At 33.6% G+C, this 72089-nt stretch overlaps 5 protein-coding genes across 8 annotated transcripts; 1 reads left to right on the forward strand and 4 right to left on the reverse strand.

The window, feature by feature from the left end:
- Window positions 1–14354: 14354 nt before the first annotated feature.
- Window positions 14355–16774, reverse strand: LOC118071059 (RNA polymerase II subunit 5-mediating protein homolog). 2 transcript variants are annotated; one of them, XM_035090017.1, is made up of 5 exons: window positions 16278–16774; window positions 15960–16138; window positions 15376–15870; window positions 15085–15303; window positions 14355–14990 (listed from the first exon to the last, which is right to left on the reverse strand). In XM_035090017.1, exons 1-5 carry the CDS (start codon window positions 16429–16431, stop codon window positions 14787–14789), a joined length of 1251 nt encoding a protein of 416 aa, XP_034945908.1. In that variant the 5' UTR covers window positions 16432–16774; the 3' UTR covers window positions 14355–14786. The 2 variants fall into 2 exon arrangements, with proteins under 2 accessions (XP_034945908.1, XP_034945909.1); XM_035090018.1 differs by having other exon boundaries at window positions 15075–15303; window positions 16278–16773.
- On the forward strand, window positions 16496–20476 carry LOC118071058 (uncharacterized). Of its 3 annotated transcripts, XM_035090015.1 has the most exons (4): window positions 16496–16682; window positions 16790–16977; window positions 17056–17183; window positions 17380–20476. In XM_035090015.1, exons 2-4 carry the CDS (start codon window positions 16971–16973, stop codon window positions 19975–19977), a joined length of 2733 nt encoding a protein of 910 aa, XP_034945906.1. In that variant the 5' UTR covers window positions 16496–16682; window positions 16790–16970; the 3' UTR covers window positions 19978–20476. The 3 variants fall into 3 exon arrangements, with proteins under 3 accessions (XP_034945906.1, XP_034945905.1, XP_034945907.1); XM_035090014.1 differs by having other exon boundaries at window positions 16496–16977; XM_035090016.1 differs by having other exon boundaries at window positions 16496–16977; window positions 17072–17183.
- Window positions 20477–31043: 10567 nt separating this feature from the next.
- On the reverse strand, window positions 31044–32206 carry LOC118071080 (uncharacterized). The gene is made up of 2 exons (XM_035090036.1): window positions 31110–32206; window positions 31044–31060 (listed from the first exon to the last, which is right to left on the reverse strand). Exons 1-2 carry the CDS (start codon window positions 32062–32064, stop codon window positions 31044–31046), a joined length of 972 nt encoding a protein of 323 aa, XP_034945927.1. The 5' UTR covers window positions 32065–32206.
- Window positions 32207–35768: 3562 nt separating this feature from the next.
- On the reverse strand, window positions 35769–37500 carry LOC118071081 (uncharacterized). The gene is made up of 4 exons (XM_035090037.1): window positions 37464–37500; window positions 37101–37118; window positions 36187–37029; window positions 35769–35773 (listed from the first exon to the last, which is right to left on the reverse strand). The coding sequence occupies exons 1-4, from the start codon at window positions 37498–37500 to the stop codon at window positions 35769–35771; spliced, it is 903 nt and encodes a 300-aa protein (XP_034945928.1).
- Window positions 37501–64500: 27000 nt separating this feature from the next.
- Window positions 64501–69035, reverse strand: LOC118071082 (uncharacterized). The gene is made up of 4 exons (XM_035090038.1): window positions 68960–69035; window positions 68575–68771; window positions 65965–68490; window positions 64501–65823 (listed from the first exon to the last, which is right to left on the reverse strand). Exons 1-4 carry the CDS (start codon window positions 69033–69035, stop codon window positions 64501–64503), a joined length of 4122 nt encoding a protein of 1373 aa, XP_034945929.1.
- Between the last annotated feature and the right edge of the window lie 3054 nt (window positions 69036–72089).

The following is a 72089-nucleotide window of genomic DNA, read 5'->3' on the forward strand; positions in this document are numbered from 1 at the left end:
TCCTTTATGCCAGACTCAGTGCCGACAACGGTTCTTGGATACACTGACTGTACTATGGCGTTTGCCTGAATGCTCTAATATGACTGCTAATTGACTTGATAACAGAACAACGTCACTGGCAAAGCAACTACTTTAGCTGCCTAGTTGTCTGCGGGAAGCCTCTGGGCTTAGTGGCGTCTGTTGAGCTTGCTGTGCTCCTCGTGGGTTCGGTTATCCCCTCTCTTGCGTGCTTTTCTCCCGCTCATTCTGCTCGATGCCGCTTCGCCTGGCGTTGGAGGGCTGAAACTCCAATCAAGGTCTTATAGTTCCCGTTGGTAATGTCACTTGAATAGCTAAGACATATCTGAAGCTGGTGTTTTGCCGTTGGTCGAGCCCAACACTTAACATTGTTAGGTTTAATGGAAATTGACAATTTAGGATCAGCTTTCTTCAAATAATTTTCAATATCTTCAATTTCATAGCTTCCTGTTGGTATTTCGATAATTTTATCTCGTTTATATGTTTTAACGTTATTTTTCTACCCTCCATAAAAGGGTATACTCTATAACGCACCTTCCTTCAGGTGGGAATCCTGAGTAGAACCATCCCTGAGAGACTAATACTACTTTACCTAGGGCGCCAAGTTATTTTTATTTACCAGAACAACTAAACTGGTATAACTTACAACTAATTCAAACTTAAATCTAAACTCAATATCTCAACTTACTAACTAACTCAAAATCTACACAATATCTCCAAGTCTCAATACTTAAAACTAAATCTCAAACTTATATCTAACTTAACTAAGATGGTTCTACAAAAATCAGGATCCTCCTGAACAGGGCCCTCAGTTGTGTAGGTTGTGGAGAGGGGTCGTATCCGGCCAACAAAATAAAATTAAACAACAGAAATAATCAAAATAAGAGACGAAACGAAATAAACTAACTAATGGACTGGGTTGAAGGTCCCCAAACTACCCGAAATAAACTCACAAGTTCAACATATTCTTTTAACTCTCAAATTTATTATAATAATTTTTCTCAATTAGGTTTTCTTACCAATTACTAGAACTCAAAACATCATCACAAATTTCTATATCAAATAATCAGTTACGCTATCACAATCTTCAAAATGAATCAACCAAAACTTTGACTTGTTACAATTCTGGAGCTCAGATAAACCTTACATACTAACTAAAGAATATTTCTTAACAAAATGTTTCTCAATAACTCGTAACTCAAAATTCTAAGCTCACAAACGGAATGTTTTAATTTTCCACAGTAAACAAATCTTTAAATCGAATCAATTAAACTAAATCATATCTTCTTTATCAAAATCTGCAATTAAGCTTAAACTAACGAGTACGAAAGCAAACCAAGCCTCACGGATTTTCTTTAATTTAACAAAATTGATTTTTACTAACTACAAATTTACCTATAAACCCATTACAAATCCCTTCTCAATAACTTACAGTTTCAGCAGAGCTCTAGATGTTAATAGTCTTACTGAACCTGGTCCTAGTTGTTCTGGTCCTCCTTTCACAGGAGCAGTACTTCTCCTATGTTCTAGCTTGCTGACGGAACCTTCACTGGATCTCCATCCAAATTATCAAGGCACATTTCTCATTGGTGGTTATCTTTACGTGACTTCTCCCAGATTTTTATGTGGAGGGGTCACTTAATTCTAAGGTGCACCCAAAACTTAATTAAATTTAAATATTTAATAAAACAATTCTAGAGCTGACAATGGGACGTTATCGAAAAATAACGTCACAATGTATTATACTAAAATTTATTATTTTCATTATCTTTATTTGGGATAGAGTTGAATGTTAATAATTCAACAAGAACCAGTACATAATTTTTTGACTTTGTTTATTTAATAGGTGGAAAATAATATGCCTCTACTACAGAGGACTGTACAGACAGCGTTATTGTGAACGAATCATCCATGACTGAAGTGCTTTTATTCACGTTCACTTTTTATATAGCTTTTGAGATTCAATTCCATACCAAGTCTCCAGATATCTTCAACTTTTTCTTTGAGAAATTTTAAACATAAATTTCCACAATTTGTTGTTGAATAATGTTGTTGCTTTGTATGATTTCATAGTATGCTACCAACATCGAGGTATTTTTGAAGTTCAGGTGGAGGTTTTAAATTACCGAAACTATCGAAGTTTATTGCTTTATTGCCTCGTTTTTTCTATGCCACCTAGTTAGTTTCAGGTCCATCTTTATCATCAAGGTTAATAATAGCTGACTCATTTTTCCATGATTTAGATTTCGGTAAATCATTTCTCATAAAAACTCCACAAAAATATGGAATTCTCATAATTTTTGCATACCTTAAAATATCGATATTAATTAATGCTCGATGTGGTTGCTCTATACGTTTTTTCCGCCGGTTTCAAATATAGACCATATCCTCATTATCGATGTTTCAAACGTAGACCGCTACCCAAGGCTATCGCGATTGTTTTTACTGTTTTTTGTGCAGCTATCAATACAGATTTTATTGGATCTGCACCGAAATTCATCATCAATTTTGCAGAATTCACAATTTGCCTCAAGGGTTTTTTCTTTAAACCCTTCCCCAATCTTTTCTTCAAACCCATTACAAATTTTGATTTAACTTTCATGATATTAGTAAGTCTTAATGCAGTAGCTCTTTCACTTAAATTTGCGTCTTCAGCAAAAACTCTTTGCTAAGCTTTGTCAGCAAGTACTCTATCAGCTGCGTTTCTCGCTTCTACGTTTTCCCGATTTTTCGAATACGCAATATCGTGCTCTTTACACGCTGCGTCTAATGGATTTACACCAGCTTCACCGCGTTCTGATCGTTTTTCTAATTTTGTTCCAGGTCCACAATTCTGATATCCAGGAATGTGTAACTCAAGTAGCAATTTATTTATGATAGTATTAACTAAGCCGGTGCCACGTCTGTACTGTGTCATAACCCGAGCCATACTGAAATTATTTCTATAAAAGTCATGCATTTATACTCTAGCTCTTCAGTTGACATCAAGATGAAGTTCGAGCAACAAAGAACTCAATCACCGGTGTCAAATTTCGACAACGTTGTGCCACAAACTATAAAAATTCAACGCCATGGTAATTTATTACCGAGTAGCGTTCGAGGCGTGATATGTGGCCCCTTAAATTGTAATGAAACAAATGCTTTCTTAGCTCTTATTGTACACTCGAATGGATTACGATTTGAAAATATATATTTATATTCCAAATCCATACGTCAACCAAAATACAAATTTTTCGAAAAATTCTTAAACCTGTAGAAGGTATGGGTTATTTTCCTTTTAATAAACATGACAAAGTTGTAAAACCAGAGCAAGCAAAACCTAATTCAATAATGATATTTGATGACGTAGCTTATGAGAAACGAGATAATATGCGTGCTCATTTTTGTATGAGACGACACAGAGATGTTGATCGCTTTTATCTCTGTCAAACTTATGCACGCATTCCCAAACATTTGGTGCGAGATAATACAAATTTTCTTGTATTTTTCCGACAAGATGATATGAATTTAAAGCATATTTATGATGATCATGTAAACACTAATATGTCATTTTCCAATTTTCGAGAACTTTGTTCCAAATGTCGGAATGATAAGTATGGATTCGTTGTTATCGAAAAGATAGGGACATCGATGATGGATTGATTGCTTCATTAATATATAAATTAGACAACAATAGGTGAAAGAAGAGAACATTTATGTCACAATCATCAAAGTGTTAGTATAAAGATAAGAAAAATGCAGAAACGAGCTAAAGTTCTGCATCAAATTGCAAAAGAAAGTGATGCAATACGACGTAAGCATGAAATTATTAAACACGGACGAGAAACAACTTAACAAGCTATGAACGAAATGTTTAAACCCGTCGTAACTCCTCTACAACAATTGGTCGATAAGACACGGATGAAAACAGAGAAATTTGATGTGAAAAAAGAAGAGCTAACCGAAAAAGATCCTACAGAAGGAGTTACCAGCTTTCAAACAACACATAATGATACTGTTGATAATAATGTAAATAATAGTGCAATAACTGATGATGAATCTTTTACAATTGCTCCTCATCAAAGTACACCGATAAAAAAGTTACCTGAAGTATCATACGTGCAAAAATTTGATTCAAAACATCAAGTGAAAGAATTGGATACAAAGTTTAGTGTAAGAAAATTAAAAAATAAACTTATGATTGGTAACTCTGAAGCAAGATTTGATGATAAATTTGTTATTATTGGTAATAAAAAATATGAATATACATATCCAGTGACTTATAAGTTAACTGACTATCAAAACCCCCCAATAGAAGGCGGTTTCTATGAGAATGAATTAACTGGAGTCCGATATCCTGATCTATATTTGGTTGAAAAAGTTCTAAAAAAACGTGGAAATCAAGCATGTGTAAAGTGGTTAGGGTTCAGCAATGAACACAATAGTTGTATAGAAATTTATAATGATTACAAAGAACTTATACTTATAACGAAAAAATATAAATATCAGAAGAAAAAATTATAAAAGAACAATTGAAACCTTAAGCTATTACAATTATGATTTTTAACTTTGACAATTGAGCTATGACAGTTGTAACGTATAACTATGACAATTAAGCAATGCCAATTGTAACTTATATTTATGATATTTGTAACTTGTAATTATTTTAATAAAAAATATAAAATTTACGAATTTGTATTACATTTTTTTTAAGCCCCATGGTGAAGTATCGGTAGTTCCCTCTAATAATTGTCTTTTATTGTCTTGCCAACTCAAAGCTATTTTTGTTTTAGGGACAGTGCATACTCTTTAGATATATAATGAATATTCTTTAGAATTATCAATCGTAATCTTTTTAATTGTTGCTTTTTTCACACCTTTGGCTTTCTTTTTATCTTTTTCATTTTGAACCTTTCCATTTTGAACCTTAAAACTATACATTTTTGCTCTAAGCCCAATAAATTCAGTCATGATTTTTACATTATTTTCATCTTTTATCAAGCCTAAAACTTTCTTATTGACTAAAGGAATGCCATAAACATTATTTTCTGGATAATCAGAAGTGTCATACTTATGAATGTCGCGTTTTATGCAATAATATATGTTTACATCAGTGAAATAATAAATTAAGTTACCTGTGTCTGTATGTAATAATTTAACATCATTTTCAAAAGTTTTCATAATATATTTATAATGGAAATCATAAATAAAAATTTTTGATACATCAAGTATTGCAAACCCTCCATAAATTGGCTTATTCAACAGTATTTCAAGTTGATTCATTTCAATTATGACCATATCATTGTCAAAAATAATACTGCTATAGAAATTAGGTTGCGATATTAGAGTTTGTGCTCCATACTCCCTTCCCACTTTGTAATTAATTTTATATTTTTATAATTACGTACATTTTTTATAATTTTTTCATAAACAGCGTTAATTATGAGTTTAACAAAGTTTCGCTTGAGAAAAGTCAAAAAAACTCAATATAAGCGAAGCCTGGGACGGGCAAAATCAGATCCGCTTCAGACACTGGCGTGTAACCACAGCACAAGTAAGGAGCGCAGGTACCTGGCCAGACATTAATCTTGGTGTTACCAAGCTAATATCCGGCTTTTTTTTTCCATAACTGATTTTTGACTGGCGAGCTAGCGATACCTGTAAAGGTGAAGTGCTGCTCAAATAGTCGTCAGACTGGGTATAAACCTTTCTGGTCTTTTTGTTAGTCCTTGTGTAACAAGGGGAACGTCGATAATTACGGTAGCAGGTCGTTTCTTACAAGGCAGCTCGGCTTGCACCAATTCCTATCTCTTTATCAGAAGAAATAGGACCTTCACTACTCCGAATGTTGTCGAAGTCATTCATTCAAGCCATTCAGTCTTCAGCACGATGGCTTACACTTTGATTTGGGGAGCTGGTCCACGGTGCCTCTTGAATTGTGTGCCCCCGAGGTCTCCATTTGATACTACCCGGACAACGCTCCTATCCGCCACCTAGAGACGCACCCGGTAGGTAATCAACCAATGTTCCACTTACTCATTTATAGAGATCACGGAACCCCGGGAAACTTATAAATTTAATTTTATTAATATTAAAAAAAAAATTAAAATTTGATTTAACAGAAAATCTAATAACTCATAATGTTAATAGAATTAATATAAATGAATTGTTATCTAAAGAATAATAATTAAATAAATTATTTTTAATATTTATAGTTAAAATTATAAAGAATGTAATAATAAAAATTATATTATGTAAATTTTTATTTACACTTTCAATTATATCTAATACAAATGAGAAAATTGTTAATATAAAAATTTTTATCATTTTATTAAATTAATTATATTAATTTTATTATTACCATTTAATCGAATTATATAAACTAAAATAGTTAATCCAAAAATTCTTTCACATACTGAAATAATTCATACATACATTGACATTTATCCATATACATTTTGTACGTTTTGTGAGTTAGCTCTTGTATTGTAAAAATAATTTCAAATCAAATTTGTGCATGGTATAAACCACGACGCTAAAATCTAGACTTCTTACAGGTACGCCTTCTTTGTAGGGTTGGTCATACTTAATCAGGTACGACACCCCTTGATTTTCCTACCTTTTCTTCTCCTGCGTCAGCCCTTTGATGAAATCTTTGGGGTTAGTCCCCAAATTTGACCAATGTATTTTGAGGTATTGCCAAACTCTCACTCGGGTTTGATATTGACTCCGACGGCCATTGTCCCATCTAAAGACACCACGTGGATCCCGGAAATATAAAGGATATCTGTATCCACTCGTACGATACTCCAGCTCCAGTGGTGCAGGTTTATCCCACGTCGAGTTGGGAGGAGTTGCTGATAATGACACAACCTCCATTACGGTGTGCTATTGTATGCTATCGTGCATTAATTATAGAATGATAATAAAAGTTTTTTGGTTACATATTCTTGTAGGGGACAATAAGAAGAGTATTTGTACAAATTTGTATTACTCAGAAACAATAACTCCCATTGTTTGTCGAGTGTCAAAGTTTGGCAAATTGCGTTTTTCCACCTTTCACCGCTTACGTAGCGAGAACGGTAAGAGATATACAAAAAAAGTTAACATCTTTTTCTAGAGGATCAAATTTTCTACAAAAAAAATCCGCGAGAGAACCTGTCTATCGTCGACAGGTAAAAATGTACAGTGCTGCGAAGGCGCGCTGGAAATCAAGCATTTTGGTCACTGCGGCAGAATATGCCGTTGAGAGCCTTTTTAATTAACATTTGGGAAAAAAATATTTCCAGTATCTTAAAAAATCTGGAAAAATTCTGGAATGTTCAGAATCGTTTTGTGAGAATTTTCCAATTGAATTTTCAAAGAAAAATCAATATCCCGTTTGTTTTTATAATATCCGAAGCGTCTGTTTTTTAAAAATTTTTTTCGTGAAATTTGCCCCCTCATATTTTTTTTGTTTATGTGCACATTTTATAGCTAATTTAGAAGCAGATAGGATTTTTTCTGCTCTATGAAATGGTTATTTCAGTTTTCGAAAAAATTTTTTCTTCCAATACTGATAAAAATCTAAATGTTGTTTTTGTGTTCTTTTATCCTCATTTTGGGGTTAAAGTTATTTTTTAATATGGAAAGAATATCAACCAAAGTTCCATATTTTTATGTGAAGTATATGAAATGATTTTTTAAAAATTTTTTTTAGCATTTGTTATAGATAAATTTTACAAACAAATGCGTACTCTTTGATGATTTAAGAATTTTTTAAATTTAATTCGTAGGTTTTTTACAAACAATTATCAACAGAATGTCAGATTTATTAAAAATTCATTTGCAGTCTCTTAATTTTTAATTGTTTATAGAAAAATTCTACGCATTGCAACAGTCATCGCTCATGTGACATCCCGCACTAGAAGGCCCCATCACTTTAAAATTGAAACGTGTAGAATTAAATATTCGAAAAGCTTAAATATACTCTAGATTAAGTAAAAATTATTGAAAAAAGACATACAATGTACCAAATCGGACGAGAAGGTGCGTTAAATTTATTTTTTTATAAGAATATGTAACCAAAAAATTTTTATTATTATTAGCTTACATGCCAGAACAGATACACTGGGTGAAGCATTGGTGAGACTGGTATAGGTAGCGGTGTCATTCGATGTTACAGTTGTTGCAGTAGAGACACTTTTGCCAGATTCTGAAAACAGACTGGGGTTTCCTGGTACTGGAGCAGACTAAGACTCATTGGAAGTCGGATCTTTGAATGGTGGTAACTCAACTTAACGGTGAGCTGGCGAAAGTCAATCTTCCTGCACGGCTTGCACAGTTCCTGAAGTTTTCTTAAATAACTTCCGCTTCGACGGTGGAGGACCACAAGGCTCGAGATATAATAGGTCGAAAGGTGTCTTCTTCGTTGACGGTCTGGTCTTAATTAGCTTCCTTGAGATAGTCTGTCGGTACGGCAAATCGGATAATTCTACTACCTGGATTACATCAGTCTCTACCCTTGGCGATGTAACAACTTGGACTTCAGGTTCTGCTCGATTATGAGCGATCTTTTTCCCCTTTTTGAGAAGTTCTATCGTTGGAGTCGACACTCCTTCATTGGAATTAGTTGGGTTGTGAGTTCCCTGTTTCTCTGCTATCGGCAGATTCACTCTCTCCAATAGTACTGTAGGAGTAGGAATGTAATTAGAAGTTTCATTTGTAGCAAGAGGATAGTCAGGTTCTCTTACGAACAGTTTTAGACGATAGGGTCTTTTTCAAGCACAGTAGGAAACAGAAAAACAGTGGAGTCACAGAAAGGTGATGGAACTTGAGTACGGTGCAGTTAGCAATTGAAACAGAAAAAGCAAAAAAAAACATGCAGGCAGATTCGCAACGCAAAGAAACAAACATAGTTTTCTTTTAAAGAAAGAAAATGTATAAGTTAGAATAACGAATTAGAAATGTGATTCGCATAAAATAATAGATACATAAATTTTCAAACTGCAAGCAATTGCAAGTTGCATTAACAGATATAAATATATAGATCAAGTTTACGTTGGTTGAGCCGTTGCTTCAACGTTTAACGTCTTCGACGTGAACACGCTGGGTTTTACCATCGTCATCAATAACAACTAAATGTTTCGGACTTGAGATCCTTGACACAGTAAACTTTTACCCGAGAATTTCGGTGTTTACTTAGTGGAAATGCCATCAACCACGGATAATAAAGTGTGTTCCCTTTTTGACACACTATCCCCAACCGCTGGTAACCAGTTCCGACGTCTTTCGTCATAGTAATGTTTTTGCTTATAAAAAGCTTGAGCAAGATTCATCCTTACTACCTCGTAGGCCTGTTGAAGAACATTAAGATCTTGAATATGATCTTTCGAAGATGCACTCTTACGACCAATACGAGAACACAGAGAATTAGGTGGAATCGGTTCGCGACCAAAGATCAGATAGGCAGGAGTAAACCCTGTTGACTCATGCAGAGAAGTATTGTAAGCAAACGATAGTTCAGGGAGGACTCTGTCTTAAGACCTTTGCGACCCTGTAATAAATTGTGCAATCATTGTCTTGAAGAGACGATTGGTACGCTCGCCAGGGTTGCACTGAGGTGAGTAAGGCGGAGTCCTCATGTGCTGAATGCCAAAGCCAGTTAACTAGTCAGTGGATTCGCGACTCACAAACTGAGTACCATTATCCGAGATAACAATCCTTGAACTACCAAAATGATCCTCTCTCTAAAGTGATCACAAATAGTCCTTGCAGTATGTTGTCTCAATGGCTGTATTTCAGTCCATTTGGTAAACTTGTCCTGCATAACTAAAGCATACTCGTGCCCCTTAGATGATCGTGTCATGGGTCCGATAATATCCATGGACACAACATCCTATGGGCTTGTTGTAAAAATAGTGCCAATTTTTCCTGGTGTTTGTCTTTGAGATAGCTTGTGTTGCTGACAGTTCGGGCATCTCTTGACATAATTAACAATATCTTGTCTCATCTTGAGCCAGTAATATCTTTGATAGATCAGTGCTAAGGTTTTGTAGCCTCCAAGATGACTAGCAGTTAGAGCGTCATGATTCTCCTGCAGAATCTGAGATCTTGACTCCTCAGGTACAACTATTTTCTAGTCGTTGTCATTTAAACCTGGGCCCATGCTTAACTTCACATGTTTAAACGAATGCCCATTCTTACTGCAGTAATCAGGAAACTTATTATCGTGAGTAAACATTATCTGATTCCATCCATCCCTTTCTGTAATTCTGTTCAGCATTGTTTAACGTGCGACTTGCGAACGCTACAACATATTCACCATCATCATAGTTGTGTGTTAGAGCCACGCCTAGACCATACTTACTGGCATCAGTTTGGAGGATAATTCTTCTATTATAATTTGGTGAACCAAGAACAGGATCTGTTTGTAAGGCTTCCTTGAGTTTCTTGAACGATTCATCATGATCGGTTGTCCATTCTTAGCGAGAGGTCTTTTTCAGTAACCTAGTCAACGGAGCAGTAAGATTTGCACAGTTTAAAATGAAACGTCGGTACCAGGAGATCACACCGATGAATCGTCTCAACTGTTTTATGTTCGACGGAGTCGGAATTTCAGCAATTGCCTTAACTTTTTTAGGATCTGTATGAATACCATTGCCGTCAATTAGGTGTCTAAGATATACCAGCTTCTTTTGAAAAAATTTACTCTTTTCCTTATTAATACGTAGATTCGCATCTTTGATTTTTTTAAAGACTTCTTTCAAGGTATTAACGTGGTCTTCCAGAGTTTTATTAATCACAATGATATCGTGGGAATAAACGACGACGTTAGGTTCAAGTTCTGGACCTAACACGGTATTAAACGTTTGTTGAAACGTCGCAGGTGCTGCATGTCGTCCTTGCTTTGGTCTCCTGGTTCTGTACACCGAGGTCAACAAAAATAATCTAAGTTTGTTTTTACACTGAGCTCTGAAATGACCCCGTTGTCCACATCTAAATCTTTCTTAGGGTTAAAAACCTTTTCTTCCTGAGTCGTGATTTCATTGATCTTCTGCCTTTTCTTTGACGTATTATATACAGTCTCAGGCATAACTGACTGCTGCGCAGATGGTGGTGATTTATATGATTTTTCGGTGAGTACCACCCTTATGTGCTCGTCAGCCCAACGAAGTAGATCTTCTATGGTACGGATATCGGACCATCTAATATAGCGGCTTCGCTTATTTGGCCATATCTCTTAATAAGAGTCTGGATAGCGATGATATAATCTTTGGCCAACTCGTTTGGACCTTGTGTTCTATTCCGTATTTAATTTTCGAGTTGGAACTCTAGATTGACAAGTAGGAAGAACCCCTGCAAAGCTCTAGCAAATTCTGACTCGGTCGTCCAGTTTTTTTATGAGTTTCGGTACCATAAAATTGCTTTGTCTTTCAACAAGATTGGGACACAACTCAGAAGTTGTGCATCATGCATTGCATAAGCCAGTTTCATCTCATTAACTCTTCCTAAAAATGTTGATACGTCCTTTTCTCCACTGAAGGTGATCCCCTACTTTCTAACGAGATCGAGTAAGTAAAGATCAAGACGAGGAGAGCGAGGAACATCCGATTGAACTTGACACCCCGAAAGATCACTCCTTTCAGCGGGAGGATTATAGCTTCCAAGTAGACGTGCATAGCTTGTCCCAGCCATTGCTGTACTCGTCCCATCATTTATTGGACCCCTAGATCTTTGAACCTCTCGTCCCAATGCAGCGCTTGGTCTCGAATCAACCCCTAACGCTCTTTCTTCCTCCACCTCGTTGAATAATGACTCGTCTTCATCACCCGATTCTGGAATGAAAGTATCATCTTCATCTATTGTACCCCCTCCTGCACCGCTAATTGCTGCAGTTTTCTCAGGTATCTCTGCACCAGGATTTTCTCTGTAGAAATTTCTTAAAATTTGACGAAGTGCTTGAAAATCACTTTGTTCATCGAAAGGAATATTAAAACGATTAAGATATTGCACCAGAACGGCACGCCGTGCTCTCCAAATCCAAGTAGTGTGTGACATCTCTATCTATCCCCCTTTCTTAACAACAAAACCGGAAATGCAACAGTTAGTGCGTATACACTTTGTAACTAACCTCAGAATGCACCCAGAGATGTAAGCGTGAAAGGAGAAGAGTTTCACACCCACCAATAGCAAAGAATTTAGCTCAGCCGGCAAACGAGAAAGCGATAGTGCATGTACTATGCACCACCTGAAGAAATATCTTAGAATTTCTTAGTCTTATCACCAATGCACCACCGTTGCACACGAAATCGTTGACCACGAATGTTTCGAATAGTCTTTTTCACCAAGGTGAGTGGGGACAGTGTGTCGTAAAAGATTAATTTTTCGATACAAATATATTTGCATTAGAAAGCAATCTCTTGAAAAGAATTATCTCTAGTTGCTAAGAATGACACAACTTTTGCATTAAACTCAATTACGATAGTGTCCCCCTCGCGAGTGTAACGGTCAGAGATACGTTCCAGAAAGATAAACAAATTCGGTCTCGGGTCTTTCATTACTTTATTTAGTAATAAAAAATTGTAAACAATATTCAGCTTATGATAATCGATCATAATCAGTATCTTCACCAATTCAATCTGAGGGTTCAGTACAATGAGGTCTCCTGTTCGGGTGCCAAAATAAAACGGTTACTTCCTGATTAAATAAAATTTCAAACAGATAAATGAAATCGGTAAAGGGTATGTCAATTAATCTATTAATCATAGTGTTGATTATTGATTGATTTTCCCAGTTTAATTGATTACCTATTCTTATTCAATAATAATAATAATTGATATAGTGAAAGAGCAGACTCAGATGAGGGTGAAGTATTTTTACTGCTTAAGCTCAGCGGTCCAGGATCCGCTCCAGGAAGTGTTATTTCCTCCCACAATGTCGATATACGGAGTTTAGGATAATTAGTGAAGTTGATTACCTTAACTTTATGCCTAATTACCTCAAAATTAACTTGGTGTTAGGATTTTTCCGGTAAAAGAATAATAATGATAATAATACTTCGCGGTATTCCACGATCACAAATATACAGTACACACGACCTATCTCGTGTAATCGCAAACGCTCACACAGACTCTAGTCTGACGACAAACAGGTGAAATGCTCACTTTCTTTGTTGTCCTTTTCAGGGTTCTATGACTTTTTACCCGTGGACGAAATATCCCCGACAAAATATACCTGCCAAAATATCCTGGGACGAAATATATTTGAGACAAAATATCTCAATTGTAAAATACCCTTAGACAAAACATCCTCAGTACAAAATATTTTTAATTGGAATATCGTCTTTTTTGAAGGTGATAGTTTACAATAATTCGAGCTTATTCATACGCTTTTTTTTCTATGATGAACTAACAGTAGAAATTTTTTAAATAAAAAATTATATAATAATCCAGTAAACAAAAAAATCCAAGTAATTACATGATAAATCAATTTATTGAGTCATTATGAAATCGAAAATAAAAAAATGCAATTAAAACAAATAACACAGTATATCATAAAAATAATTAGTATACATTTTACAATACATAAGTCGGGTAACTGAGAGATCAATATTGCTTTTATAATTATTGCTCATTTTTCACTTGGACTAGAATACTATAATACTAAGGTAAGTTTGTCGTAACATGAAAAATGTAATGAACTAAATCTTTTGTTACAAATTGTCATTATATTAAATAGCACATAAAGAGTTATTAATCGTTGGAATTGTTATTAAGTCCCGTTAATTTAAATTATTATTACAAATCCATTATATTTAAGTAGCCAATTTTTTTAAAATTACATTAAATTTTTTCTTATCAACTTTTCATAAACTTAGTATTTAGTAGTCTAACAATTTTTCTAGTCACATGCATAATAATAGTATTGAATACCCGGGAAAAACATTCAGATCTGAAAAGATATGGTCAGACATAATTCACTTATTTTTTTTAGCTCTGATCAGATCTAGCCAGATCTCGATTTTGTCTATATCTGACGAGATTTAATAAGATATGGCCAGATAAGTCCTAATGTTATATTATTCATCCGATCTGTCTATATATAACCACACATAATATTACCTATGCAGATACAAACGCTAGTAGCTATAACCAGATCTTTCTATATATGAACATATTCAATAATATTTGATCTGATTTGACACAATAATACGTGTTTGTATATAAGTCAACATGGAAATACATGGTGAGAAGGAAAAATATAGGGATACATATATATACATATTGAGGTGAAACTCCTTTTATTCACATGAACCATCAATCTTTATTACAACTTTATTGAAGATAAATATATATTTCGATTATAAGGTTATAAATATCCTCTTTTTAAATATCTATGAATACATTAAACTTTGACTATCATTTGTACTATTCTAATAATTATGACGTCTTATTTGACGTATTACAAATTAACAATACTGGAATAATAATGTAACTACACAAATAATCAGTCTATATCCATAGAAGTAGACAAGTTACCAAAATATTTCTAAATTAAATCATGACATAAAAATATCAATGAGCATCGAACTCTAAAAAACTAAACTTTGATAATGAAAATCATTTAAATTATGACTTCTTATTGGACGTATTACAAATTAACAATACCGGAATAATAATGTAACTACACAAATAATCAGTCTATATCCATAGAAGTAGACAAGTTACCAAAATATTTCTAAATTAAATTATGACATAAAAATATCAATGAGCATCGAGCTCTAAAAAACTAAACTTTGATAATGAAAATCATTTAAAGCATGCAAATGAATAAAAAATTGAAATAATTTTTCCAAAATCACGTTTTCTGTGAGTATTAGTTGTTATGGAATGTACTTCTTGCACATTGGTATTCCCTCTTAATCTCTCCCAATCGTTGTGACATTGCTTTTCCGATGTAATTATCACTTTGAACTTCAAGCCCCAGCTCAGTCGCTTTTTCTTTTGAATATTCTGAAAAATAGTCAAAAATATATTATATAATACTGGAAATGTAAGATTATAAGTCATAGAAAATGCAATTGACGTATTCATTACCAATGATAACCTTTTTAGCTGTTCCATCGAGACAATATGTGGTTTGTTGTAAACGTTCTCGGCCTTGTGAGCGAACTGATTGGCCAGTAAAAGTGCACTTGGACAAAGCATGTGGCTTGAATACACCTTCAATCAAGCGTCTTGCAATGTGAGATGCTTTTCGTGACCCTCCTATAGCACTGTCCAGTATTATTTTTCGACAATATATGTTTTCTCGTAATTCAATCATCTGCAAATATTTGTATTTATATTCAAACAATTGTATGATAATTTATTTGTTAATAATAGAAATCCCACATACCTGCTCATTACGATGAACTCTACCGATTAACTGACTACCTGGTACTGAATAATCGATATTGTCATCATCATCTAGCTCTCTTTTTTCTCTATTAATATTGGCATTACGCATAATATTTTCTTGATTTATATGTACCTCTTCTTCCTGGTCGTTATCATTACCATTATTTTGTATAGCATCTTGATTATTTTCCTCAATCACATCTTGATAATTTTCTTGTATACCATCTTCACCATCATCCTGTATACAATACCGCGAATTATCCTGCATGTCATCAAAATGTTGTTCATCTCCAGGTGCTAATTTATTTCGATTTTGCTCCACATTTTTTGCTGTATCAATAGAATAATCATCCCTAGCTTCTCCGATATTTATTTTTGGTACATTTCTTTTCTTCAATTTTGAAATATCTTGTACTTTCGATGTACATGGTTCATTCGGTTCACTACTTTCTGAGGACGAAATGTTTTCTTTTGTTTTTAAAATTTTCTTCTGCTGTAATAAAATCAATCAATTTATATAGTACGAATTAGAAGACATCAATTGTATCATATTCGATTTTTATACAATATTAGATCACTTACTTTTTTCTGAACATCATTTTTTGTTGTTTTTTCTTTTTTTGGGGTTATTCTAGACCATTTTTTTGCTGCTATACGTTTTCGTTTACCTAAAGAACTAGATTTATTCAAATCAATATTTGTTTTCTTCGAAGAGGCTTGTTCTAACTTTTTCTTCTCAGATATCAGAGAATTTCTGTCATCTACAAAAGATGAAAAAATGAATAAAATCGTAAAAATTCTCATGGACATGCAATTTTTACTTTATCTATCGAAATATTAAAAATATTGAATATTACATTATGACTGACAATAAATAATTATCATACGTAATTTAATTACCTGATTTTTTCAATATAATTCCATTATGCACTTTATTTTTAAAAATAAATTGAACTTTGTCACCTTCTTCTAAATAAGCTTCTTCTGTTTTAATAATAGAATTGTCATCACAAATATGATATAAATTTTTCTTATCAAATTGCACAAGATACATTTTGTTCTTTATTTTTTTAAATAATAAACAATGCAATAATATATTATTCTAATAAACTCATAAAAATGCGTCACAAAAATTGCCGGCTTCCGACGAGAGTACGTGATAATCAACAAGTGATATCATGGCCGTTACATAAATGCGGAACAGTAGGAATAGGCGGAATAGTTGAAACGAGTAGAATAACCGGAACAAGCGAAATAAAATGAAATGTAATTTAGAATTCAACACGAGATGAACGATTGAATTATGTAAATTATTAATTAAAATCAATCAATATGAATTTACAGCAGCATTATTATCAATGAATTTCGCATTGAGTTTCCAATTCCATTTTATTTCGTTCCGCTTGTTCCAGTTATTCCACTTGTTTCAACGATTGTGCCTGTTCCGTTTTTGAATGTTCTGCTTTTATGTAACGGCCATGACGCCAAATGTCGATAATCACGTGCTCCTATCGTAAGCCAGTATTATAAAAATATATTACATCTCAACAACACTAATCGTTTAAATAAAAAATATATTATATTCAATATTTCATGATAGGTAAGTAAATTTATCTCAAACTTTTAAATTATTCAAATTTTAACAAATTAATCATCAAATGAATGAATTTATTTTTAGAATTTATTTTTTACAGTCCACAAAGAAATATGTCGTTCGATAAAAGGAATAATCCTGATTTCGATGAATCAACAGAATCTCCAGAAAAGAAAAAATATAAACTTTGGAAAGAAAATTCAAGCATACTGGTAAATAAGTTGACTGTCATTTTTTTTAATTCAATCGTACACTTTATTTCATTTCTCATGACTTACTGTTAGTTCTGAAGTGTCAAAAATATTTAAAAGTATTAAAAAAAATTTTTCGCCTTGCATCAATAATTTTTTCCATTAATATCTATGACTCTCACTATCAAATACATTCACGTCATGTAACTTTTTGTAGGTTCCTTTGAAAACATTACAACGTTGGGCAAAGAAACGAGTAAAGATTAGGAGTAATCATACCGATATTGAGTTTAATATAAATCGACAACATGATGACAAAAGTTTAGATAACAATTATAGTCCCAATGATGAAAACCTTACTTCAAGATTGTCTTCGTCTGATGAATATAAACCTATTTATGAAGAAAACAGAAAAAAAATAAGAGAATTTAGGGGTGTAAAAGATTGTGGAGAGATCATCGATGATAGTAGTGAGAATGATTGTGAAGAGATCATTGAAGATAATGATGAGAATGATTGGGAAGACATCATCGAAGATAATGATGAAAATATTAATACCAATAGCAATGATACTTTTAGTGGCAACAATAGTAATAATCATAATAGACATGATGATAGCAATGTTAATGATAACAATAACATTGCTGATAATCACACAAAAAATAACGATGCTACCAAATTATACTTAAATGCAGAGGTAACAGTGATGGAAAGTGTTCATATAGTTCTAAAGTCATATTTAAATCGAAAATTAACTAAAATTGCTTTACAAGAAAATTTGAATATACTTCAAAAAGTGCTTCCTAAGCCTAACAAAATGCCAAAAACTATATTTACATTATTCGATTATGTTCGTAAAATATCTCCACCTGTTAAAATTATCAAACATTTGTATTGTAAAAAATGTGCGTTTTATACTGAAGAAAATAGTGTTTTGAGAATATGTACGTCATGCAAAAGCACAGAGGGCACATCATATTTTTACGAACTGGATATTATCGACCAGATAAAATTTCTGTTTGAACATAGAAACTTGGCCAGTAAATTGCAAGTTTTACCTCATCATAGTGAATTAATCTCAGATATTACTGATGGTTCCGAATACATCAGAGTTAATTCTAGGAAAGATCGTAACCAATATGATTTGACGTTGATTCTCAATACAGATGGCTTATCTTTAGTGAAAAGTGCTACAACTCACTGTTGGCCTCTTATGTTCACCATAGCGGAATTACCTGAATATCTTAGAGAGTCATTTATAATTATAGTCGGTTTGTGGTATGATACTCAAAGAAAACCATTAATGAATACTTTCTTAAAGCCCGTTTGTGATAAAATTATTAAGAGTTTCGAGAAGGGTATTCAATGGACTGATAAAACAACAAATGAGACCTTTACTTCAATGATTGTAGCACCATTGTTCATAGCTGATGCTCCAGCTCGAGCAGCAATTCAGAATATTTCTTATTTCAATGGAAAATTTGGCTGCAACATTTGCCAAATTAAGACTCAACAATGTAAAGGTCCCAAGGATAAAAAAAAAAGAAGAGTTTTTTTATTTAAAGAGAAAACAAGTTGTTTAAGAACATCTGAACGAATGATTGAGCAAGGTAATAAAGCTTTTACTGAAGGAAAAATACATATTAAGGGTGTAAAAGGATCAACTGTCATTTCTAATTTACCATTTATTGATTTGGGAACCTGTGTGATCCCAGAATTCATGCACTCAGTGCTTTTGGGTGTTGTGAAGCAATTTATTAACATTTGGATAAATAAAACAGGTGATTGGAATATTAAAAAACATCTCGATAATATAGACTCATTTATTTTGAGTATTCATCCACCATACTTCTTCAATAGGATGCCTCGAAAATTGTCAGATTTTAAATGTTTTAAAGCATCGGAATTTTTCAATTGGCTCCTATACTATTCAGCTCCAGCACTTCTTGGTTTCTTACCTAACAAGTATCTACAACATTGGTTTCTTTTAATCGTGTCTATATATAATTTACTTCAGAAACCCATACACATGAATGACTTAAATAGTACTGAGATTCTTTTACGATTATTTGTCAGAGATGTTGGTGAGTTGTATGGTAATCATGAATATTCATATAATCTTCATCAATTAACACACCTTGTATTATGTGTTCGACGTTGGGGACCATTATGGTCATCATCTGCATTTCCGTTTGAAAATTATAATGGAATCATCGCGAAAAGTCTCCACGGTTCGAAACATCTTGGTGAAGAGCTGATGAAAAATTTGAAATTAGCTCAAGGTATACATGCTCTAAAAAATAAAATACATAATGATCTGAACGTATCAGCTGGAAATATACATAAAAAAAACAAGTATAGACTTATGAATAAGATAAAGACATGTAATATTCGAATGAATGATCTTGAGCTACAAATTTTGAATTTAAATCATCTAAATTTAATAAATATAAATATATACTCCCGGATGGAAATTGATAGACACATTTATACAACAGAAATTTACAAACAAATTAAAACAAATAGTTACACAATTAAGTTGAGTACATATGAATACGAAGAAATGTATGGTGTAATTAGATACTTTTTAGAAATTGATAATGAATTGTACTTCATTTTTAAAAAGTTTTCTATTCAACAACACCGGCTATTAATTCATCAAGAATCTATGACAAAATTACATTTCATACTCCCTATTGTAGAGACTGATGATTATAAATTAATAAATGTAAGAAATATTATTAATATAAGTCACATGATCCAAGTGGATAATTTTATTTGTAAATGTCCTCATGTATTGAATAAAGTAACGTAAAAATATATGTATGTAACATGTTTAAAGTGATTAAAGTTCCTGTTTTTCAAATTCGAACACACATCTAAGCAGATCTGGTCAGATGTGGCTAGATCTGACCATATCAGACTGTAGTAAATTTACATGAACCAGGTCTGATTAAAATGAATTTCATGAATAGTAAGATCTGACCAGCTGAAATTATGTCAAATTGATAAAAGTCAGGTCTAAATAAATTTGATAGCATGTTCTATTAGATCTGGTTATATCTTAATAGACATGAAATTGCGGTCAAGACAATGTCGTCAGATCTGGCAGGTTCTGCCCCAATTCGATCAGATCAAATTGCATTGAACCACATAACAAGACCGGGTCTGATAAAATATGATTGTTCCCCATCATGCATAATCATGTCAATACACTTAAAATAACAGATTTGTCAAGATATAAGTAGATCTGATTTGATCAAATTAGATCTAAGCAGATCTGATAGTTTTTCCCGGGTATTGAAATTAATCATATGAATGAATATAGTGTTAATGTTTACATAACTCCCAACGTCTAGTAATAAATTTAAACATATATGATTTTAGATTTAAATGTCAATAATAATGTAATCCATTCAAAATTAACATTATGAAACACCTCATAAATTATCTCATTTATTTTTAACATAATCAAACATTCGGATTTCATGAAATTCACGTTAACATTAACAAAGCTTTAATTGTCGATATTGATTGAAATTATTTTTGCAATATTTTTTAGATATTGAAGTTTATTATCGGGGTCATAATTAAGAACAACTCTCTTTAACCGAGCATTATAATCTTGATAAGCTTTCGTTTGATTTTTCATCTTCAATCCTGACTCAATTTGAGAAATCAAAGTTTCACTTCTTGATTGTTCATCTTTTAATTTGTTAATTAATAATCCCACAGATGCATGACACACACCTACACGACGATTGAACCCATTGTGCCATCCTTCTATATGATTGTTAGATCGTAAACGATTTTCAATCACAGAGCGATAACAGTAGATAAGCAGGGCCGGTTCTGGATCACTCTGCAATACCGGCCAAGTCAAAATAGTGGGTTCTGATCCGCACTAATTACCGACCGCGATAACTTTGACGATAAGTTACCGACCGCAATAAGTTATCGACACTGATAAATTATCGGCAGCGATTTTTTTTTTACCAACCTCGATAAATTATCTTCAATGATAATACCGATTTTTTACCAACCGCGATTAAAATTTCACTATCAGCAAAAATAACTGATTTTTTTTTCAAAGTTTTGTCAATGTATTGATATTCTCTCAAAATTTGCGCTACCAACTATCAGATTTTTTTTTGGAAATAAATGAATGAAAACAGTAATCTTTTTCGTGTACACAATTTATTTATAGCAAAAAAAAATTTGATTAATACATGAATAATATAATCATAATTATATAATATGTATATTTTTTACAATATTTTATGTTAGTTTTCTCATTTGCGCACTTAGAGGTTTATACTCTATTATCCAATCATGTAAGATCAAACAATAGGCTGATGTGTTAGCAGGAAAAGCTTTTGATGATTCAAATTCCAGTCGAACATCAACTGGTCCTGATTTTAAGGATTCATTTTGTTTAGAACAATCAATTACAACGAGTGGTGCTATATCTATAAATTTTTTTTTCGTGAGTAGAGGTTCTGCTTCTTTATCATAATATGATGTTTGGAAATCTCTATACATATCATATAATAAGGCAAATTGATTGTGACTTATGTCAAGATTCATGTTGCCATATGGATAGCATTGTGAATTGAGGAAAAGTTTTACATCCCTTAAATCACAATGATCGAAATGACTTGCATCTTTTGTAGCATCATTTTTGCGTGCAGTTTGAAATCCTAATATAACATAGCGGGGCTTTTCCAATTGAGTTGATGTTTTTACGACCCATACATGTTTGGTTGTGTTCGGCAGCATTGGATATTCATATAATTCCCATGATCTGAAACTCACTGGAATCGGTGGGTCTTTTGCAATGTAACTTAACAATTCTACCTTTTTCATGTCTGCAACAGTGATATAAGGAATGATCCATTCAATTTTTATAAGCGTGATCGTCTCTTCAGGTTCCGCTGTAGCTTGTACAATTGCATTAAGATCGGTATTTGAACGAGTAAGTATTAATTCATGTTTGGCATTGACAATTATGCGATGATAATCTTCAGCAAATCCCAATAGCATATGTAACGGTATCGAAACATCAAAGTATCCATTATCATTAAATAATCTTTCATTATCAGTTACCCAACCTGCATTATCTAAATAATTTTTTTGACCTGGATGAAGAGATAGATATCCCTTCATGAGACTTGTAAGACCAACATTTTTATTTCGATCAATCTCAACACCATTCAATTTATATCGTATTTCTTCAAATAAATAGCATACGGCCATATAAACGAATCTTGATGTTGCTGCTACTGCATTTCCGTTAGATTTTGTAAATTTCCCCATAATATGAAGGGAACTTTTGCTTGGCAACAGACATAAATCTTGATGTTGAACTGAGATATGTATCTCATCATTATTATTATATGTTGTAGATGCATATGATTCATGAGCATGCACCTCAATGTGTGCAATAGACTCATCAAATATGACACCTTTGCTTATTGCTAATTTTTCTTCTTCCATGGTAAAAGACATGCAAGACAACACACTTTCACTTTAATTTTGTTGCACTTTTGCGTATTTTTAGTCCCAGACTTTGTAGGAATAATCGATTTTGATAAGTTAATCGTTTGAATTTTCTTCGATGACTGATGGGATTCAGGCATGATATGTTAGTTTTATAGCTTCCCCCTACTATTGGTTTATAAACAATCCCCATTACGTGACTGATTTCAAATGTAAACGTATTGTTACAGTTTCACCACGTAAATTAACCAATTGACCGTCTTGATCAACAATGCGCAGTTGTAAATTATGTATTGTCTGTACGGTGATTGGAAGATAAATGACGTTTAATGGAACTTCAATGATCTTATATCCTGGTGAAACTGATGGGAAAAATTCGTGAATCGTATGTACCAACTGATTATTCATGTATGCTCCTGTAGTAATATTACATTCAATCCTTAATGCATTAATTTTCAAGATAGATACTGGTAAATCTGATGTGTGAGTCAATTTTGGAAAAATAACTCGTGGACTAAAGCCCAACAAACTACCAATAGAATCATGCGGTTTGAAATTTATTGTTGCATTTTCACTGTAAACTTCACTGTGTAGTTCATTATTATTGGGCTTAATAGAAAATGATAATTGAGTATCAGCTTTCTTCAAATAATTTTCAATGTCTTCAATTTCATAGCTTCCTGTGGGTATTTTAATACTTTTATCTTCACCATTGAGTGTATAATAAAATTTATTATTGCCGTTATCAATATTTGGAATGGAATTGAAGGTTAACAATTCCACAAGTCCTAGGGTATATTTTTTAGATGATGATAATTCAATTGGCGGAAAATAAAACGCTTCTAGAATGGACGTTTGTCCAGACAATGTTAACGTGAGTGAATCATCCATGACTGATGCTTATTGGAAAGTGCATATTACTTTTATACTTTTCTACGTAAAAATTTTAAACACAAGTGTCCGCAATTATCTGTACTGTAATCTTGATGTTTTTCATGATTGTACAGTATTTTATCAACATTAAGATATTTCATAAGCTCATGTGGTGGCTGCAAATTGCCAAAACTGTCATAATATATAACTTTATTACCACGTTTTTTATATGCCACCCAATGAGTTCCAGGTCCAGTTTTATCATCGAGATTAATAATTGCTGATTCATTTTTCCACGGTGAAGATTTTGGAAGATCATTTCGCATAAAAACACCACGAAAAAAGGGTATTTTCATGATTTTTGCATATTTTTGAAGTTCAATATCAGTCAGTGCACGATGGGGAAAATTTAAAAGTTTTTTTTTTTTACCGGTTTCAAATACAATCCTAATCCTCTCTTGTGCGGTTTTAGACGTAGACCTTTACCCAAAGCTATTGCTTCCATTTTCTCGTTATGTCGTTTAGCTTCTTCTAATTGACGTTTGGCGTCTCTAGCATCATTAATTGCTTTCGCAATGCCAGCAGCGCCACCTGCTACAGCACCAACTGCACTTAAACCTGCAAATAGAGGTATAAGAGGTAAAATACCTCCCACTTTTGGCGGCATTGGTATAATACGTGGAACTTTGATTTTTTTCTTTCCACCAGCATCGCGAACAGTCTTTCGTGCAGCAGCTAATGCAGATTTAATAGGATCTGAACTGGAATTTAACATAAGCTTTGCTGAATTAACAACTTTTCGCAAATGTTTAACTCCCTTGTCCTTTTTGTTTTTTTCTTTCAAACCCATTCCCAATTTTGATTTAACTTTCATGACGTTGGAAATTCCTAAAGCAGCAATTCGTTCAGCAATATCTGCGTCTCTCGCAAAAAAACGTTTCATAGATTTTTCAGCAAGTATTCTATCAGCTGCGTTTCTAGCTTCAATGTTATCTCGATTTTGCGAATATGCAATATCGTGTTCTTTACAAGCAGCGTCCAATGGATTGATTCCTGGATCTCCACGTGCTAATCTCTCCTTCAATTTAGTTCCTGGACCACAATAATGATATCCTGGTATATGAAGTTCAAATGGCAATTTGTTTATAAGTGTGTTAACAATACCAGCACCTCGTTTTTTGATACGTCTTTGCACTATCATTGTTCAAGAACGACTAACTCGACACCTATAAAAGATGTAAATTTATAGCTAGAATGTCATTCTACATCAAGATGAAGTTCAATCAACAAGACATTAAGTTGCCTGTAATTAACTTTGACCTATCACGAGACACAAATATCAAACGTCACGGACAACTTTTACCAAATAGTGTCCGTGGTGTTATTTGTGGTCCATCAAATTGTGGAAAGACAAATACTCTTTTAGCACTTATTGTACATCCAAATGGCCTACGATTTGAAAATATTTATTTGTATTCAAAATCATTTAACCAACCTAAATATCAGTTTTTAAAAAAAATAATTGAACCAATTGAAGGTATTAAATTTTATGCTTTTAATGAGCATGAGGAAGTGGTAAAACCGGATGAAGCAAAACCCAACTCAATTATGATTTTCGATGACGTAGCATGCGAAAAACAAGATAATATGCGAACCTATTTTTGTATGGGACGACATAGAGATATTGACTGCTTCTATCTTTGTCAAACTTATGCACGAATTCCTAAACATTTGGTGCGTGACAATACAAACTTTCTTGTACTTTTCAGGCAAGATGACATGAATCTAAAACACATTTACGATGATCATGTAAATACTGACATGACTTATTCTCATTTTCGAGATATATGTTCAATGTGCTGGAATAATGATAAATATGGCTTCTTGGTAATTGATAAAGACAGTGATCTTAATAATGGGCGATATAGAAGAGGATTTGATTGCTTTATAAGTATAAATTCACCGTGAATACATTAAATTGTACATTATGTATGTGATTGTCAAAGTGTCAACATGAAAACTACGAAGCTGCAACAAGAAAAAAAAATATTGCATCAAATAGCAAAAGTTAGTGATGCAATACGCCAAAAGCATAAGTTGATTAAACTTGGAAGAGATATGACTCAACAAACCATGAGTGAAATATTTAAACCTATGGTGACTCCTCTTAAACAATTAGCTGATAAAACACTTATTAAAGAGGAACCTCAAGAAATAAAAATAAAAAAGAAGAACCTAAAGAAGAGCCTAAAGAAGAAGTTAAAAGCAAACAAGAAAGCCTTACACCTGATTATGAAATAACTGATGATGATTCTTATACAACAGCAACAATTACCCATCAAAGTACTCCTATTAAAGACATACCTGTAGTAAGGTATTTGAAGATGTTCGATTCTAAGCTCTTGTCCAAAGAATTAGATACAAAGTATGGCATACGAAAGTTAAAAGGTAATCGACTGATGATGGGTGATTCTGAAGTCAGGTTCGACAATAATTTTATTTATATTGGTGATAGAAAATACAATACTACTTCTGGTCTATTGGAATTATTATTTATGAATTCACCTGATCAATCAAAAATAACAAAAGAAGATGAAAACACTTATGGCAGAATTATCAGTATGACAAACGCCTATCGAAAGCATTATCTTCCTGACAGAAGTATCAGAGTAGATAAGAATTTAAAAAAATTCACCGACATAATCAGTAAATATATACCAAAAAGTGGAGAAAGTTTACCACAATATATGATTAAACATAAACAAAATCATCCTACCGATTATATTTATTGGGATGATCCCAATGAACTTGTAGATCGACTTCGTTTACTTATTGCATCTCAAACTGCTGGAAATTTCAGTCATACTAACGAAATTTTATCAATTTTAGAGGAATTGCGTGAAGCTGAAATCATTTATTAATCTGATGTATTCTACACAGCTACTCATTCTTTGAAGAACTTTTGAAGTGAGAGGTTTAAAAATGAGTGTTGACGTTTTTGGACGACAATTAGCGAAAGATATTGTGAAAAGTGCTGTTCGTGGGCCTCCTGGTGAAGGATTCAAATTAACTGTGGATCAACAGTTTGACATGGATAATAAGAGATTGTGTAATCTCGCTGAACCAGTAGATTTGAATGATGCAACATCATTAGGAGTAATTGAAAAAAAGATTACAATTTTAAAAAAATTTATTGAAATAGAATTACGTCTGTTACGCGAAACTGTAGCAAATTTAAGAAGAATTGTTGAAGAAAATAGAGAAAGAATCAAAATCATTAATGTTCAAGTAGAGCAACATATTGAATCATCACAAGAACATCGTAAACGTCTGAAAGAAGAATTGAATGAAACAATTGAACTGCATGAGTCAGATCGATTACGTTTACTGAAAAAAGCAAATCGTAAACAAGCTGAAAGTATTAAACAATTGGAAGAAAATATTCGGAAATATCTTGATCAGCAGCATCATGAACAAGGAGAAAAAAATAATAACTGAAGAGCTGCATAGACCGGTCAGAAGAAATTATCAACGACGACATGTTGATATACGTGGGCTTGATGAAACTTGGCAAGCTGATCTAGTTGACATGACAGCATATAAATCTTATAATAAAGGTCATCAGTATTTATTGACTATTATTGATATTTTTTCAAAATACGCTTGGGCTGTGCCCACAAAATCTAAAAATGGTAAAGATGTAGCCCATGCAATGAAATCGATTCTATCACAAAAAAGAGTGCCAAAATTTTTGCATGTTGATAGAGGAAAAGAATTTTACAATAAAGAATTTGAAGCACTTATGAAACAATATAATATCAAAATGTATTCCACATTTAGTAATCTTAAGGCATCTATATGTGAACGATTTAATCGCACGTTAAAAAGTCAAATGTGGAAACAATTTACGTTGCGAGGTAATTACCAGTGGATAGACATCTTACCAAAATTGATGACATCATATAACAATAGCAAACATAGAACCATCAAAATAAAACCGATTGATGTTACTTCAGCCAATGAGAAACAATTACGTCATACTATCTACAATAATAAACTTGAAGTTCAACAAAAAATAAAAAAGACTAAATTTAAGGTTGGGGACAAAGTACGCATAAGTAAATATAAGCATGTCTTTGAGAAGGGATACACCCCTAATTGGACAACTGAAATCTTTAATGTAAGTCAAGTATTGAATACTGATCCAGTAACCTACAAGCTTGTCGACTATCAAGATCAACCGATTGAAGGAGGTTTTTATCAAGAAGAATCGACTAAGGTTCAATACCCTGATATTTATTTGGTAGAAAAAGTTCTGAAAAAACGTGGTAATCAAGCTTTTGTCAAGTGGTTAGGATTCGATAAAACACACAATAGCTGGATTAACATAAAAGATTTATAATGTCTTTAGCTGAAGAGCTAGAAACAATGGCTGACAAAATGTATAGTGATGCTCAAAAATTACCACGTTATACAAAAGATAAAGCTGCTAATATTAAATGGATATCTTTAACTCATAAAGAACAACAACGAATTAAAAGAGAAAAAAAAATAATTAAACGTCTTGATAAAATTAATAAACGAATGTTAAAAGAAATTAAAAAAATAAGACCAATAAGAATGAAGATGATTTTGTCATATTATTTGTAGAAGATGAGTTCAATACAAACTAATGTAAATAATTTATAATATTTTTTTTTATTGAATAAATTTTTTTTTTCTTACAAATTATTTTTTTTTTAACATAAACCTCATATTTAAAATAATTTATTTACACTATTTAATATAAATTATAACCCCAAGGAAGTGTATCAGTTGTTTGTGCTAGAAGAACTCTTTTATTGTCTTCCCAACTTAATGCTAATTTTTGTCTACTAATTGTATGTACTTCATGTTTCTTGCTGACTATATGATATTCCGTTTTACATAATTGTTCATGATTAAGTAAGCATTTTTTGTAATCATCAAATGTTATAGATTTTATTGTTGCAATTTTGACACCCTTTGCTTTACTATATTTGTCTTTTTTATTTTGAACTTTAAATGTGTACATTTTTGCTTTTAGACCAATGAATTCCGTCATTATTTCACCTTTATTTTCATCTTTTATAAGGCCTACAATTTTTCTATTAACTAATGGGATATTAAAACGGTTATTTGGTGGATAGTCTGAGGTGTCAAATTTATGTATATTATCTTTGATGCAATCATAAATATCAGCATTGAGAAATTGATAAATTAAACTATCTGTATCTGTGTATAATAATTTTACCTGATTGTCTGTAAATTGTCTTTTAATTAAATTGTAATGGAAGTCATAAATAAACATTTTTGAAAGATCTAAAACTACAAATCCTACGTATATCGGCTTATTGAAATATATATTTTTTCGCTCCATTTCTATTATTACCATGTCATTGTCAAAAATTATACTATTGTGGAATTTTGGAGAGGCAATGAGATTTTTTGCACCATACCGACCTTCCCACTGTGTAACTAACTTTACATCTTTATACTTCCGAACGTTTTCCATTGTTTTTCCGTAAACTGCATTATTCATTAATTTATAGAAATTCTTTTCAAAATCATTTTTAGATTTTTTTCGTAAATCTGTATTCAGATCTACATACTTCTTCATCCATGGTGATTGATTAAATTTAAGGATCCTATGGATTTTGGTTACAATCATTCCTAAATCGAGACATTGTTTTAAATTTCTGTAGTGAATCACATATTCAAGTTTAGGTAATAATGTCGTCATAAGTTTGCTGCTATTGCTGTTTGGAGGTTTACGGTGTTCAGGACACAATGGCAAATCTTTATGATGCTCGTGTAAGATTTTTGGATACTCTAAATCAACCTCGAAAATGTAACCAACTGGAGAATCATTGGAGATATTTTTAATTATTTCACAGATATTAGAAATATTGATGTCATCTTTCACCCATTCAAATGATCCAGTTGGTAGGTACTCACTCATTGCTGCTCCATACAAATTATTTACATCAAAATACATGAGATATGATATATTTTCATTGGGGTTATAATCATTACACATATACGGGTTATTTGCTTTTGCATATCTATTTGAACACTGTGCCACTCCTCCTCTAATACCTTTTTCTATGAAATTAAGCATTTCCACATTGTCCAAGAGTTCGAGTTCAATTTCTGTATATTTCAACATAGCATCAAAAGCTAATCCAGGTGCAGTGTAGTAATGTAACGGATCAAGCTCATAAGTAGAGATACAACTTTGTCTAAAATTTTGAAAAATGTCTGCTAACAGAAGAACGTCTGTTTTTAAATATAAATCTGAATATTCACCGAGGGTGTTTAGTTGAAATTGATCCCAAACGTGGCGTGCATGTTGGTAATCGTCATCGGAAATGGCCGAATCGTTGAGTTTCGAATAGAATTTTGTTTTGTCAGGTAGTTGTCGTTCGTCAAGTTTTTCCCAACTGTCAATACATTCATATGGGAAAACACCTTTACGAGTTACTAACTGAAATTTATCTGGCTCGGGATAGAAACTTTTGGTAATTGATTTTGCGTTATTATCCAAAAATGATGCAAGTTTCTCAATACTATTGCTCATGAATCGGAAAGAATCAATAAATCGTAATTTAACAAATATTTCTTTTTTTCTTTTTTCGTGGGAAATTTTCTGATCAACTGTTTTTGTAAATGCTATGTATTTTTCTTTATTGACAGGTAATAATTCCATATAACCTTTAAATGATGCAGCTAATGATTTAATAAAAAAATGTGAGTCATATCCTGAGAGGTTATGAAAAATGACTGGAATTATGCATGAATTTTGATAATTTAAATTACAATTAACATGAGCAGCGCCTCGATAATTGCCTGTAAAGTGACAGTGATCATGTACTTTCGTTTCATCATGTAAAAATGATTTATTACAAATGTGACAGATTTTTGCATTATGAAAATCGTTTAACTGTTGGGATGTTAATGGTTTCATTGGTACTGCGTTTTCTAGGTAAGTTTTGACAGTTTCAGCTATTTTTTTCAACTCAGTCATGAACCAGTTTATACAATTAACGTCACGTTTAAGATTAAATCGACATTTTGAATTGTCATATGTACAGTGCATATAATAGGCTACACTACATGGAATATGCTTTTGATTACCTTCATTATCAGGTTCAAGAATACTCTCAAGATCGGCATAGATAGCAAATGGCACAGGCTGTTTAAAATGAAAATTTTTAAATTTTATTTTAACACCTTTTTCCGGAAGTGAAATTCGCGTATCATTCATATTGATACAATCTTTTTGATGATTTTTATATGATTTTTCTATCTTAAAGTGATTTAAACATCTATCACATAAGAATAGTTTGTGTGCATTTTTAGAAATTTGATTTCCAACTAATCTTGAAAGATCCTTTATCAGACAAAAATGAAAAACTGGATTAATATTATTATTTTCATCACCTACTTCTACTCTACTTTGTACCATTAACAGGTGAATACATGGCTCATCTACTTTATAATATTTACTTAAATATAACGGAATAATTTCACAATTATTATCTAAACCATACGTACAGTCATCTAAACCATACACATTTATTGGTAAATCGTTGAGTTTTTCAAATTTTGGAACATCATGTAAGGTTGTGGGACAGTTGATACCCTCACATTTTAACACACTTTTGTAATCAGGATATGAACTTGTTCTTGTTGAATTTACAAAAACAGGATAAAGAGCTGCAGTAACAGCCCAAAAGAAACAACATTGATCGTTGTTTTTAATATTTAGTACTGCTTTTTTTTGTTGTATAAATTTTGGTAGAGGTATAAATGTAGATTGTCCAGCTAATAGAGGTTGATAACGATTAATATTGACTTGCAGATATTCAATTTCTACAAGTGACCAACCAGAATCTCGTTCTTGAAAATCCTCGACTTTTGTTAGTAGTTTGTCAACAACATTTTCCAGAAAATGTTTTTTTATGTCTGTTGACGGCAAAATTGCTTCATTTTTAACATTAAAGTACTTAATTTCTACAACTGTTCCATCATTTGTTTGATTACTGAATTTACAAGCAAGGACAAAGTTCACTTTTAAATTTCCCTCACTTGTTACTATATCTGTCAACTTTTCGGTAATCAGCTTTTCAGCGTCCAATAAGAAGTCTCGTAAATTTAGATGTTGCAAGTTAATGACAACACCAGTGCGAATTCGATTTTGGAAAATATTTTCTAAATCTTTCCATCGAATCAATTGTTCTGTTGATTGAAGGCTTCCTCCAACGATTGAATGATTTATAAACTTTTCATGTAATGTTGCGAGTGCTGCAATTATCGATTGAATTCGTTGTTTTTCACCAACCGATAAACCACTCGATTGCAAATGTCTGTTTAATGTAGTCATATTGTCACTACTCATTCGCACCCACTTATCAATGATTTCACTAGATTCATGATTCAAAGATGGTAGAAGAGTATAAGCCTCCTCCATCATTTTAATTAAATCAGAATAATAGTTTAATGCACTCATTTCTTTCGACTATACTAGACAAACTTCAGAATTACAATGATGAAAAAGCGTGTTTGAAAAGATTTATATAGGATTTTGGATGACCTTGTAATGTGGTGCCATAATCCGAAAAAATTTCTTGAAAGTTCGAGAATATCAATTACCAAATTTAACCGTCATTAAATAACGATTTTCTTAAAATGTAGAGAGGGGAAATATTTAAATCAAAAGAACAATAATTTCAAATATTTATTGTATTCATTATTTTTGTAACATGAAAATTTTTTTTTAGATTACATTGATTATCGTAAGATTTACTTTTCATCAATTGTATCCATTATATTTTTTTTGTTTGACATGTAAAATTTTAGATTACATTTCATCATCAACTATGAATTCAAAAGAATTGTTAGCTCCACCATGGTACAACAATGATAATCTGTTGTCAACGGCCAACTCAACCAATTTTTCAAATTCTTTATGATTTTCCAAAATTTTCACCGTTCTTGGAGGTAAAAATATCATGTAGCTATTTTTAACTGTTGCCACAACTTTTGTTCCATACACAGTTTCAAGTTCTTTTAAACCAGTAATTTTATACGTTTTAGACGGTTTTAATGTATCCATCTTTTTGGTTGGTAAGTACGTCTTACACTTGGCAATTTTATTTACTCTTGATAGATCCATTTTTACTGTTTTGAATTATGTAGTAGTAGATCAGTGATTTTAAACATGAGTCGCATGGGTATAAATACAATTCATCCCCTCCAAAACAAAGATTCCAAAATGTTTCAATTTTTGATGCAATCATAAATTAAAACATGCATAAAAAAACGTTTGCATAATGTTTCATCATCATCCCCCGCTGAAAACTTCCAGAACATGTCAAGGCTGTGAATCAGCCCTGAGATCATTTGAATTCTTGCTTGATTTTCCAAGAAAAAATCGAATGCATAATGTTGCATCATCATTCTCGCTGAAAATTTCTAGAATATGTCAAGGCTGTGAATCATCCCTGAGATCATTTAAATTTTTGCTTGATTTTTCAAGAAAAAATCTTGAGGGGTTGGCATGATGTTTCATCATCGTTCTTGCTGAAAATTTCAGACTATCGAAAATTACATATAATGAAAAAAAATATAATTTTATAGACAATCGTTGTAGTGATCAAACAATAAAATTAGATATTATAATTTTAAAGTGGGGATAAACATATAAATAGATGATTTACCAAAAAAACTTTTCAGTTGGGTTTTACATTTTGGCATGTATACAAATTTTTGAGCACATCATGGAAATGATATTGGATGTTCAAGGTTTCAAGCAGCCAAATAATCAGTTTTTAGTGAAAGAATTGGCGACTATTACAATCCAAGATAATAGTGATGGTATGGAAGACATTTCAGTGATAATTTTTAAACCGCCATATCAGTGGGAATATTTACCTGAAAAATATAAATGCATAAATTCGTGGTTGATACGTAATTATCATGGCATTCCATGGAAATCTGGAACAATACCATATGATAAACTTCCATACATTCTTCGTGTACTTGTTAAAGATCGAGACCGTATTTACGTGAAAGGAGATGAAAAGAAAAAATGGTTAGAAAGTTTAATTGACAACTCAAAAGTTGTAATTAATTTGGATGAGCTTGGATGTCCTTCGCTACATGTTCTGGATATGAATCATCTAAGAGATTGTGGGGTGCATAATGGAGAAAATAAAAAATGTGCAGAAAAGAATGTAAAAATTCTAAAAGCATGGTATATGGTGAATTTTCATGAAAAAACCCCATTTGAGAAGTCATTCAAATTGTATTGTTTATTAAAAAATATAACAAAAATGTCAAGTGAAGATATTGCTTGTCTTCCAAAGTATTTTTTCTTGAAGATTGTTCCAGAATACATCGACGATATTTGGGATAAATTACCGGAACATTTACAACTCGATAGAGATATCTTATTGCATCGTAAATGTTACAAACATTACATGTCATTAGATCATACAAGAACATTGAGAATTAATTGTATTGATTGTAAAAAAGAAAAATTCATTCATTCAAATACATAAAATAAAAATGTATAATTTTTATTTCTTAAATAAAAATTCTTTCTCAAGATAAAAATCTTATTATTATTGTTAAAGAAGTCATTTAACGTAAATAATTATAAATCATAGTTCAGAAAATATAAAATGAAAAAGATAATAATTTTTCGTTTCAATAATTTTTTTACATTTAAAATACGTTTAGTTATGATTACTCATACAGTAAATAAAATATTTCAATTGATTATTCATAATATGTATTCTGTCTTACTTCAATAAGTAACAGAGAATGAGAGCATAAACAAAGTGAAAAAGAGATAAGGGTGAGGAAAATATGATGCAGTCGACCGACTGAGTCAAACGTTAACGTTTCTAAATGAAATGAAATAAGTCGATTATTTTTCGACACATGGCCCTTTCAACTCTTGCATGAATCACAGCTTCTTAGCGGAGAATAAAAGTATAGACAAAGTGAGGAAGCGGTGGCGGAGCGAGGAAAAGAAGATAGCAGAGGCATGAGCGACAAAGAAAACGCGTTTAATTAAAATCCCAATCGAAAAAATATGTGTCTAAAATTATTTATCCATAGTAGAGATCGTTTACAAACTATTTTAATAATTAAAAAGAAAAAATGTCATTTATAAATTTTTTTTTAGTGAGAATTTTTTCTTGTTGTCAAATTCTTTTCTTCATCTGTAATTTGATGCTGAGTGATGTGATCAAGGCCTCTCTATATAGATTTAAATCAATATCGTTCAATGATTTTTTCACCATTGGCCTCTTTGAAAAATATAAACATTTAGCCATGGTGTATGATGCATAGGACAAAATATTTAGTTCATTTTCGACAGTCAAACTGATCAAACCATACCAAGTAAGTAGTGACTTTTGCTTCATTCAAGTATAAAAAGTGTGTTTTTTTTTTAATTTTTATGCATTAATATAATTATTTATTGAGTGTAATTGTGAATTTTATAAATTGTTAAATGATAATTTATCAAGTGGGAGAATTTTTCTTTTTTTAAGTTTGAAAACAATCTATCATAATCGTTATTACTTTTTAGAAAAAGATGTGCACTTTTATTTTTCCGGAGGCCTGGTTCGACCTACCGATCACCCTCCTAGAAATTATTATTCTAATGACACTTGAAGATCATTGGGAAGAGACGGGAGGGATAGAAGGCGCTACCCTTACACTTTGTGGCGTAACGGCTACCTGCCTAACGTTCTCCGGTAACGTCATATGGTTCCGGATAGAAGGAGACATCTCCGTCGTGCCACCACCTCTAAGCCAAGAAATCATCACTGTCGAAGACAGTGATAGTGAGGTAGAAGTTCTACCTCCTTCTCCAGCGACTGTGTCATCGGAGGATAGTGAGGTAGAATTTCTACCTCCTTCACCTCCAACAATTGATGACGATGATAATTATGATGATGATTCCACTGACTATGATGATGGTTATGATACTGTAAGTCTTGTTTTATGATTAGTTTTTCTAGTTTTACTTATATGAAAAAAGTTATTAAAGCAAATAATTTTGATTCTTACAGGTAGATTAATGCTACTTGGGAACCATCATTCAAGGGATCATTATTTTTTTATAAAAAAGAAAAAATATATTATAATTTTTTTTAATAAAAAAAAAAAAAAATTGACTTGAAAGAGAAATTGTTTTTACTCTAAAACGTTTTCCCAATCATCTAACATCCTTGAGACACATCATCGCCATTTTTTTTTCTACGGTTATTTTTTTTTGCTGATAATTATAATATTATCGCTGAAGATAATTTATCACCAATCAGGATCGGTAAAAAAAAAAATCGCTGCCGATAATTTATCAGTGTCGATAACTTATCGCGGTTGGTAACTTATCGTCAAAGTTATCGCGGTCGGTAATTAGTGCGGATCAGAACCCACTTTTTTTGACTTGGCCGGTATTGCAGAGTGATCCAGAACCGGCCCTGCTTATCTACTGATAACAATTCCAGATTTTGATGGCAAATAAGGGCTTGGTTCTTTTTTTTTTTATTGTGCCGTAATTCGCCAACCCAAGTTGCTTCAAAATAAGATAATAAAGGCTCCAATAACTCACTGTTATTATCATAAAAATCACACTCCACAATTGCTTCGTATCCAGCTGTCACATGATCTGGTGGAATGAAGGCTAACGCTGATAGCAAACGTAAATTATAGGCGAAAAGAACATCTGTGTTATAACGAGCTTGTAACCCGCAAGCCTGAATCCGACGCCAATAACATTGGTTGAAGTGGAAATTGCAGCCGGCGACTTTAACTCCTGCGTATACTTCTTTCAAAGCTTCAATAAATGCAGTTTCAAAATCTACCATAATAACACTTGGCGAAAAATTAGGCAAAGATCGGCGCAAAACTTTCAACACTTGAATATAAGTATTTTTCAATTTATTCGGTAATAGTACATACACAAGTGGGACAGATCTACCTTCCATGAAGCCATGTATTATAGTGTATAGTTGCGAAAAATTGTTTGGTGCAACACGAAAAGTTCCATCACCTAACCACTGTTGACATCTACTTAAAACATTCAAATTTTTATGCGTTGTAAACATCAAAAATCGCCTCTTCGAACCACCATTATCATATAATAAAAATAGTTCTCCAGTGTGAGTATATTTGAATTCTTCTGTTAATACCAATTCACAACGTGATGATACATCCGGGAGTTGAGGGTTTTCTTTAGCTCTAATACGATTTACTGTTCGACTCATGGATGAAAGCTTAGGCAACAAAGCCGAAACAGGTGATAGCACACCACGTAATGCTTGAGTAATTACAGTAGCTGGTTTCGAATCATTTGTTCGTGCTTTTTTAGCAATTTTAGCTTTTATCATCTTCATTTCAACTGCAGCAATATCACTGGCATGCTCGTGCTTTGGTGTAACACCGACAATGTTTCCTAAACATCAATAAAATATGAATAACTAATATAAAAATAATAAAACTAATGATAAATCACCAAATAATTACCAGTTTTTAGTTCAGAATCTGTATGAATTAATACGTTACAATTAAATCTTGATGCACAACGCCATGATATATTTGTTTTGTTAACTGATTTTTTGGAGTATAAAAAACCGTCGTAAAGTAACAATTTCTTTTGTTTTTGTGATAATATAAATTTCAATGGCATCGTGTCAGTAAATACATAAATTAATAATTCAGATAGAAAATATAATACATAAATAACACTGAAAAGATCAAACAACGAAGGATCAAACAATAATCAATGTAATTGAACGTTTTAGAGTAAATAATATAATATACACTACACAAGCTACTACTATGGTATGTGGCACTAAGGTTACGGTTAGACCTACTTGCTCTAATTACTTTTTTGACCACTTGGTGTCGTCCCTATTTGCCACATTAGGTTTTGACCTACTTGCTCTAATTACTTTTTTGACGACTTGGTGTCGTCCCTTCCAATGCACTTTACCAATAGTACAAACTAGTAGTAGTATAAAAAAAATCCGATTGATGGCGTAATTATCAGATCAACTTCATGTATATTAACAAAATATCACATGACAACACTGTAATATAGCAAAAATGTCACGCGTTGAATTTAAATATTTTAATATTATTCAATGCAATGATAAAAATATGTACAGCATTTAATTACTTCATGGTGTAGATATTATATTATAAGTATATTTTGTATGAAGATATTTCATCCAAGGATAATTTGTCTTAAGAATTTTCTGTCTCAAAGATATTTTGTCCCAGGCTATTTTGTCAGGGATATTTTGTCGGGGATTTTTTGTCCCCGGATAATAACGCCGATTACCGATGAGGTGTATATGGAAGAAAATCTACATACTGATAATACAGAAGATGATGAAGATAGAGATAAAGATTTCGTACAACAGCAAAATGATTCTGAACCATTGTATCATAATGCTCCTTTAACAATCGCTGAAAGCATGCTATTAATATTAGCTCTTTTCATGCATCATAATCTAACAGCATCATGTATCGGAGATATCATTACTGTAATAAATTTACACTGCATACGGCAAGGCCTAAAGAAGAATAGCCTGTTTAAATTAAAAAAATATTTTTCGTTCGAAGAGTCTGAAATGATCAAACATTATTACTGCACAACGTGTATGCGATCTTTATTGTCTGAAATGGATGTTTGTCCTTCTTGTCCGAGGCGAGATAAAAATCCATATTTCATTTAGCTCCCTTTTCTTGAACAATTAAAAGAAATGTTTGCAAATGTTTTCGATTTGAAACACCAAATGAGTTTGGTCTGATGACTGAAATTTATGACGGAGAAATTTATCAATCATGGTATAATAACGGATTTCTTTCCAATCCGAATAACATATCTTTCAGCTGGTACACAGATGGAGTTCCAGTGTTTAATTCATCTCAAGTCAATGTATGGCCTCTGTATTTTACAATAAGTGAGCTCTCTTTTGAAGTACGCAAGAAAAAAGAAAATACTCTACTCTTGGGATTGTGATATGGAAATAACAGCCTGATATGAATAAATTTTTTTACGCTTTAAGAAATCGCCAATGGTATTGAAATATTTCGACCAAGGCATTGTAATCCTCTTACTGTTAAAGGAATATTGTTGATGGGTACATGTGATCTTCTTGCTAAAAATGACTGTTTAAATTTTACTTAATATAATGGATATTTTGGCTGTCCAGCTTGTTTTACAAGAGGTAATTATCTACAAATTGGTCCAAGAAGCTACGTCCATTTTTACCCGTATGAAGATATAATGATATTAAGATCATCATTATCAACATTATGACAACAATTTGCTTCAATAGCAACATTCGATAATCCATTTTTTGGGGTCAGAGGTCAAACGGCATTATCAAGACTAATGCCTGATTTTATTGAGGGCATGGCAGTTGACAGGATGCATGGCGTTGATGGTGGCGTGGTAAAAAAATTATTAACGTTGCTTTTTGATCAAAATTGTAGCAATTATGTTTTTTCTCTTCATGCCGTTATAAACATCATTGATGACAGACTAAAAAGTATAAAACCTCCTAAATGTATACATCGGATGCCACGAACTATCAAAGATTTGCTGCATTGGAAATGTTCCGAACTAAAAATATGGTTCTCTTGCTATTCTATTCCTGTGTTAGAAGGTATCATGCGAATAGATTATTTTCAGCACTACTTGTGTTTAGTTATGGGACTCGCTATTCTCAATTCTGACACTATAACTGAAAATGCTGTTGATATTGCAAATGACTTACTTCATAAGTTCGTACAACAATTTCAAGCCATGTACGGTCTTCAGTTCTGCTCTATAAATATACACCAGCTTCTACATCTGTCTGACAGGGTAAGAACTCAAGGTTCTCTTTGGACTAATACGTGTTACGAAAATATTAATGACCAAATATTAAAATCTATACATGGAACAGGACACATAGGCTCTCAAGTAGCGAACTCACATTATCAACTAATTAAGAGAACACGATTGTTAGATTATTTACAAGAGGGAGAAGTTTTAGAGTTTTGTAAAAAAACTAGATATCAAGTGAAAATTATTGAAAAAGTGACTGATAATTGTTATAGTGTTGGAACTTGAAGAGAAGTATAATAGTTCTTTAAGGTTTCAAACAAGATGTGCATGCAGTACATACTTTGTAGGTATTTGAAAATAGAAAATGTAAAAGTTTTGGAAATCGTAAAATAGAAGTTAAAGAGAAGATTGAGGTCAAAAGCAAGATATATTCAATAAAGCGAAATTTTTGAATTTCTTTTTAAAAAATTATGAATTAAAAGAGAATAAAAAGAGAATTTAGAGAGTAAATGTAGGATGAAGAGAACTGTAAGAATCGAAGTAGAACAAATATTTCGACTCGGGGAGCTAGTCGACTTTTCCTCCCTGGATGTGAAATTTATTGTTATTTATAGTCTAGTCGTGGTGTGATTTTAATTGTAAAATTCAGAATACTATTCAAATCAGGAATTTTTCACATAAAAAATAAAATGATTCTGAAAAAATTCTATGTAGACAACAAGTGTGTGAATTTTTTTCTAAGAAGAAAAAAAATACTTTTCCCGGTCTGAAACCTTACATCTAATTTTATATTTCCGCAGAAACCCAAAATTTACATGTTTTTTATAGTATGAAAAAGTATGATAAAATTTTTTGTTTATTGTACTTCCTTAAATTTTGACATAGTTCTTGAGATCTTTGAATTCAATCATCATCGTTCAGCATGCTAACCCACAATGTGTGTGTGCGTACGTATGTATGGACGTCAGCATTTTTTTCGTTTTCGATATCTCAAAAACTGATTGAGATATCGACTTCAACCAAAATTAATTTGAGAGTTATTATCAAAAAGAAGATCTGAGTACAATTTGGAAAAAATCGGTCGAGCCGTTTTTTTTATAACAAAATAACTCATAAAAAATGTAAAGATTAGCTATTTACAATACTCTTAAGTCAAACAATAACATTTTCATTTGAAAATTGAGTCGATACTCACTAGACATTATTGTTCACAACTTAATACAGCTTTTATAAAACATGCATTGTTTATAACAATATGAATTTCTTATAAACAATTGAAAATTGTATTTTTCGATTAACTAATGCATATATCACACTGATTTAGATGTTTCTAACAAAATAATCTTATTAATGATGAAATATGACTCATTAAAATTAGATATTGTTTATAACAATACGAATTTGTTATAAACAATTAAAAAATCTATTTATTGACTAAGTAATGTGTATATCACAGGGATTTGGATGTTTCCAACAAACATTAATAATAACTATTTTAATTTGTTATAAGCAATCACTAATGGGAAGTTCGTCGTGTTAGCACAGACAAAGTGTGCTCAAACCTATTCTTATGAATTTAAACACCGTCATTTGTGTTACAAAATACATGCGTACCATTCTTCTGTGAATAGTAATATTTTTGAAAATTAAAGTTTACTGTAATCGGTTTGAAGCGAGGTACAAATTTAATCTAATGTATGAATTATAAAATATGGATGAATATTTTCAGATCACGGATTCTTATTCAAACCTTTCAGTGTTTGGATTTTCTGTAGCTCTAGCTATTACTTTCTCTATTCCATTTATTTTATTTTATGGTCTTGAGATTAATTGTCATATGAACATATATTTTGTATAAGTTATTCTGACACTGTGCATTACAATGACTAAACATTTTTTATATATTTGTTTTTAAAATTGGACACTAAAATGGTAACTCAAATTAACGTCCAGTAAGTTCTAATCTCGAATATTAATTGAAAAAAAAAATTTTAGTGTGGCTAATAACAAATCTATAGGCTGTTTAACAAATGAATTGAAATATTTTCCTGCTCCCCATATCTTTCAAAATTTATCTAATCATTTTTTTTTAATAGTCGAACCAAATATTATAGGCGATTAAATCGAAAGAAGCATATAAAATTAATGATTCAATAAAAATTAATTAATTACTTGAAAAAAATTAAACCACTATACCTCAAAGTTTGAGATGATTTTTTCATTCGAAAAACCGAAAAGATCCAAGATTTTTACAAAATACTTCATTCCAATTTTACAGAGCACAGCAATAAAAATGATAATGTACTATTATGGACCTTTTTCTAAATTAAAACGGTAAATTATAAATTATCCCTGGAAAGATGATATTAAAACTAGCCAAAGAATGATAAATATTCAATATATTTTAAATTAACTTACCAATGATAGAATAATTGGCTATCAATTGAATGCAGAATCTAAACAAGAAAAAAAACTTTACTTTATGTTTCAAAATTTCTCTTTGTTTTTGAGACAAGTCCAATCATCGGTATCTATTGGTTTTCATATCTCATTGGACATCTATCATGTATTTTACGTTGGTATGATGTACATTGGAATGTCATGTTCTTTCCATCGTCCTTTGTGTATAATATACAAATATTCTCCATTGATTCTGATGCTTTTAACAAATATGATGCAATATCGAATCTGCGTTTATTTGGATCATAGAAACGGTTTTCGAGAATAGTTTGAAACCAAAAATCCGTCATATAATATATAATAAATATCCTAAAAGTATACTCATCAGACTGTACTGACCGATTGATAGTCAAATCGGTCTCAGTAAAAACTTTCCACTGTATATCTAATATCAATGCAATTAAAGACGTTGTCTTCTTATATGAATGCAGTATGCCGAGTGGTTATAAATTGCACATTTTTTCAATGTTCTGGTGAAGATTGAGCTATTAAATAGCTATCAATAACATCACCATCAATCCATGATGTGTCACTTAATGTTCTAAATTCTGTAGACCACAAATTATATTCAGACACATCGAGTAAAACATTGGGATTACATTTATATTGTGCTACTGGATAATCTGCATTGATATCTTGATAATAATATTCAAGATCATTAAATATTGCCGTAGAAAACATGGGTGTTCGTTTCCGGTTTTTTCTATCAAGCTCCGTTGTAATTGTATGTAGGATTTCTAATTTCCATGTTTCGATTATGCTTGCTATCGATGATTTTTGAAATCAAACGATTGGTATAGAATTTTTCTAAATGATCTTTCATATGAACAGCCCAAAATTCATCATCTCTTAGTATTTTTGACTGCTTCTTACCTGAAGAAGTCCAGAGTAAAAATATACAATAACTACGATTTGTAATATGTAATAATCCTTGTTTTTTGTAATAAATCACATGATGGGTGTTCATTCTACTCATGTCTTCGTTAGTATAAATTTTACTTATTTCTGCAACATTTTCTTTGAAAGCTCCTTCTGGTGTTAATTCTTTTTCCTTAATGGCACAAAAAATGTCTACAATTTCATTATTGTTTATAGGTTCACTGGATGGAATAGCTGATAAAAATGGTTGTTTAAGATCAATAAATAATTCACATTTTTGAATTTTCGAATCTTTCTCTTTTCTTCGAAATTGATTCCAAGCTTGTTTTAAACTTTCTTCCTTGTATTCGCTTGCAACAGTATTCCGTTATCCATATCTACTATAATTTTCTTAGGCACTTGATTCATGGCTTCAGCCATCTTTTGAAGTTCATCTTGTTCATTACCTTGAACAACGGTTGCTGAACATTAAATGTTAAAAGCAAATCTCATGCCATGGTTGATGCGCTTAGCAGATGCTATTTTAGCCAAGACAGAATTCATAGTTTCCACATTGTTATTATTTATCTCTTGTGATAAACTATCTGCATTTAACGTTATTTGTTGAAAGGCTACTTCAATTTGTTAAAATACACCTGTTTTTATCATATCTAGAATATAATTAATTTCATCTTTTTTCAGCTTTTTATTACAAAAATAACTGGCACAAACAACTGATCAAGTCGCACCACCAGTGTCAGCTCGAATCAGTCAGCCATAGCTTAATAATTGTACGAGAAGATATCTAAACTTATCTCTTAAGTACTCCACGAGGCCGAGGAAGTCGATTGATTCTTTGGATCGTCTTGGTAGAGCATCATTCAGGCAGCTGGTGGAGTTTGCCTGGTAACCACCGGCTTCGTGCAGCGGCCATCTTATTAACATCAAAGTCAGCAGCTTCTCCAGCTTGGTCGACCCATCGAGGGACAACGTAAGCTTAAATTTTGCTCTGGCTTCGCTTAATTTAATTTTTATAATCGCTTATTGCATGAAAAAAAATTGTAGTCCGAGTATGAGCTTTGCGAATTGTCACGTTTGTGTGAGCTATGTGTGAAGCGTGATTCTCACACCCGGAAATTCTCTGAGGCTCGACTAGCATTCGCCTCAGCTTCTAGTCCGGTCTCCCGGCTAATTCCTCGCTCAGGTATTCCCTTCTGGAATAGTCGCAATAGAAATTGTTATTGTAATTCGCGTAGTAAATAAAATCTCTAGCGTCGAATTAATTAAAAATAATTATTGAAAATTCTAGTTGAGTTTCAGTTCTCTGAGATCTTGATATCATTTGTATATTAAATTGTCAGATTAATTACAAAACCACAACTTTCTAAGTAATAAATAATTGTACTCGCGCCGTTAAGAGTCTCTAATTGGAAATCTATCGAATAAAGCCTAGGTACGTCTCAGCATAAATATTACTTGAAAGAATTTCACTATTAACGGCAGAGGTAAATCTACCTGGCGCCCTATTGTTTCTATTTCCAGAATAATTAACTAATACAACAATCTTTGCTTCAAATCTCAGCCAATTAATATATAACTCGCATATTAATTAATAAATTTCATAGCTTACAACTGGTCGGTCACGTACAACAGGTGACCTACCAGGGCGTTGTGTCGGATCTGTTCCACCGTTTTTTTTTGTTGTTTTTTTGACCTCTCTTTTCTGGCTGTGAACAAACACCGTTGGTTGTTGATAAATTGATAATAGAATTTTCTCTTACTATCTAGTCTCTCTAGGAATTTTGTGAACTAAGATTTCAAATTGTATCCGTTCTTGTGAATTATTCATTTTACAACCTCAATAGAAGAAAAATAAACAACTAGGGTACTTGTTTACACATAGAAAATTCTTATCAAACTTCCTACGAAATTTTGATTGGTTGAAAAGCATATGTAATTCAGGATGGAGGACAATTAGGAAACTTACAACCTTCTTCTAATGAGTTTGTTTCGAACAATCAATTACATCAAGTGGTGCTATATCAATAAATTTTCTTTTTGTGAGCAGGGGTTCTGCTTCTTTATCATAATATGTTGTTTGAAAATCTTTTAACACATCATAGAATAAGGCAAATTGATTGTCACTTATGTCAATAATGTTACCATGTAGATAGCATGGTGAATTAAGGAAAAGTTTTACATCCCTTAAATCACAATAATCGAAATGACTTGCATCTTTCGTAGCATCATTTTTGCGTACAGTTTGGAATCCTAATATAACATAGCGGGGCTTTTTCAGTTGAGTTGATGTCTTTACGACTCATACATGTTTGGTTGTGTTCGGCAGCATTGAATATTCATGTAATTCCCATGATCTGAAACTCACTGGAATCGGTGGGTCTTTTGCATTGTAACTTAACCATTCCACTTTTTTTATGTCGGCAACAGTGACATAGGGAATTATCCATTCAATTTTTACAACTGTCATCGTCTTTTCAGGATCAGCTGCAGCTTGTACAATTGCATTAAGATCAGTATTTGAACGAGTGAGTATTAATTCATGTTTGGCATTGACAATTATGACTTGTAAGACTAACAATTTTATTTCGATCAATCTCAACACCATTCAGTTCATATCGTATTTCTTCAAATAAATAGCATACAGCTATATTAACGAATCTTGATGGTGCTGCTACAGCATTTTCGTTAGACTTTGTAAATTTTCCAGTAATATGAAGGGAACTTCTGCTTGGCAACAGACATAAATCTTGATGTTGAACTGAAATATGTATCTCATCATTATTATGATGTAGATGAATACGGTTCATGAGCATGCACCTCGATGTGATGGGATTCAAGCATGATATGTTAGTTTTATAGCTTCCCCCTACTATTGGTTTATAAACAATCCCCATCACGTAACTCATTTCGAATGTAAACGTATTGTTACAGTTTCACTACGTAAATTAACCAACTGACCATCTTGATCAACAATGCGCAGTTGTGAATTATGTATTGTCTGTATGCGGATTGGAAGACAAATGACGTTTGATGGAACTTCAATGATGTTATATCCTGGCGAAACTGATGGAAAAATTCGTGAATCGTATGTACCAACTGATTATTCATGTATGTTCCTGTAGTGATATTACATTCAATCCTTAATGCATTAATTCTCACGATAGACACTGGTAAATCTGATGTGGGGGTCAATTTTGGAAAAATAACTCTTGGACTGAAGCCTAACAAACTACCAATAGAATCATGCGGTTTGAAATTTGTTGTTGCAAATGTACTGTAAACTTCAGTGTGATAATTGATAATCAGAAATAACTTCAGAAATTGATAATTGAGTATCAGCTTTTGTCAAATAACTTTCAATGTCTTCAATTTCATAGCTTCCTGTGGGAATTAATACTTTTATCTTCACCATTGAGTGTATAATAAAATTTATTGTTACCGTTATCAAAATTTGGAATGGAATTGAAAGTTAACAATTCCACAAGTCCTAGGTTATATTTTTTAGATAATGTAAATTCAATTGGTGGAAAGAAAAACGCTTTTAGAATAGACGTTTGTCCAGACAATGTTAACGTGAGTGAATCATCCATGACTGATACTTATTAGAAAGTGCATATTCCTTTTATAGTTCTCCCTGTAAAAATTTTAAACACAAGTGTCTACAATTATCTGTATTGTAGTCTTGACGTTTTTCATGATTGTGCAGTATTTTATCAACATTAAGATACTTGATAAGCTCATGTGGTGGCTGCAAATTGCGAAAACTGTCATAATATATAACTTTATTACCACGTTTTTTATATGCTACCCAATGTGTTTCAGGTCCAGTTTTATCATCGAGATTAATAATTGCTAATTTATTTTTTCACGGTGTAGATTTTAGAAGATCATTTCGCATGAAAACACTAGGAAAAAAGGTATTTTTATGATTCTTGCATATTTTTGAAGTTCAATATCAGTCAGTGCACGATGGGGTAAACTGAGAAGTTTTTTTTTTTGCCGGTTTCAAATACAATCCCAATCCTCTCTTGTGCGGTTTTGAACGTAGACCCTTACCCAACGCTACTGCTTCCATTTTTTCGTTATGTCGTTTAGCTTCTTCTAATTGACGTTTGGTGTGTGTAGAAAAAATAATTAAACCAATTGAAGGTATTGGATTGTATGCTTTTAATGAGCATGAGGGAGTAGTAAAACCGGGTGCAGCAAAACCCAACTCAATTATGATTTTCGATGACGTAGTATACGAAAAAGAAGATAATATGCGAACCTATTTTTGTGTGAGATGACATAGAGATATTGACTGCTTCTATCTTTGTCGAACTTATGCACGAATCCCAAAACATTTGGTACCTGATAATACAAACTTTCTGGTATCTTTTAGACAAGATGACATAAATCTAAAGAACATTTACGACGATCATGTAAATACGGACGTGACTTATTCTTGAAATATATATTTAATGTGCTAGAATAATGAAAAATATGGCTCCTTGGTAATTGATAAAGACAGTGATCTTAATAATGACCGGTATAGAAGAAGATTTGATTGCTTCATAAGATAAATTCATTGAACTGTACATTATTCAAGTAATTGTCAAAGTGACAACATAAAAACTACGGAGCTGCAACGAGGAAAAAAATTTTTGCATCAAATAGCGGAAGCTAGTGATGCAATACGCCGAATACATAAGTTGATGAAACTTGGAAGAAATATAACGCAACAAACTATGAGTGAAATATTCAAACCTATGGTGACTCCTCTTACACAATTAGCTAATAAAACATTTATCAAAGATAAACTTCAAGAAATAAAGAAAGAAAAGCCTAAAAAAAAAGTTCAAAGCAAGCAAGAAAGTCTTACACCTGTAGTACCACTCTTGGACTCAGCCATTATCTACCCAGCGGACACCTTCTTTCACCATGTAGGAATTCGAGCTCTTGAATTTTTTGTAATTTAATAACAAGTAATTAATGAGTTAAGATTGAACTTAATTGAAGAGAGCTTAGGATGTTGGAGATGAGTGCCGGATGTGCAGTAAATAAGCAGGCGTTGTTTTTTTCTTTGCGCCTACATTTATACACTTAGTCACTAAGTGAAAAAATACTGCAATATCACAATCACAACCAATGTATTTAGAGAGTCACTGTAGCACAAGAATGTTCTATCAAGTTAATAAACACTGATTATTGCCTTTAGAGATTGTTGAGTGTCGCAGGTCCACGTGATGGATTCCTGGAATGCTTTAGTGTGAGCGTTGTGTGTGTAGAGAGTGCGTGTGAGCGTTGATGTGACGTCACGCAATGAATTAGTGAGTTTTTTGCCACAATTGGATGAAGTCGTAGACAAATTGGAGTGTGTGGGTGGTCGTAAAGCAACCACAATGCTTCTGAATGCGTTTCAGTGCAGCTGATACGAATATTATTGATTCGTGATCGACTGTAGTGTATTCACTAACACTGACGCAAGTGTCTGTTGCACGCTTGTCGGCGTGGAAACCAGCAAAATGATTTTCTCAGCGTGACTACCGCTCCCACAACAGTTGAGTTCGTTGCTGGATTAGTTGCCAGCGATTTAGTCGAGTGAGATGAGTGTTGGTTCTGGTAGAGAGGTCAATGTTGATCCAGTGAGAAGGTGTCCAGGAGTGAGAGGAGTGAAATCGTCAGGGTTATCGTTCAGAGGTTCGAGTGGTCATGAGTTCAGGAGTACTTTAATTTGAGTGTGGAGTGTTGTGAGTTCTCCGTACGTGAGAGTGTTATATCTGTTGAGGTGATATTTAATCGATTTCACCACCGATTCCCATTTACCACCCACCCATGCGTAGCGCGGCAGATGGATTAAATGACCATTGAGTGCCACTGTCGATGATCACTTTGGATATGATCTCATGCTTTTGAGTGTGTTAGGTAAAGAGCCGCTGGATCTCAGCAGTAGCTCCAATGAAGTTCTTGCCAGGTAAGTCCCGATCATCATAGATTGTGAAAAAAAAAAGTACCAAGAAATCTACACGTTTAACGGAGAAAAGAGTTTTATAACGAAGATTTTGAAGAACTCATGAAGCAATATAATACTAAGATGTATTCAACATTCAGCAATCTAAAAGCATCAATTTTTAAACGATTTAATCGCAAATTAAGAAATGAAATGTAGGAAGAATTTCCTTTTTATAGAAATTGCAAATGGATTGAAAATTTACCGTAAATACTTTCATCATATGATAATACCAAACATGGCACTATTTAAAAAATTCAAAGTTATAAGGAAGAAGAATAAATTTAAAGTTGGTAATAAAGTCCGCATGAAGAAATATAAGCACATTTTTGAGAAAGGTTATACTCTGAACTGGACAATTAAAATCTTTACAATATGGAAAGTGCCGTCGGGCACAAGATCTTTAATTTGCAATACTCTGTTCTGGACAAATTGCTTTCATCTGTCTGGCCGAGTGTTGATCCATGTGAGTGCTACTGTTGAGTCCGTCCACAGAATGTGTCACTAAGTAGGTTCCAATTAAGTCCAAGTATTTTAGTATTGTAGTCTTTGAAAGATTGGTGTAGAGCGAGCTTCAGTGTTGAAAATGGTTTGCAGGAGTGTCTAGTCGTTTGAGTGTCATTTTGCGAGGGGAAAACCGCCCGCCGTGCATAATAATGTAAGTTCATTCGTAATTAGAGAGAGTTGATCGGGAGTGTCTGCTCCTCCAAAAGAGGTGATTTGCTAGAGCCGGTAGCTGCCCATATGCTCGCCAAACTCACTTAGCATGTTCAAGCTAGTCTACAAGTGAAAATACAATCGACATATTGTGGTTGCTTTACGACCACCCACACACTCCAGTTTGTCTACGACTTCATCCAATTGTGGCAAAAAACTCACTAATTCATTGCGTGACGTCACATCAACGCTCACACGCACTCTCCACACACACAACGCTCACACTAAAGCATTCCAGGAATCCATCACGTGGACCTGCGACACTCAACAATCTCTAAAGGCAATAATCAGTGTTTATTAACTTTATAGAACATTCTTGTGCTACAGTGACTCTCTAAATACATTGGTTGTGATTGTGATATTGCAGTATTTTTTCACTTAGTGACTAAGTGTATAAATGTAGGCGCAAAGAAAAAAACAACGCCTGCTTATTTACTGTACATCCGGCACTCATCTCCAACATCCTAAGCTCTCTTCAATTAAGTTCAATCTTAACTCATTAATTACTTGTTATTAAATTACAAAAAATTCAAGAGCTTGAATTTTCACACCTGATTATGAAAAAACTGATGATGAGTCTGATACAACAGCAACAATTACCTATTAAAGACATACCTATAGTAAGGTATTTAAATACTTAGATGCAAAGTATAGCATAAGAAAGTTAAAAGGTAATCGATTGATGGTGGGTAAATACAATATTACTTCTAGTTTATTAGAATTATTATTCAAAAATTAACCTGATAAATCAAAAATAATGAAAGAAGATGAAAACATGTACGGCAGAATTATCCGTAAGGCAAACGCTTATTAGAAGCATTATCTTCCCGAAAGAAGTATCAGAGTAGGTGAGAATTTAAAAAAAAATTGAGAAATCATTTATTAATTTCATGTATTCTATACAGCTACTCATTCTTCAAAGAACTTTTAAAGTTAGAGGTTTAAAAATGAGTGTTGAAGTTCTTGGACGACACTGCTATTCGGGGGTCTCTTAGTAAAAGATTCAAATTAACTGCGGATCAACAGTTTAATATAGATCATAAGAGATTGTGGGATCTCGCTGTACCAGTAGATTGGAATGATGCAACATCATTAGGCGTAATTGGCAAAAAGATTAAAATCATAAAAAACTTTATTAAAATAAAATTACGACTGTTACGTAAAACGGTAGCAAATTTGAGATGAATCCTTGAAGAAAAAGGAGGAAGTATCAAAATCATTGATGTTGAAGTAGAGCAGCATATTGAATTATCACAAGAACAACGTAAACGTCTGAAAGAAACAATAAATAACATGGTTAAACTACATGAGTCAGATCGATCACGTTTACTAAAAAAGGCAAATCGTGAACAAGCTGAAACTATTAAAAAATTGGAAGAAAATATTCAGAAATTTCTTGCTGAGCAACATCATGAACGGGATGGTTTTTATCCCTGTCATTCCCTTTGCCTCGAAGTTTGATTTCTCTTTCCATGAAGATTGCCTCCGTTTCGGCTTTTGATAACTCGAGCTCGAAATTCATGCACCAAGTGAGTATTGTGTCAACGACTGCCTGTCCTTCGACTTCAAGGGTTCCTCTAGAATTGACATCTATAATGACAATTGAATCATCAGTGTACGCAGCATAGCCTTTTTCATGTTTGGATTGATCAAGTGTTTTTTAACAGATCATCGAAAAAAATGTCCCAGCTCAGTGGGCCAAGCACAGATCCTTGAAGCCTCTACCCGTGGCGACTTCTGTAACTGAGCCAGTTTCCCATGATAGGCTGACCTTTTGCTAAAGGACTGTGACAGTCCCTGAGTAGCTACGGTTATGTCTATGTACGATTCTCTTCTTGAGGAGCTGTATGTGGGACCTTCTTCGATTCTGTTGAGAACTTCCAGACCGAGTTTGGTAAAGGAATTTGCAAGCTTTTCTCCTCTGGTGTCGAAGTCTGGTAACCACAGAGGATATCGGGCGTTCGCATCCATACATATAAGAACTTGATTGCCTCTAAGACACGTCGCGACCTTTCGTAAGTGTTCGGTGTGAACTTCGATTCGATCCTTGTGCTGCAAATAATGTGAAATAGCGTAAAACGAGTAACCAAGCTCTCTAATGAGGGCACACGTACAGTGTGCAGTACTAAGTTCATCAATATAGAGCATTTTAAGAAAAGGGTTAACGACGACAATAGCCGATTTGGGTTTTTTCCGTTTATGGGTTTTTGCGGCGACGAGGGCTTGGCCAAATCCTCCAACTGCGTAGCCTTGTGAATTGGCATTCGTAGAGTAGGGCTCCTGTAATAACAGTAAATCCAGTTGCTTTTCTTTTACAAGTGCAAACACTTCTTTTGTGGATTTAAGCCCTGGCAGCGGCCTTCCATTGCGAAAAACCTCTTCTATGCTTAGTATGCGGGGCCCGGGGGGGCTGTGCATTTTTGGTTGAGTTAGGCTCACTGAGCATTTACGGATTCGCATTACCCTGCTAGGGGGTTTACTCGAGCATCCAATCGATTTAGGAGCACAAGGCATTTCTTGGACTGAACAAGCTCGTGAAATCAGCGCGCGCGAAGCTAACCGGACACCCTGTTGAACGTTTCGGGTCTCAGCGGGTGCTGAGGTGTCCAAGTTCTAGAGTCGTCTTCTTGATCCATTCTGGTTGTTGGTGTGGATTCCAGTTGTATCTAGCAACTTTTCTGGCCTCACGCGTAAATAATTATCGACCGGTTGCGGAATTCCAGATTATGGAGGGTAGAAGGTCACCATCTTGGCACCTGTCAGACACTCTTCGGTAAGCCAACAAAGCAACCACACGCGTGTGAGATTTTGACACTCTAAAAGAAAAATTAAGTGAAGAATTAGATCAAGAGATCAACCCCAGTGAGCCTGAAGGAAAGCTAGACATTGTTGTGAACCTATAGATGCTCTAGACAAGCAGAATCATCGCAAAATGGTCGACAAGTAGTAAGTCAACCAGCTCATCAGTTGCAACGCTTAACGGCCAACGCCAGTTGATTGACGCTAGTAAATCTTATGAATTGATTGATTGTAAAATTGATCGTGATTTTGGTTAATAGAATCAGAGTGTGTAAGACGCGGGGTCAATTCTTGGCGGAATAAAAAAGAAAATTTGTGTTTATTTATTGATGAAAGATTAATTTGATTCATTATAAGAAGGTGAACGCACACCAGTAAGACCCTTGCGTGTGTGTGAGTGTGAAAGTGGGGAGCCAAATTGCTAATTACTGAAATAAAAAGTTCGATAGCATATTCTAGCGTTCGTCATGGTCTTGTTTTGAGCAAGTCAGATTCGAAGATTGATAAACACTTAGATTGTCATTGAAAATTATTATTTTAAATTATTAAAATAAAATCGAATTATTATCATTATAAGAATTGAGTTGCAATTTAGTAGAAATTAGTGTCCTAACCCTTTAAGTACGAGCAACCTCAGCGAGATAAATTTCACGAGTGGTGAGCTGAGGCACCTGGTGCCCTTAGAAACCTGTTGGAATCACACGGTGAGTAAAAATCATCTTTTCAGGTACCAACTTGGCCTACATCCGTCAACTGAAGGTGAAAACAGCTTCCCTGGCGAAGTATAGTGGTTCAAAGAATAGAAAAATTGGACAAGTACCATGGCGTACTTTTCTTGCTACGTATTGCTTTCTGATTTAATAAGATAGAGAACGTGCTGAACACCTTTGTAAACTAGAAAACCAAAGGGTGAATCCTCGTTCACGACCAATCAAATATGAAAGGTGGAATAACCTTCGCAATATCGTCATACAATATTTTCGGGAGAAGGACAGGTTCCCGAAAAGCGGTCTGCGTGCGATTCTCTAACTACCCCCGTGGACTAAATCCTCACACCCCGCACTGGCCGACGACTGTGGCTTGGGTTATTAAGAACTCAATATCAACATGCTTTCTTAAGAGACCTACCACATGACAACCATGCAGCTCAGAACCCTCCGGGAGTAGGAGCAGATCGTCCGTGTCTCAAGAGAACCTCACTACCCTGCTTTAGTTTTCAATCTCCGCGTGTTTTGATATTTGTTCTTGTCTTACTTGATCGGTCCAGCAATATGGCAAGAAATTAATTAATTAATCAATTAATTTATCTTTACCATTTCTGCCATGATACTTGGTAGCTTTGTAATTTTTGCATTTTGCCATTCCTTCATCCTTACATTCGCTCCTTTAAGACACATTTCCTCACTCTCTCTCTCTCACACACACACACGCGCCTGAAAAGGACTCCACACCAAGGCAAAGCCTTAATTGTGGACATATAGGGAGGTAGTGGTGATGGTGGCTCTTAGCCTCTGTCACGCTATGTAAAGGGCAGAGTTTCCAGGTATACCCACCAAGAGGGGACCACCTTTATACCCTCGGTTGTTTCTATATCGACCTTTCGCTGCCCTCTGGTCAATTGCAAAAGCCTCAGACCGTCCAAGCTGCTAGGGTCGAAAACTAAGCCGATGTCTGCGCTGCCTGATATGCTGCTTTATATAGGAACGTATCCCTTCCCAATAGTTTGAAGCTATTTACGTACTTGAGCATAGGCGTTGGACAGAAGATCGCGAGTGATAACTTTGATGTAATGTCATCGCTTTCCTCGTGATAATGTCCGGATCTTTAAGCTCTGTTCGGATCTATTTAAGAGCTTCGAATGAGTATAGCAAGACAAGGACAGCGAGCATGTTTGTGGCTCTGACTTTGTTAGGGCCTGAAAATTCAGAGCCCCATATTCTCTTAAGTCGCCGATTGTACTCCCTGCGGAGAGTATCTTTGATGACAGACACGTTCTGTAAAGAAGATTGTGCCTATCCAAGATATCGGTATGACTCTCCAGCATCCAAATGTTTTATGATGCACCCATCTGTAAGCTCGACAATATCACTTCAGTTCGGCGATCTTCTTTCCACTAAGTGGGCTACTGCACACTTGTCTAATCCAAACTCCATGCCGATTGCTCTAATATACTCGGACACAGCCCATAGGGCTGCTTGGAGTCTCTCAGGACTTGCTGCGTACACTTTCAAGTTATCCATATAGAATAGATGTGTGATTTCGTGTGCACGATCGGAGACTCGTCCGAATTTATATCCAGGCGTTCGGCGTAGAGTGACAGTTAATGGCAGCAGTAAGATGGATAAGAAGAGAGGATTCATTATTATTATTATTGTTGTTAGCATTATTATTAGCAATTAAGTTTCTTATCTTCTAACTGATTCAACCTCATCTCTAGAGCTCATAATTATGGGTATCTCCCTGGTATACGCCTCTTCTGAATAGCACTGCTCTGGTAGACACTCTCGTTTCACCAGATGTTACGGTGAAACAGGTGTCCTCCAGTTCGTGTTCCTGTTTACTCTTTTCTTTCGCACGCATATCCGTCTCAGCCGGGGCTAAGAACTCAATGTAATATACGTGCATGGTGGCATGGTCGAAGAGAGTAATATCTAGCTTATTGTGTTCAACGCGTTAAGGCGTAGAGAGCGGGTAATTCCGAAAAATTTTCGCTCTCCCGTTCTCAACGACTGACTCAATTTCACCGGGATCATAGGGCAGCATTAGAGTCTCGTCTATCTTATAAGAGTGCCGAAGGTAGTAATATCCCCAGATAATATTATCATTTTTATTATTTTCTTTATCGTCATCAGTAAATAAGTAAGCAAAGTTTCCCCACCCGACAAAACAGATCGAAGTTTGTGTCTGTGCTATTGTTGTTCATGCTAAATTACCATCTGAGGACAGCTCTGTTTTACCGGCCGGTCACTTACCACTCGAGTCGATCGTTGCCGATTTTCCCGCTAGATGGCACAGCCTCTATCATTAGTTGGTAATTTTTACCGATCCAAGCAGTGCTGCTATTTTAGTGGGTAAATTTAAATTTTTAAAAATTTGATTAGATTTTAAAGAATTTTGCTGGTAAGTGTTACCAATCTAGTGGCTGTAATTGTTACCTATCTTTTTTACCAGGTTGCGCTGTTGCGAAGACGCGTGAAATGTAAATTTTCAGAAAGTTTATAACGCTAATATTTTTGAAGTATGTTTTATTAAACTTATATAATTCTATTTTATTATTCTTAATAATTTATTTTGCACAAGTAAATGAAGGCATAAACCTTATTTTAAAGGAAAGGTTGTAAAAATTAGATTTTTAAGTGCAATCAAACAAATTTTATTTCATCATTGACAAATGTATAAAATTAAATGAATTTTTACATTTTTGAAGTATACTTCACTTAACATATATTCTTTCATTTTATTATTCAATTATTCTTGATACTTTATTTTGTAAGGACAAAGCTACTGCCTCATTTCTTAATACTCCATCAGCCTTGTTAGCCGACAAGGGAATTTGAAAGTAACATAAATAATCTCAGATTATTGGTCCACATGGTGAAAATGAAATTAAAAACTCATTCTCCTGTTTATGTCTTTCTCTAATATACTATCTGGTCTAAGTTGACGAACTGGATCAATGTGTAGAAAATATGCTCATACAGTCGTCATTTGTCAGTGATCCTTGACAGTACTCCAAAATTATCATAGTTTTTAGTTACTTAAGTCGCTTTGAAATATGAATTCCGATAACCAAGATAATTTGTGGGACAAAGGAACCTGTGTAAAGAAGTGTAAAGAAAAACATTTCTAAATAATGAATAATACCCAAGAAAAGAAAAATTAAAATTATAAATAATCCTACCTAATTACTTGAATTTAATATGACCTAATACCTAATTTAACATTATAGAATATTAATGATATCATTAATCGTTAATTTTTCATTGTTAGTTACTTGAATCTATAATAAATTAACTTTGTAACCTGTAATGAAGCCATGGAGAAAAAACAAAAAAGGTTAATTCAAAATTGTAAAATTTATTCATATTTTATCATTTAATCAGTATAAATTAATTGTACAGTCTAGGCAGGTTAGTTCCGTCTTTCTGATATTCTGCAAATTGATTTACATCATCGTGTCACGTCTTGTACGTTTATTTCTTGTGTGAGTTTTTATTATAAATCTAAGAAACATCTGCTGTCAATGCTATAAAGCTATTTATTAAAAAAAACCAACAAGTTTATTGAACTTATCAACCCAAATATGCAATTTTACTTTCATATTTTGTAGAGTATAGTACATTAGAGTAGGTACTAGCTCTTTACATGATACAAAAAAAAACTGCAACCTAAGTGCTGATTTATGTATCTCAAATATCTGCACGACACCGATATTGTACTTGTATGAACACGATATTGACCAACTATCATTACTCGAGTAGCCACAAAATATATGGTAATTCAGCATGTTTTGATTACGTAACGGGTAAAAGGTAGATGAAGGAATTTTTTGCCAAATTACAAAATTAAATGAAAAATAGCTGCAAGATATGTGATTTTTTCTTGAGCATCGATATTTTTAATCAAGCTGACAATATTTCTGAGGAATGACTGGGGAACGACACTTTGAACAGCTATTCAAATGGTATACGTTCGACCGTTAAGTTCATGACGTCACGAAAGAAACCTCGATTTGTTCCATCGGGCGGAAAAACTTTATTTACTTACGTACTATTATTAATAATACAATTACTATCATTGCTTACAGTATTACTATTATTATCTTTAATCATATCTTCTGTTCCAAGCATTAAATAAGCCGCATTATCCTCACAATCGGCGTTTGGTGGTGGATTATTTACGCGAATGAACATTAAATAGTGCGCACAGATCATCAACTGCTTTGCGGATGAATTATTATTGCATCCTAACGAATGACGCCATTGTCCAAATAAATTTTTTAAAAGGTTTTTTTTAAAGGATCTTGCTGCAAATTTGCAGTTATAGTCCAATAGCGGCGCAATAAAGAAAGAAAAATGAAAGAATCCAAAACATTTCGATGTTTTACGGTATTAACAAAAATTTTTTCAAAAAACTGAGATAGCCGTTTTATGGAGCGGGAAAAATCCCAGGTGCCCCCAAATTGGCTATAAAATGTGCTTATAAACGAAAATATATAAGGGTGCAAAGTTCACGAAAAAAATTTAAAAAAAACAGATGTTTCGGAAATTATAAAAAAACGAAAAATTGATGTTTTTTTTAATTTCAATTGGAAAAAGTTCAGAAAACGATTCCGAACATTCCAGAATTTTTTCAGATTTTTTAGGATACTGGAAATATTTTTTTTTCAAATGTTAATTAAAAAAGCTCTCAACGGCATATTCTGCCGGAGTGCCCAAAATAGTTGATTTCCAGCGCGCCTTCGCAGCACTGTACATTTTTACCTGTCGACGATAGACAAGTGACAGGTAGACAGGACACAAATACTCTCCTTATATATAATATATATAGCCAAAAAATATTTATTCTTATTTTATAATTAATGCACGATAAGTTCACATTGCTTCTACACTAATAATAACTTTGCAGTCATGCAGAAATCAACGATACATCATAGGATATTTTTTGTTCTTTACTGTCTAACGAAGATTTCTGTTACCTCACTTTTCTTTTTTTTCGGCTATTTTTTGGGATATTCAATTTCAAAAAATGAAAAAAATCGTGCTAACTATTTTACAGTTATCATGCCAATTTGTCGGTATTACAGAATTCTTTCCAATCGATCTCAAAACGATTTCTTAGCATAATATCGCAAAATTCAATCATTTTTTTTCATGTGTGCTAAATTATTTATTGTCAATTAAAGACCCTTTCGAAATTTTTTTTAGATTTTGTTAATCTCATGCTAAAAAATCGTTTCGAGATCGATTTCTGAATGATCGAATAAAAATTTGCAGACTTTAGAGGGAAAAAATTGTTTATAACAAAAATACTCAATGACACGTACATTTTTTTGCCTGCGAATAGTTTTTTCAGAATCTTTGTGCAAGATTACATAAAAATCACCTCGGTTCAAAATGGGAGGTTAAATTCGCTAATAAAATTGCACTGCTACTGGACTACTGATAAATAACTATAAGAATATGCGTGTAGTTCCTTCCAAAGTTCAAGAATACTTGAAACTGTAGAAAAAAATTTATAAAAGTTCGAGGAGCTAGGGCATTACTTAGAGGAGACAAATTCGCGAGCCATTGCGTCGATTCTTCCAAAAAGATTTCCACAAAAGGACGAGAACCTCACAATCTCGCACGATACGGACTTTTATCTAATGTCTGTCGTGCATTTAAACAATCAAACAAATTGTTTATTTTATCAATAAATAGGGGTGATTTTGCATCAAAATAATTTTAGAATATTTTTCACTCTCTACAGATTTTATAAGAAAAGAATTTGCATTTTTTCTATTGTTTACGAATTAATCACCCAATGAGAGTTGAGAAACAGGAGTGATTATCGATGAAAACAATTTAGAATATTTTGTAGTCTTCTTACAGATTCTGTATTGTCAGTGCACTTGCCTAAATCTCAATGTGCATTTGTTTGATTTTTTTTTTCGCTAGATGACCTTAAAATTGATTTGTGCATCGATTATAACAACAATTTTTTTTTTCCTCTAGAAATCGATTTGCCAAAATCAATATGTACATCTAATTATTATTTCTGGCAATAATAATTTGTTATGTGTTCATTTAAAAAATCATTAATCATTATTTTGCACATGTAAGAATTGGTTTGCACATAAATGGTTTGGCAGTTCTACGATTTATGTTTTAATGTTATAAATTAAACATTGAAAAAAATAGTTTATTGTCTTCCCCAAAATTTTCATTAAAAACATACAGAGGTATGGTAAGAAGCAAATTTTTTTTTATTTATTTCTAACAAATGATTCCTTTACTAAAGGTCGAAAAATGAGGGTGATCATCAATCAAAAAAATTTAAGAATGTTTTAAAGGTTTTTCATTTATTTTTTACTTTGCAAAAAGTCAATTTGCATCCTTTATAAACACAAACACTGGCAGTTTCAATCATTATTAAATTTATGCATAAATCGTTAATAATTATTACGATTTGTTACAACTGAACAACTTTTTTTAGCAAAAACGTCACTTTATAATTCGTAGTTCTTTTCTCAACCATAGTCAAAGACGGTTTGGGGGATATTTCAACGGTTAAACAAAAAACTATTGACGATAAAGAACGGAAGAGAAAGATACTGTAAACAAAACGTAAACATTGAGACTTTAACAATGTAACGTTTTCGTATATAGTCTTCCAAGAATTTGAAGAACTGTGTGATTTTAAATAAAAATCCGTTGAATAAATAAGAGAAAAAGTGAAAGTCATGATGAATAAAAATAACTTTGCTTTTATTTACATATTATATTAATATTTTTTACGAAGACAAAGGTAAAATAAAAAAAAATGTGATTCAAAACGGAATTGAACCCCGAACGGCAAAATGGAAGCTCTGTGTACTATCCACAGAGCTTAGAATAATAATTTAAAATGTAATAAACTCAACTTAAATAATTTAGTTAAAGAAGTTGCCCCCGTACCGTCTAAATCGAAAGTTTATGATTACAAAATATTTTAAAATATAGATAATCGTCGATTGTTTCTAAAAAAAAGTTGTAGGATATTAAATATTAAATAAATATTACTTGTATCATCAATTTATCACTGTTAAAATCGATAAATATCATTTAAATAAGAAATATTCTTTACGAGAATTAGTTCTTGAGTAGTAACTACCACTCTTAGATAATAAAATGCATACTTTTGTATTTATGATTATATTCATCTATTAAACTTCTTGAATAACAAGAAAATGTTCTAAAAATTACAAAAAAAGAATAATCAAGTCAATAACAATAAATTATATGTAGAAATTGAATTTTTATTATGACTAAATTTACTAATTAGATCGTGCAACGTTGCTTCTTTGTAAAGTTAGCACTCTGAAGTTTCTGATATTTAGCTATCTTCACGTACGTCTTTTTTACGTGTGTAGTTTTTTACGACGGCAGTGTCATTTACATGGATAAATTCATACAGATGTTCGAGAGAGAAAAGTTTATAATCAGTTGAAAATAAATGAAAGAAAAAAATCATATATGTGAAAAGGGAAAAGAGTGACTGAAAAAGTGTACTTGAATCGTGTTCGTTTAGCAGAAGTAAGCAAAAATCTAAGGAAAAAAAATACGTGATGAATCAATTCCTAACCTCGCTAACTGTATCAATAGACGCCGTATCTTTCACATGAGAGAATTATCTAAGAATTTGTTCTGTTCTGATTGTGAAGAAATTTTATCAATGGAAGACACAATTAGTACAAAAGCAAAAGGCATTGCTACAATTTTTAACATTAAATGCCGAAAATGTTTAACAATGAACAAGATATTTTCAGATAAGGTACATACGTCAACTACGAAAAAAGAACATTACGAATATTTATATTAAATACGAAAATGGCAAATGGTTAGTATTATATGTTTATGAACTATTTTCTAATTATATATATTCTATATTATTATTGAATCTATTCAATAATTAAATTTGCAGGTGCTCTCCACACTGGAATGGGTAACATACAAGTAAATAAATTTTTCGCGGCTATGGATATATCATGTCAGCTCCAAAGTATTTGAAACTCATGAGAGAGAAGTTGGTGTAGCCGGCGAAATTATTTTTACAATTATGTCAATTTTTATCATATTCACATATATCTTTATCTATTTAATTTATGTAAATTCATATTCAATCATTGTATATACAATATATAGACATATTTTGTCACTTGATGACAATATAGGTTCAAAATATTTACTCAAAGTGCATTCTTTATGCACTTCATCTTCCAATTTTTGTATATTTTATTGGAAATAACTGATTTATATTTTGTAATTGTATATATAATAAGTAAATTTTTATTTAATTAATTGTGAAATAAATTTCAAATATTTACACCAAACATATTTTTAAGAAATCATGCAAGCATATTATATTATATACAAGTGATTATTTCAATAAAATATACTCTTAAATAATACAAATTTGTAGTATTGACTATATGTTATCTTGGGTAGGTATATTTTCATCATTAACCGTCACTCTTCTTCTATTTCTACAGACCTGACCATTTAAAATCGGGATTCATAGTATCGGATGCTAACAATAATAGTGATAAATAATTCATTCTTCGGTGTGCTGGTTCTTGGGATTTAGGTTGGAGTACTAGAGAAACCGGTGAGAGTTATGATGGTCTTAATGGATTTGGATCCTTGATTGGTCGTGAAACAACGAAAATGTAGGAAATGTGATCTTAGACATCCTCGTAAAGATCATGATTGTCGGTTAAATTTTGTAGGCAGCGCAAAGGCAATAGAGCCTGCAGCTGCAATTGATATTACTGCTAATCGTTCGATATTAAAAGAATGTAATATGGAATTAGGTGTATTTATTGGTGATGACTACTGCTCAACTATTGCTGCAGTACGTTATAACAGTAATCACGAAGTTATAAAATTCTCGGATAAAAATCATACTAGTAAAGGTGTAACTAATGAACTATATGAATTGAAACCTCGTCACAAAGAGTTGACAAAAGATACGATACAGTATCTTCACCGTTGCTTCACAAATTCATTAGCACAAAATCAAGGTTGCCTCTCGGAAATGGTATCTTCGATCCGCAATATACTAGAACATTGTTTCAATAATCACTCAAATTGTGGAGATTGGTGTCAATAACATTAGAATCCAGTTAATTATAAACATCGTGTTATTGGAGAAGGTCTTCATAGTGAATCATTACTCAATGATTTAAGAGTTTTATTTCAAAGATTTGCTGACAATGCACATAAGTTTATAGCTGTTGCTTCAAGTCAAACTAATGAAAGCTTGAATGCCACTATGGCAAGTAAGGCACCAAAATCGCGATGCTATAGTACATCTGAATCTGCTTCTCTTCGATATGCTTATTCAGTCTGCCAGAAAAATATTGGAGAAGAGTATATTGGAGAAATCGCTAGATGATTAAATATGTCTCTTGGTAAAAATACATCTAAACATATAGAGAAGGCCACTAGAACAGCTCAACAGCGAAGTTTAAGAGTGAAAGAACCTGAATTAAAAAAACGTCCCCTATTATTGAAGCCAGAAAAACTCAGCTTCGTCACAGGAAAGAAAAATCTGAAGGAGTAATTTATGAGTCTAACATGGGACTTATAAATAAGGAAAATGAAATTAATATTGCAAACATTGCTTCATTTGAAAATGACTCAATAGCTGTAGTCTACTTCGATTTGGAAACATCCGATTTTGGGAAAAATGGAGAAAACCTTCGGATTGCAGCAAAATGTTTTGATCTACCAGATTTTTCTTCATTCTTAACTTATAATAATCCACTTCATCGCATTTCTGAAATTGCTTCGGCTGTCAATGACTTACTATACACAACGGATGTTTATTATTCGATGGTACACGAGTTGATTCGATTACACTGCAAAAAGGACTTACTAATTTTTATAATTTTTTGATAACTTTCAACAGAAAGTGTGTATTAACAGCATATAATACACCCAGAGAAATTAATAGTTACCTCAACTATTTTTAAATAGTTGAAAATTCATCAGCTTTGGGTAAAAGAGTTGTGACAACTTGTTGAAAATGGTTGATAGTTATAGTTGTTGCAACTTTAAAAAAATGGTTGACTTAACTAGACGTATAAGAGTTATCGTAAATATAAATCTATTATTGTAGCAACTATAAGGAAATAGTTGAATTAACTAGAGACATAAAAGCTACTGTAAATAAAAAGTCCGAGTAGTGACAACTACCAAAAAATAGTTGATACAACTTGGCATATATGAGTTATCGGAAATATCAAATTATAATTGCAGCAACTAAAGGAAAACAGTTGAAAATTCATCAACTTCAGCTTATCTAGTTGTGACAACTATAAAAAAATAGTTGACATAACTAGGCGTATAAGAGTTATCGTAAATATAAATTTATTATTGTAGCAACTATAACAGAATAGTTAATGTAATGAGAAATATATAGTTAACAGAGATCAAAATAATTAGTTACGACAACTATTTAAAATAATTATGATAATCATTTATAAATAGGTGTATTGTATATAAAATATGAGTTTCTACAACTATGTTAATACAGTTTGATGAACTGGAGATCCTTGGTCTTCATAACCATTCCATATTAGTTGAAGCAACGAATAAGTAATAGGTTAGATGAACTACATTAATGAAGATAAAACAGTATCTTTCAAATAGTTGAATTGACTTTTTTTTACTAGTTCTATTATCTATATATATTTAGTTCTAATACTGTTCTGACTTCGAGTCGGCCGAATGAGCAAACTGAAAACTAGTGGACTGTATGAATTGAGAGCAGAATAAGAACAAAAGGTTGGATGCTAGAAGGTTCCTAAAAATAGTTTATTAACACTGAATTGCTTGGGTTTTATAGTTTTTATTCAACAATAACACTTAACATACTCAATAGAAGTTAATAATCACTACATATAGTTGAGTTGACTGTACCATAATTGTTTGTACACTTATGAGTTGTCTAATGGTTATTTTTTCACCAAATAACATAGTTTTAAAAAAACAGTGAATAGCAACATTCACAGTATACACCAGAGTTGTTCGGGGGAGCGATGTATAGGTGAATGTCCGTGAGGCACTATGGCGTCGACGCCAGTTCAGCTTCGCGCCCAAAGGCACTACAAACTGAATGTACTGGACCACTGGCACTGATGAGAGTAATTTGATGATTCACGTATCTTCGTGAGAGTTGTCTGAGTCTATTTGACCGTACTTGTAACTACAAAAGGTGAGCTGACTGAAAAATCTGCGATTCGACTGCGAACTATTGTACAGAGATGACTGCGTGATTTGCCTGGAGCTAACTGACGCCACAAGTGCTCTACCGCGTGCTTGTTGGCGTCACTAGGGCCGTAGAGTTGCCTTCTGGGCCATGAGGGAAATACTTCCCGATGATTGGTCCAGTGAGTTGACTGGAGCGCCGGTGGACAAGTCCAGCATTACGAAATTTTGATTATTCCTGACTAACTGACTTGGGCCCCTCCAAGTCAGAACATTGTCCCACCATCAGCAACGCCTTTGCTGATCTTCTGCTGGTGGAGTGTATGGTAAGATGACTAGTTTTGTGAGTGGTCTGACGAGTTCTGCTGTTGCTGTCCTGAGTTTGACTGTTCTGATGAGTCCGTCTGATCCTGGGAACACCTCAATCACTCTGGCGAGAGGCCACTTCGTTGGTGGGAACCTCTCGTCAGTGAGTAGTACAAGTGAGCCGACTGTGATGTTGTGAGCGGGGTGTTTCCACTTGGAAATGGCGAGTTGCTGCTGAAGGTATTGTTTTGACCACGTTGACCAAAACGATTGGAGTCGCTGCTGAATAAATTGCCACCTGGACAAGCGTGGCATTGGCACATCTTCTAGTGAAGGCTCTGGTAATGTTACTAGCGGTTCACCAACCAAGAAGTGTGCTGGAGTCAATGCTGAGATGTCTGTAGAGTCGGCTGAGAGAGGTTCGAGTGGTCTGGAGTTAAGGACTGCTTCAATCTGGACAAGCAGTGTGGAAAGCTCTTCATATGTAAAGAGTGAGTCGCCTATCGTTCTGTTAAGATGGAACTTTACTGATTTGACTGCAGCTTCCCATTTTCCTCCCATATGTGGTGCAGCTGGTGGATTAAACTTCCAATCAGTTCCATCCTTTGCAAATACAGCTGCGAGTTGACTGAACTGTTGAGTCCCCTGCTTGAAGAGTTGTCTGATGAGCGTGTCTGCGCCTTGAAATGTGGTGCCACAATCACTGTGGAGAGTTCTGCAGACACCTCGACGTCCAGTGAACCTTCTGAACGCTGCAATAAATGAGTCTGCTGAATAATCTGTTACAATTTCTACATGAAGCGCAGAAGTAACGAAGCACACAAAAATGCACATCCAACCCTTAGATGTTTTGGCGCCTCTGCCTTTCCAAGTCTTTAGCGTGATGAGACCAGCGTAATCCACACCACAGACGGCAAATGGTCGGGCTGGAGTGATTCTTGATAACGGCAATTGACCCATTAACTGCTTCGCTCGTTCGCCACGTAAACGAGCACATTTCATACAATGATAAATATAGGATCGTACTGGGAGTCGTCCGCCAATGATCCAGTACGATGATCGTATGAGGTTCAGAGTTGCCTGCGTCCCACCGTGCAATGTTCTTTCATGAGCATCTGCAATGATTAGTCTGGAAAGATGAGTTTTCTGTGGTAGGATTGCAGGATGCTTTGCTTCTTGGTCCAAGCTAGCATTTGCTAACCTCCCTCCAACACGTATGACTCCTTGAGTGTCAATAAATGCTGTCAATCGTGCGAGGGGGTGTGAGACGGGCAGTGAATTTGAGTTGATCTGTTTGATTTCCTGTGAGAAGTACGATTCTTGAGTTGCCTTTATCTAAAAAATCCTTGCTCTCTCTAATTCTTGTGGCGTGAGAGGGAAGGTGAGAGATGACTGCGGTACTCGTCTGAGGAGTTGGCTAAATCTGAAGCAAATTGCAGTCACTCTGAGCAATTTGATTAGCCGAGAATGTCTGTATATCATATCCCAATGATAATCATGTTGAATTGTCTGAGTAAGTAAAGTGAGCCCGGGCCGCTCTTCCTGCTGAGCTTTTGAATCGTACACTGATGATTGAGTTGGCCATAATGATTCGTCTGCTGTTAACCACTGTGGTCCTGTCCACCACAGGGGGTGCTTCCGAAGCTGGGATATGCTGATACCTCGAGAAGCACAATCCGCTGGATTTTGTTTGCCAGGTACAAACCTCCAAACGCTGATTGGAGTGAGATCTTGAATTGCTGACACTCTGTTTCTCACAAACTCCTTCCAACGGGATGAGTGAGACTGAATCCAGGTCAAAGTCACTGAGGAGTCTGTCCAACATACGAGTTGAGTTGGCTGAATGTCTAAGTTGGTCCTTACATAAGTAATTAGTCTGGCAAGCAGCAATGCTGCGGTGAGTTCGAGTCTGGGAATAGACATCTTCTTCAATGGAGCAACCTTAGACTTTGAGCAGACTATAGTTGAACAAGTTCCATGATCTGGATGAGTAGCCCGTATGTAAACAACAGCTGCCATAGCTGCTTGTGAGGCGTCTGAAAAACCATGAAGTTCCACGGTCGATTTCTGAGTAATCCGTAACCATCGTGGAATTGAGAGGTCTGAAACATGTGAGAGTTCTGATCTGAAGCTGTTCCACTTGGTGATAATGTGATCTGGGGCTTGGTCATCCCAGGAAAGTTTATCTAGCCAGATTTCTTGTAGCAACATCTTTGCTCTGACAATGAAGGGTGCTAGAAATCCAAGTGGATCGTAGAGTTGTGCTGTTTCTGATAAAATTATTCTCTTTGTGAGCTTGGACTTCTCACGAGGAGGTTTTGAGTTGAACTTAAATGAGTCGTTCGCTGGAATCCACGAGAGCCCAAGTAATTTCGTTTTGCTGCTCTCAAATGAGTGGATCTGCTCTTCTGGTGAGTTGTCTGTAATTGATTGAAGGAATTGAAGTGAGTTGCTGTGCCATTTCGCTAACGGGAAGCCACCTGCCATGCAGAGTTGTCTGACTTGGGTTGAGATGTCTATCAGTTGACTCACGGTGTCAGCACCTCCAAAAATATCGTCCACATATCTTCCTTTTAGTAGTGGATCAACAGCTAGAGGGAACTTATGACCTTCATCCTTTACTAGCTGGATCATTGTACGAACAGCCAGAAATGGGGCTGACCTGGTACCATACGTGACCGTTGTGAGTTGATATGGGATTATCTTGGAGTGCTCGTCCACCCACAGGATTCTCTGGAGATCCCAATCATCTTGGTGGACTTTGATTTGCCTGTACATCTTTGTGATGTCTGATGTAAACACAAATTTATGCTGCCTGATCCAAATGAGTACGTCTGCAATGTCTTTCTGGACTTTGGCACCAGTATGTTGAATATCGTTCACTGATAGACCACTAGAAGATGGACTAGAGCCATTAAATACTACCCTAAGCTTTGTAGTAACACTGTCTTCTCTTAAGACACCATGATGAGGCAAATAATACACTGGAGAGTTGACTGGACTTGCCTTGGCTCGTGTCATGTGGTTCAGTGACTCGTATTCTTGCATAAAGTTGTGATAGAGTTGTGCATATGAGTCATTCTTTGTGAGTCGTCTGATCATGTGTAGTAAACACTGATGAGCTCTCGCGGATGAGTTGCCTAGAAGAGATGGTGATGCTTTGAGTGGTATTCTCACAATATATCTCCCATCTTGATCTCTTGAATGAGTCGTAACATAATGATCTTCACAAGATTGATCATCTGGGCTGAGTTGGCTGGCTGAAGTCTCTGGAACTTCTTCTTGAACCCAGAATTTTGTCAAGAGATCAGATACTTGCTGGTATGAGTTGACCCTTGCTGCGTGATGAGTTCTCACAGTTGAGCATCTTGTCTGTTGTGGCATTCCAATGAGCATCCATCCAAAGATGGACTCTTGGGCTATTAGAGATGACTGCGTACATTGTTTGATGCCCGCTTTCACAATCAGACCATAACAATCTGCTCCTATTAAGATGTCAATGGGTCTTGGAGTTGAGTAGTCTGGATCAGCAAGTTGCAGAGAGTTGAGAGCTGACCAGTTGAGTTCCTTGAGTTGTCTGGTTGGTAAAGTACCAGTGACACATTTGAGAATATGAGCATTAATTGTAACTTGCTCCTGTGTGTGAGTTGATCTAAGTGTCACTGCTGTCACTCCTCTAGTTTGTACAGCTGGTTCGTTACCAATTCCCAGCACTGATATTACTGATGGACGACGTTGGAGATGACAAGTCTTTACCACACTTGATGAGATGAACGTCAGCTCAGACCCTGAGTCTATCAGGAGTCTTACTGGAAGCTGAGAGTAGTCTGAAAGTAATACTGCATTGGCTGTGGCGAGTAAGACTGCTGAGCTGTCTGATTGAACTGGAGACTCGTTAGTGCATGGATCTTCTGCTGCCCTGAGTGCTGAAGAGAGTCTTCCATGGATATCTGAGTTGTCTGTAGTGTTCTTGGTGATTGTTGAATCATGTGAGTCGTCTGAGATTTGACTAGTGTGAGTTTAACTCTTTTCTTCAGCTGTAGGAGATCAAACGAGACCTTCTGACTCTTCTTCCAGGACCCTCAACCCTCCTGAGGCCGAAACCTTATGTGCTAAGGTCATCCTTTCCGTCGAGTCATCAGAGAAGCATTCTTTACTCCTGTCAGCACATATCGATTGACATGATTCATAACCATTAATCGTTGAGTTGTCTGCATGTTGAGTGATCACACCACCACTTGGAGAATTGACTAAAACATAATTAGAGTTGACTGCAGAGAGTTGACTATGAAGATGAGTTACCTGGTGAGAAGTCTGCTTAGATGAATGGGTGTGATCTGGAGTCGGCTGTGGAAATGGCACATCATCACCTCACTGCTGGGAGGTTGATGGCTGTTAACCTGGTTGAGTTGGCTGCGGTTCTTGGCCTGGGCCATACCCTCTATTGAGTCGTTGTCGTCAGCTACATCTATGAAGTCCGACTTGGCAGGAGAAATTACACGTTTATCTGCCATGATTTACTTAAATGAGTTGTCTAATGTCACTATAATTACTCTTATCACAAAAAAAAATGCACAAAAACTGATGCTAGAGTTGTCTGCTGTCACCTTGATACCAATGGTGGGCTTTCAAGAAAGTCTCAACACCAAAAGAATCACACAAATTAATTAACTGAGTCTACGAGCTCTTAATAATAATTTTAGGTGACTAAACTTACACTAAGGACACTACAATAATTACCGAACTATGTTTATATACACGTGAGTTGACTGCGTCAAGGTTATCTTGACTCTCACACAACCAAACTGCGCGCCAAGCGTCTCAAGAAATTGTTTAAGTTGTGAGATGAGCACCACTGTCTCACAATAATACAGATGAGTGTCACTGGGCACTGGAATGCGTAAACACCTTTTGTCTGTAAGGTTGTTTACACACTGACACTGAAAGTTATTTGAGTCTAACTAAATTCCAAGCACTTTATACAGAGCATTTCACAAAATATTCACAAAATTATGAAGCCCTAGAACCTTCTAGAATTGTTCGATATGCATCCAAGCCGTTCTTATCCGGCTCGAAGGACCAAATGTTCTGACTTCGAGTCGGCCGAATGAGCAAACTGAAAACTAGTGGACTGTATGAATTGAGAGCAGAATAAGAACAAAAGGTTGGATGCTAGAAGGTTCCTAAAAATAGTTTATTAACACTGAATTGCTTGGGTTTTATAGTTTTTATTCAACAATAACACTTAACATACTCAATAGAAGTTAATAATCACTACATATAGTTGAGTTGACTGTACCATAATTGTTTGTACACTTATGAGTTGTCTAATGGTTATTTTTTCACCAAATAACATAGTTTTAAAAAAACAGTGAATAGCAACATTCACAGTATACACCAGAGTTGTTCGGGGGAGCGATGTATAGGTGAATGTCCGTGAGGCACTATGGCGTCGACGCCAGTTCAGCTTCGCGCCCAAAGGCACTACAAACTGAATGTACTGGACCACTGGCACTGATGAGAGTAATTTGATGATTCACGTATCTTCGTGAGAGTTGTCTGAGTCTATTTGACCGTACTTGTAACTACAAAAGGTGAGCTGACTGAAAAATCTGCGATTCGACTGCGAACTATTGTACAGAGATGACTGCGTGATTTGCCTGGAGCTAACTGACGCCACAAGTGCTCTACCGCGTGCTTGTTGGCGTCACTAGGGCCGTAGAGTTGCCTTCTGGGCCATGAGGGAAATACTTCCCGATGATTGGTCCAGTGAGTTGACTGGAGCGCCGGTGGACAAGTCCAGCATTACGAAATTTTGATTATTCCTGACTAACTGACTTGGGCCCCTCCAAGTCAGAACAAATACATATATTTATAATGTTATAGGAACTGAAAATAAAGTGTTATTTGAAACGACGGACGATAGTTATGGTAACAAGTAAATAATAATTATATGAAATATTCATTTATTGCTATAGGAACATACAAATAGTGGTTTTTCGAACTGTTACATTACTAGTTCTTTGTACATTTCATTTACAGTACATTTTACTGTATATTTTATAGCTCGAATAAATATTTTTCATTAGTTCACATTATTATACTACAGTTTTTATATTTTATAATCAATACTTTGTCGATAATTATCATTTTTTCGATTTAAAATTTAACATGCTTAATAAATATATTAAATTTGACTCACTAATAAAACATATAATCATTATTTGGAATATAAGAATAATAAGTATTTAAAAAAACTCCATTTATTCAATTTTCTACGTATTATTTTTCATACCAGTTCTTTTGGGGTATTCATTTTTTCTACATTAATTAACTTTGAATATTTCTAAACAACTTCTGTGAATACTATGTTATAAGTTATTACTATTAAAAAAAAAAAAAATTAATCTCTTAAAAATGTGAAAGGACGACCCCTTATGAACATAAATGAGTTAAATATGAAAATGTTTTATAATATCGGCAATAAAATCTCATCATATCCCATACTATGTGTAGTATACAACATGAAAAATTAACATGAATTATTTACCTTAATTATAAACTTTTATGTAATTTTTTCTTATCACAATAAATCATCATATTAAAAGTTTGTAGAACAAATATCAAGAATGTTCAAATAATAATCTTTTATAATCGATAACTACATAACTAGCTCATCGATCTAATACCTTTGATAATAATTGTAATTATTTCAAATTTGGAATTTTATATACTTTACGAATATATAAATGATAATGTTGGCTTCATTATTAAAACATATAATCATCATATGGAATGTAAGATTTACCATTTGACAAAACTACCATGTTTCGTGGTTCAAAATATGATAGTGAATGATAATATATAAATTGGAACTTATCTTCATGTACAACTTCATAACTTTGTAAATGCTCATTTTTTTTTGTACTATTCAAAATTTTTACAATAAATGCAAATTGCATCAGATATCTGAATCGTAAGATTTTTCTTTCAAAATGTTCAATATTTTGGATAAATACCATTATCAATTTTAACGATAGTACTAATTTCGTATTTAATATCATTAATACATACATATTTTATGTAGGTGAAAGAATCTAATATAATATTTGAAAGAAATTCAGTAACACGTTTTTCTAGTAAAGGACCACCTTCTTTGTATTCAATGGGTGAATAAAAATCGTTCTTTATAGAAAACAATGTAAACATATGAAACTGCTGCTTAGTAGAAATTGTTACTGGTAAATTTATTCTGTTATGTGACACTAATGCACTACGCTTTAATTCTTGATGTTTTGCTTCGAAACGCATAGACCATAGATTAACTAAAAGACCTACCATTTTCATAATTTGAGAGTAATGTAACATAAAATGATGTTTAGGTTTCAATCAATCGCCAAAAGGTTTTACGTACAGTGAATGATGCTTCTTAATATTATTCTGAAGTGTATTAATATCGTCGTCATTTATTTTTGATTTCAATACTATACAAACTATTTTTCGAAGTAACGTACACAAATTCCAATAACTATTTTTTTTTGGTATTAAATCACCGATAATTAAATGGA

This window comes from Chelonus insularis, unplaced genomic scaffold (genome assembly GCF_013357705.1).
Source record: "Chelonus insularis isolate UGA/USDA-ARS -01 unplaced genomic scaffold, ASM1335770v1 contig_71_pilon, whole genome shotgun sequence".
Taxonomy (NCBI): Eukaryota; Metazoa; Arthropoda; class Insecta; order Hymenoptera; family Braconidae; genus Chelonus; species Chelonus insularis.

What these genes read in the sequence shown, in the direction of transcription:
- LOC118071059 (XM_035090017.1), bottom strand. Translation starts at nt 16,431, where the DNA reads ATGTATCTTGTGCAATTTGATAAGAAAAATTTATATCATATTTGTGAT. An exon ending in AATTATATTGAAAAAATCAG is followed by an intron (nt 16,139 to 16,277) that starts GTAATTAAATTA and finishes CATCTTTTGTAG; the next exon opens with ATGACAGAAATTCTCTGATA. An exon ending in GAGTTCATCGTAATGAGCAG is followed by an intron (nt 15,304 to 15,375) that starts GTATGTGGGATT and finishes AAATATTTGCAG; the next exon opens with ATGATTGAATTACGAGAAAA.
- LOC118071058 (XM_035090014.1), top strand. An exon ending in AAGAAAATTCAAGCATACTG is followed by an intron (nt 17,184 to 17,379) that starts GTAAATAAGTTG and finishes AACTTTTTGTAG; the next exon opens with GTTCCTTTGAAAACATTACA.
- LOC118071080 (XM_035090036.1), bottom strand. Translation starts at nt 32,064, where the DNA reads ATGAGTGCATTAAACTATTATTCTGATTTAATTAAAATGATGGAGGAG.
- LOC118071081 (XM_035090037.1), bottom strand. Translation starts at nt 37,500, where the DNA reads ATGTGGCAAATAGGGACGACACCAAGTGGTCAAAAAA.
- LOC118071082 (XM_035090038.1), bottom strand. Translation starts at nt 69,035, where the DNA reads ATGGCAGATAAACGTGTAATTTCTCCTGCCAAGTCGGACTTCATAGAT. An exon ending in AAGAAGAGTCAGAAGGTCTC is followed by an intron (nt 68,491 to 68,574) that starts GTTTGATCTCCT and finishes ACAATCACCAAG; the next exon opens with AACACTACAGACAACTCAGA. An exon ending in GGCTAATCAAATTGCTCAGA is followed by an intron (nt 65,824 to 65,964) that starts GTGACTGCAATT and finishes TACTTCTCACAG; the next exon opens with GAAATCAAACAGATCAACTC.